The following is a 72089-nucleotide window of genomic DNA, read 5'->3' as shown; positions in this document are numbered from 1 at the left end:
ACCTGCCTTGAAAACCACTACCATAGCCCACAGCAACACGGCAGAGATGGCTGTATCCTACAGGCACATGTGGTACGCTGAACTCATACCCTGGGCTTTACAAATCCCCATGTATGATGTTTTCCTTCAGAATTAATTTAATTCTATGTGCAACGTTTTCTGAGAAGGTTAGATTCCAGTGGCCCAGAGTAGTTCTGCTTGAGTGTTCCCTAAGCCTCAGCAAAACCTCTTCTTGTTCAGAGGCCTTGGAACAAAACTCAGAAATGACCAAGTCATGGATTACATGACTTTATTGCACTACAGAAATTTCTATTTTAAAATGTCTGAAGAAAGTGGTGTTTGTTTGTTTAGGTTTTTTTCCCAAAAAGAAGAAAAATACTGAAGAGTGCTGGTATTCCTTATAATGGCTTCGGAGAGGATAAATAAGCTGTTTCAAATCATCAGGAATTTTGAGCACTGACTTTCTAGAGATTCAAAAGTACAAGTGTAGAAATTGGCTTGTGTTAGGAAGAAATCTGTTACTGCCCTGACTAGATTAACCATGGTAATTGGCACTGGGGTTTTTTAACATATTGTGCAGTGCTTTGCAGGCGGTAGTAATAAATAATGTGCACTTAGCTGCACTATTGGTCATTCGCAGTCCTATCACAGCAACCTCCCCCCATTCAGGGAAGATAAATGTGATTTAAATTAATAGCCAGTCCTAAATAACTCCTCAGCTGGTAAACGATGCATTTATCAGGCCCAGACAGGCAGTGTCCTTTGATTCATGGTCCCCCCCTTACAATGTGAAGGGTGCGTACAAAAATTGTTATTACTTTTTAATAAAGTGTAGCAGTCAGTCTTCAGTCATTTATCAGAAATGGAGGCATTCTGACAAACAGAAATATCTTAGCAGTGGATGAATGAGAAGGATAAAGGACACATTTCTCAACAAAAATAATCACTGACTAAATAATCTCATAAAAGTCAGCTTCTAAGTACCTTGAAATAAATGTATCCAGCTGAAAGATACAGACTCCATGTGCTGTTAAACTAAAAACTAAAACAACCATTACAATACTCACCTGAAAACAAAAATGGCAAAAAAAAATTATCTTCATTCTGTGTGGCAGTAATTCATATAAAAATAGTGGTCAGCTAAAGAGCAAATTTTCCAATATATTTTCCTTATGGTTTTTAAGACACTAGCTCAACTTCATTTCCCCATTTATAGCTTTTAAAGTAAATGTGGTCATAAATAAATAAACAAAGCTTGGAGATGAAAAAAGAGGGATATTGAATGAAGCAACTTTTAACAAAATGTCATTTAAAATGTTTTATAGCTTATGCATTTTTGAATTCTTTTAGTAGTTTAAACTTTATTGCTCTTAAAATTTGGGCATCTGCTCAAGGTTTGGCAGCACAAGACCTTCCTTTGCAGGAAGGTTGCCTATGGAGATTTACAGGAGGCTATTCTTTGCAGGTGAGCATCCATGTTGGTCATGTGTGAACTGAGGGCAGAGCATTAAACCTGCCCTTCATCCTAATGATTTTCCCATGTGCAGACTTCAACTCACAGGGCAATCAATATAAATGTAGGGAGGCCAGATCCTGCACTTTTAACACAAACTTTTCTGCAGTTCCTCTGGTAACATGGGACTGGGCTCCTTTTAGCCCTCCACAATTTGGTGGTGTATCGCTGCTCAAAGTTGTTGTTTGACTACAGCCATTCTGCTGTACCTTGGAGCAGCAGGGAAATCCGTGTAACAGTCCTCAGCAGTTGCAGGCTTCCTCACAGACAATGTGAGCAAACTTAAATCCTATTCAGGCAGGAGCTCTTCTGGTGCATCAGTCAAGACTTTTGCTCTTCTTTCCCTGTTTAACTCTTAACTTTGTCCTGGTTGGTGTCACACTTTAGGAAAGGCTCAAATAAAAAATCACGTCGTAACACCCTTCAAAAATGGTCCTTAGTGCATCTGCTCATAGTGAAAGAAAACTGCTGGTCATAAATAGAGTAATGAATAAATCCCCCCTTGTCCTCCTGCTCTGTTCCTTTGATAGCCACAAGGAATTGCATCCACTGGGTTTAGACAGCATTGGGAATGACCTGGCAACTGTGCAATTCTATGGGAACGCCTCCATTGTGCCTATTCCTCACATCAGCATCATCAGACAGGTTGTGTGGCCATATGAAGTGCTGCTTTCCAGAAATCCTGTGTTATCTTCAACATTACATTTGACATTTGCATCATCAAAAACTGTACTGCTCTGTGACCAAAAACTTTGGAAATACTCCCTTCACTGGAGTACTGAAGGCCACAGGAAGTCACAAATTGCATAAATATCTTCCTTCAATACAAACATAAATTTCACATAGAAGCATTTATTTTTTATGAACTATATCACATTTCCTCTTACAGTAGGGAAATACTTACACAGATTTTTATATTGCATTTGTGTCTCATCTAATAAACTGTGTCTGGGCCAAATGCCACTGACTTAAATTAAAAAAAAAGGAAGAGCACAGTAATTAATTTCACTGTAATAGCTGAGAATATATGGTAGTTTTCTGTCCTTAATAACCAAATATTTAAGAAATAAATACATATATACATAATAAAATTAGTGTGAAGAAGTGATAATTAAGACTCATGTGGGATATAAATAAGGATTTAAGTCTTTTGGTGCGAGCAATTGCTCATAACACAATCTTTCCAGCTGCAGCTGGTAAGAGTGTGTGAGGATATAACTCAGTCTTTGTGCTGAAAAATCATTTGAAATAATAGACAGGGTAAAAGGATGAGTATTGGAAAATAAGTTCTGGGTGGCAGGATACATTAAGCTAAGGAGTAGTCTGCCATGAAAAATAATGGAAATTATCTGAGAAATTTAAAATAAAATTGGGCAAAATACCCCAAAATTAATATTGGGAAATGATTCAACTTTGGCAAGGGAGGAGAATCATATTCAGGTCCTATTTTAAGGAAGTAATAGGCCAGTACTAAAATGTCAGGGTTTTTAAAGCTGACATTGAGTTAAATCAACATATTGCTAATTATTCTTTATTTGGATTTCTGTTATGTATTTCTTTTGGTAATTCTCCCTCCCAAAATTGCAAGCAAGCAGGAAAAGGAAGTTTTAGTGATAGCTTGTGAATATCTGACTGATTTGCCTCTTTTGTCTGCTTCTAGCATTCATGCTGATATTATGTGCTCAGCTTTTCTCTGAAAACATGATTTCATCAAGTGGAAGGTGCTGTTTAAGAAAGACTCTAGATAAAGGAAATTGATCATGATGAAACAGCCTCTACAAAGTTCAAAATCTACAGATGGCCTAAACCTGATTTTGGTTGGTTTCCATTCATTATAAATGCATTTGTCTTCTGTCACTGCTTCTTCTATGGGCAAGAAGATTTTGCTTAAATTCACTCACAGGGAGGAAGCAATATGATAAGTTCTATATCATAATAATTTTTCTATATTGTTTAAAGTAAAAATTATATATACCAATTATTTTTTCATTATAGTGATGATGTAAATGAAAAAGAAAACAAATAAAAATTTCAAATACATCAGCCTGTTTCGGTTTTATCCTAAAACAAGTAATCTCCTTTTACTGTATAGACATTAACTTGACTGAATAATTTACAAACAAGGAACTACTTTCCCACTTTTTGTTAACTCTTTATAGACCATGGTGATCTCCTCACTTGGAGCTTTTCTAAGAATTTGCAGCCACTGATGTCTAACATCCGCTTTAATATAGAAACACATCTAAATTTGAAAAACAGAGATCTGAAGAAAATATTGTTTTTCCTGTCTTCTGCTCTTCAGAACACATCACTCTTTTTGTTTCTATTTGAGATATAGTATTTTTAATCAAAACATTTTGCATTTGAGACATAACATAATTATTAAACTATTACTCTTAACTTTGTCCAGTTTCCTTGAACAACTCTTCCATTTAAATTTAAGTGTCTTCAACAAAAAATGGCAATTTTTGCTCTTCTTATTACAATCATGCTGTACTGGAAATAGCACCCTGTACTGGAAATAAAAAGCAAAAATTTTAAATTAAAAATGTGTCCTTGTTTATTAAAACAACAACAACAACAGCAGCAGCATCTCACTCTTTTATGCTGGAATAAATTAGCCCTTTAATTTACTTTCATGAAAAAAAATACAACCTCGAAGCAATTCTCTTGTGTATAGACCAACATTAAGCCTCATACACAGGTAACAGTCAATCCATTAACCTTTGCTTTGAGCTTAACCTGTGTGTCCCTCGCATCACAGTTGTTCCTCCTTTTAATACCTTTCCCTTAATAGTTGCTCACCCACAACTGAAAAGGGCAGAGCAGCTTCTCATGACATTGACTGTGCCACTGCAATAATAAGCTTCTCTTTTCTTTTTTTCCCACCTCCTGCCTCACTATGGTGTCAGCAACCATTTTTTTGGGGGGAAGGTAATCTAAAAAGAGCTGTAGAGGCAGAGGTCATGTTAAACTGTAACGCAAATGTTATTCCTCGATTATCTAGCTGGGGTAAATGTCAACTGCTTCGGGCTAAAGCAATTGGAAAAGCAGAGTGTGTGAATCTAACAAAGGGAGAGAGAGACACACACACACAAGGAAGGCGAGCTGGGGGAGGGGGAATTTGAACTGGGCCTAGCTTGTTGGCTGAGATGTTAAACCAACACTTGTGTGTATCTCTTTTCTCCAGTGGACAGCAGTGCCGTCAGCTGCATGTGGTCCGAGCCCAGCTTTCCTCAGCCGCTCTTTTGTAATAAGTGTGTCTGCAACAGAAACTATTGTGTGCTGAGGCAGCAGCTTCAATGGCATTTAAACACTTGAGGGATCAGTGTTCATCCCACTTGCCAAAGAAATAAGTAATAAATTGTGTGGGGAAAATAAGATATGTTTAATCCTGTAGAACAATGCTACAGTTTGACATCCTTTATTATATGGGGCACTTTGAAGAAGTGAATTATGACACAGCATTGATTATAGCTATGGTTAATATAGCTTGAAAAAATACATGCTGAAGTGTATGGAAAAATATATGCTAAAATACATGCTAATCCACATTCTTGATGAGACTAGAGTGGTCGTGCTATTATTCTCATATAAGATTATATTTTTTAGCCATCAATGAATACATTCATTACTGAACACCCTAGATTCTTTTTTCAGCTTTCTATCATTGTGCATCATTATTGCTTGTGCCACTGATTCCTAGGCCAAATTACCAAATAGACAATTAAAAATATTGAGTGCTAATATGAAATGAATACTGGAAAGATAAATGTAATGAGAAAGAAATTTTGACATAGTTTCTGGGAATGCATGAAACCTCACCAGATCCAGATTTAGTGTCTCACGCCCTTTTTCTCCTCTGGAAGGGAACATTTCAATTTTCAATAAAGAAGGTGTTGCAATTCATACAATGAACTGGAGTGAACAGTCTGATGGCCAATGTTGATAAATTTTGGCAAGTTTAAGGAGTTTCTGCTTCTCAGTTGAGAAGCAGAAACCACTGATATGATTTGCCATCACTTGTTTCAATACAAAGTTGTGGAAATTAAAATATCACTGGAAATTTACTGGTTTAACAGTCAGCTAAAGACAATCATTACTAAACGGTCCTCAAAGAAGAAGACCACAAACTACAAAATAAAATACCAAAAAAGCTATGTGTTCCACTAAAAGCTGTATGAGGGGGCAGGTTTACAGGTAATTAGTTCCCTAAATATTCCTGGCATTCTTATTGTGGACTGAAAAGCTATTTCCAACAGCTAGAACTTCTCCCAGCAATGAGTCACACAGTACAATCATACCGTAGCTTATGGTCATTTGTATCACATATTTGCATTGATCAGGCCAGGTTCATGCAATGAAATTGCTCCATCAGCACACTTGTGGTCACAAATTCTCCAAGCCAATGCTGCTCCACCCATCAAAAACTATTCACTAAGTAGCCAGTGAATCCAGGAAAATTTTTATTTCCTTTAGCATGACACCTATTAAGCTCCATCTGTCTTCTTTACATAAAAAACTTATTGATAAACTAGAGAAAGTTCAGCAGAGGTCACTAAAATGCCTAAGGCTCTGCAACACTTGACCTGTGTGAAAAGAATCAGGGATTGGGCCAAAAATGAGGTCATTAAGAAGTGGGAGCCAGGTTTTTCACCGACTTACATGGTGGGAGAAAAAATGACAATGATCATAAATTAAAACAGCGAACTTCTGACTTTAGGCAAAATATTTTCATCTACAGGACATTCAAGCACTGGAAGAGGTTGCCTAGAGGTTATCCTGAGAGGAAGGTGCAGTTTCTTTCCTTGGAGCTTTATGAGACGGAAAAAAATCTTGGGCAACCTGGTCTGATTTCATAGATGATCCTGCTTTGAAGAGAAAGCTGCACTGGAGACCCCTGAAGGTCTCCTCCAACCTGATAATTCTACTTTGTGATTCTAGTTTGGATTGTTGTAGAGGAGCTGTAACAAAAGCAAAACAAAACAAACCCATAACAACCCAAAATTTTTCTGCTTTACGATTGTGTAACCTCATCTGTGAAAGTAGTATGAGAAAGTAATCTTAACAGAATATGTGACATTTACAATATGTCAACAACAATTAAAGCTTTCAGTCATTTCACAGAAAGGCTCTTAGCTTTTCAATAGTCTTCTAGAGCCATGCTTTATCTTTAATGCATCAAAACACACTGGGAGACAAGAGATCTTGAGTAATGTTGATTTGGTGTGAATATTGACTCGTTATGACACAGAAAGCATATCTGAATATAACTAATTATTTTGTACAGCTGGAGGGCGAAGCAGACTATGATGGTGTCATGGCTGCCATCAAGGCAATGAAACCACTGGCAAACAGTTAAGGAGTATTTTTAGAAAGTGTTGAATTTGTCTAAAAACTTCTTCTGCAAAAACATTATGCTGAGATTCCACTCTATTTCTGTGGAATGGAGAGCAATGGGAAAAAGCATGTGAGTGATGAATTCACACTTTAACTTAGTGCTGGTAGGATTGCTTTCTGAAGCCAAAATTTAACCATGACATAAGCTTTAAAAGATACTTTTATGCCATTGTTTTCTTTCCCAGATTATTGTGATCAGATGAATTGTCTAATCACTTATCTACATTAGGCATGCCCGAAGGTTGCTTTTGGGTTTCCAGATTAAGTAACGAGCTCATTTCCTGGTGGTGACAGGAGCTAAAAAAACAAATATACAAAAATCCATTAGAACTAATTCACCCAAACAACTTGAATGAATCACTCAATGTCCTTCTATCACTGGGGAAAGAAATCAGTGGCTTGATGATAAAATTTTTTTTTTTTTTTAAACAAAGTAATGGGGTGTTTTTAATGATCATAATGGTATGATGAAAAATATGCAGGACTATCTTTCAGCCTTCTAATTTGTAAGTACATACGTGCATCATTAACTTAACTCATCTAGGGTCATCCTTATGAAAATTAATAGGTGTTTTCATATGCTTCAAGAAAGAATTGTACTTGTAACAAGCACTACTTTAGAAGAGTTAAGAAATTCAGGAGGAAAATCGGCAATAATTGTTAGAAATTATTTGATCTTTTGAGCCATAAGCTTGGAATAGAAAAAGAAATGTAGTTTCAAAATGAATGGCACTACTTCCTTTGTATGATAATTTGTTACTAATTATTTTTAAAATTATTGTAATTTAGGAAAGCGTAGCTCTTGGAAAGAGAAGATAGTTTGTAATGAGCTGGTTAGCATTATTAGGTTTTCCAAAGATAATACAGTTTAATTCATGAACTTATCAAAAATGTGAAAAATTTAGACTGACTTCTGAAGTTTTAGAACTATTATACTTTAAAGCTTGGGAAAGCAAAACATTTTATGGTGGTAAGAAACATGAAGAGATGACTAACAGTAATTATTTACACACCTGAATGTTTCTTTTATTTTATGACTCCTTCATTTAGAAGAAAAGGATAAGATGGAAAAACTAGAAACTAAAATTTGATGAATATTAGTGAGAAATAAGATACACCTTTTCTGTCTAACAAATGTGCTCTAATCCAGTTAATAGATTTCAACCTGATCTAAGAGTAACCTAATAAAATTCTATAAACTGAATGAATCAGGACTTCTGCCAGGGTAACTATGAAAGTGTATTGAATTTGTGAATCAGAGGTGTGAGTAGTGTTACTTCCCTTAAGTGCAATAAAGAAAACCTGTTTTACAAACCTAGGGGCTGAGCCTCGACATGTTTTGATGTAATGTTATGACCGAATTTTTAAGTATAGTAATTGGCATGAAAAAGCTTGCATGCAGTAAACTGTTATCATTAGTATTGTGGACTTCACAAATAGGACACTAGAAACATTTACGAAACTCAGACATCAAAGTAGTTTCTTTTTATCTCTACCTTCACCCAGCCCTAGTAAAGCCTAATTGAAATACAATAATTATAAATGAGCTTAGCTTCTCAATTTAATTTTCTTGTGAGTAGTTTCATTTATTTTTCTTAGGCTTTGTTAGCATGTTTTAATTAAATGATTTAACAAAGCTCAAGACACAACGTGCCACTAGGTATAGGAACACAATGGGACATATGCATGGAGAACTGATGAACCTCTTTTTATAAGTATGACTGTTGGTACAATTAGGAGAATAAATTTACTCATGAATCTGAGGAACACTATCATGTAGGAAGCCAGATCCCAGAAACAGGCTCTTCCGTGTTCATTTCAAGCAAAACTTGACAAAAAGAATTCTTCATCCTCACCACTAGATTTTTAAAGTAATTTAAACATAAATTCCACTCAGAGAGAGAAAAACTTAAACAAGATTAACCACAAAAGGAATTCTGGAAAGCATATTTTCAGCAGTCTCAAAGCACCATCTGCAAGAAGGCTGACCCCAGATTAACCAAATACTCACCAAGACTCACAGTGAAAACAACAAAGTCAATTTCTTAGCTAGAGGTACTAAGGGGGAGATAAATCACTTCAAACATCAACATCTGTGCCCTACAGCTGTCTCAGTCCTTTCAACCCCATGCTGGAAAATATTAAAATTAAGCACAGATATGGCTTTATTGCGAAACTCTTTATGATGTATAGACAGTAGAAGGATTGGAAATCTTGGTTTAAGGGACCAGTTGAATATACTGATAAGGCAATACTGGGAGCCCTAGCCTGAAAAGAAACCAAAGGGGGAGGTCTCAGATTTCCTTTTGGAAATTTCTTTTTGGAATTTCTTTTTGAGTAATTACATGTGTCCATGTAATTATCTCAGGTACAATTGTTATAGTCAAAAAACTGCTCTTACTCTGATACAGGGAGAGAAAAATTTACCACTTGTCATTACAGTTTGAACATACAATAAAAAGGGGTTTAGTTCAAGTCATTATAGCTCCGACAGCTTTTTGATTGATAAGACTATTTGGGATTAAATTTCCTAAGAGCATGCACTCAATAAAGAAATAAGGGAATGTATGGTCTAAGAGTAAAGAGGCGAGTCTCTTCAATTACAACTGCCCAACACGCTCAAATTCTCATTGTAACTAGACCAAAATAATAATTTAGATAGGGCACCATGAAAGGAAAACTTATGATGATAAAAATTTGAATTATTTATTCTTATGAAAAACATAATAGCATATTCCCAGATGGCCTCATCCTTGTGAACATTTTCTGGTTTTGATGTTCCATTAAAAAGTCTTGAATATGTAAAAATATCCATGCATTTCTCATGTTTAATGCATTCTTTGTGTGAACTTGGATTGTATAAAAAGAATTAGGCTATTGTCACGCATGACTCATTTAAAATGTGCAGAAATACTAATCTTTCCATTTGTTAGGCATCTTTATTTATTTGAAACCATACATGCATTCCAAAGAAAAGAACAATTGCCCTTTGCTCTCATCAGTCTTTTACGCACTAAAAAAAAAGAATCTGAACAAGGAGACTGAAGACTGAAGGAATCTCCCTTCAACCCCAATACTCAGAATAATTTTCTTTTTCAAAATCCTGCTTTGACTCATCTCCGGTTTCAATGAAAACCTTCAGTTTTCCAAGTGCATGTAAATAAAAAAAAAAAAAGTCAAGTAAATTTCAGTTTCTGATGTTTTGCTAATTTGCTTTGTTTTCTATTTCTCCAGAAATTTTGGCATTAATATTTCTTTTTAATTTCATCATGGTAGGCATAGATTTCTCACTAATTTGTCAGGTGCATATATTGAAGAACTATATATGTTTCTGAGAGAGAATCTGCAGTGAAGCAAGGCCAGGTGAATACCGAGAGAACATATTTCGTGTGGCACAGGAGGTGTCTGTGGCTCCTTTAAGCTCTATCTGATGTAGTACAAGCTAAAAAGAGTCTGAACAGGCCATACAAGCAGAGTCAAAAAGCTGAAAATCAGAAAAACTTACTTTGCCTGAGAAAATGCAAAGGAAGAAGGCTACATGTACAGCTGGGAAACAAGCTGGTGAAGTCTAGTAAAAAGTCTGTGTACACTGCAGAACCTCCACTTGTTTCTCCAAATAGATGGCAGGTGCAGTGCTGAGAAGCAATACTTGCTGCTAAAAGTCTTTCTAGCTTTTATAACTTACATATGACTCCTGCAAAATCTTACTATTCCACAGGGCTGTTTTCTTTGTTTAAATAGATGGAAAAATGGAAGGAAAATGAACAAGTCATAAGGCCCAGAGACCTTCTGTGAGAGCTCAAAGACACGAAATGCGTTGCTGGTTGTTTTGTTGTTTTTTTCTTTTTTTTTTATAGTCTTCAACAAGAGCAATAAAACAAACACACAAACAAACCACAGAATTATTATTCTCCATTTACCATGCTGGGATAGAGTCCCTGTGGCTGATCCAAAGAAACCCTTCCCACTTATTTGCTCCTTGGATAAAGCAAAGATGATGTTTAATCTCCTTCTTTATTGACATTTTCTGGGGCTGCACTTCTGCTCCTCATTCTGCAGCATGCCCTGCACCTTCCATCTTGCCGTGCAATCCTGTTTGGAAGGAGTAAGTCAGCATTGATCCTGTTGCCTATCTCATGAGGAGCATAAAGTAGTGACATTCCTATGTGAACAGTCATCCTCTGCACAAAGGATCCCTTCCAAATTGTAGCAAAAGTAGAAGTTCCTATTAAGCATTAAAAATGTATGTAATTAGTCAGTGGCTAGAGAAAGTGGCATGGCTAGCTGTAGTTCTCAGCTGGAAGCAGTTCAAAACCATGTCTGTCTTCTCCAAAGTCACTCTTTAAACACTGCTAGACAGGAAAAGGAGCACATTTCTTCTCATACTGAAATTGCTTTTGTATATAATACATTTAAAACCACACTGGCTGAAAGGAGGCTAGGGTTGAAAGAAATTCTTTGGCCTTGTGGCTTGTACTTTCAGTCGGGAAAGCATGAAAAAGGAAGAAAATAGCTCATCTTTAGGTTCTTCTAGAGGACTTCTTCATGGGTTTTGTTCAAGAATTTTGCAAGACCAAGCACACAACATTTTAGAATCAGAGTTTAAAATGAGCTCTCTTGACTTGCAAGAACCTCTGCACTTCCAGAATCAAGAAAAGATCAGAGAATGAACACAGTGGGAGAGTCATAGTGCAGAGGTTGAGTTGAGGTTTTATGGTGGACTCCATATGTGCTGGACTCTGGTTGTCCAAATAAACACAGCTTTGACTTTATATTCCTAGATTGTCACATAGAAAGAGCATTTGTTTGTATTGCTTTGGAAAAGAAAATATTATTTATAAATTAATGTAGTTATATTTAATACAGATTAATGATCTTTTCAGAAAGGGTCAGGTGCCTATTACATTGTGAGGGGAGTGCTTGTATGCCAGCAGTCAAGCCCTTGCTACTAGCACTGGAGATAAACTTAAGAAAAAAAAATAAGAAAGGGTAGCAGAAGAATTCTTTACAGAAAGTAAGGTAGCACTGAACCAATTGAATTAAACTGAGAAAGAATATCATACAGCCAGATTTTCAGCAAAGCTCTTTGAGCATGAAATCAGTGAGGCTGCAATTCACCAGTGTCATGGGTTTTAAAGTCCCTTGGTGCTAAGGATGACAGCACTAGTCAGGCCAAGCCCAGCTCAGGGGGTTTCCAGGCTGCTCTGCTGGCCTGGAGCACCACTCACAGCAGTGTTCCAAGGGGGAGCTGCCTGCACCTGCAGCTTTGCTCTGAGCCTTTCTTCCTTTGGCCACTCTGAAGGAAAGAGCTGTGCCTGCCTTTCCTGGATCTAAGTGCTCAAAAGAGAGATGGTAATTTGTACCGAGCAACAGTACCTGCAGCGTGTTGCAGGAGGACTTTTTTGGGAAACAATATTTCCTTTTTCTGGCCATTCTCTTCATTCAAAACAATAATTACCGGGGCAATTGTTCATTGTCTACCTGAATCTGGAAGGGGGAAAATTGCATCTGTGGAATATAAAAGTGCATCAGGTATAAACACCTCACGAATGGAGATATTTTCTCCTCCAAAACAGCTCCATGATGAACAGCAGCACAGCTGATGTCTAAATACCCCACTCTTTCCCCTCTTTAGGTATGGTAATTAAGCTGTTTGCTGTTGTGCTTTTCACAGTGGTGGGCAGACTGAGACTGGAAACTTCACAGAGCGTTAGTAAAAACTTCTGTTCATTTAGCAGTCTGAATATGATGGCTTTTATAAACATAAAAAAACACAGGTATGTATTTAAGGTACTAATTTTCTGAAGAGAATATTGATTTATCCTGGGAAAAGGACCTTTTGCACAGCATTTCCTGCAATAGGAGTTTTAGACACATTCTTAATAACCAGCTTCACTGGAAACTACAGAACATGGATCCTTGTGAATGCTCCATAGTATAATTTTAATCCTTGGAATAAAAAAATGAAAAGATGCATAAAATAAATAGGAAACCAAATAAAGATTTTATGTTAAAACAAAGAAAAATTAAAAATCCATTCTAAACTAATTGGAATAGGTTTCTTGCATCTCATCTTGCTTTGGCTGTGTTAGTTAACTTTTACTTATACTGTCTTTCTTATAATCTTTTTTTCTATTGTGAAACGTTCACTTCACTGAAAAAGACATGGTGTACGTCTGTTCTGGGTGGTTGAGGGAACTATGATCTCTTTCAAGACTTTCCTGAATTCATAGCTTTTTGGTCCCACAAGAACTACTCTGGTTATCTGATTTACACTCTTTGAGTAGAGGGCACATAACTTTATCAGCAGTATTTGAAAGAATTCCTTAATCATGATGCAAGATCATTCATAGTGGGGCAAACTTAGTGAATCATGTCATACATGTGCTATTTTGAAAGCATGGTTTATGGAACATTTCCAGATAACAATTTATAAACAAAAATTCATAAATATTCTCAGTAAAAAATTAATTTATGAGACCTCAGAATACTTAAGTAAATGAAGTCATTGTATTTGGTGTTCGTATATGCCATAGAACAAAGTATATTTCCCAGTGATTCATCTTTCTTAAGGATAAACACCCTGGTTGCCTACCAGTGAGAGTAAAAATACAAAATATTAAGGTGTATACACACCTTTTTTAATAGTAGTATGCAGTTGCAATGTTTTGTCTTGGACTAGCTTTCATAGGATGGGGTACAGTGTATTTAATGAAAAGGGTTGATTTGAATGACAGCTGAATACCACAAAGAAAAGGGCAGCCCTGCATGGGTCATGACTGAAATTGGCTGCTGCTGTGATTTAGTAAGAGCTTTTCAGTTGGGAAGTGGATATTGTAACTCACAAAAGGTAACTTACAGCACCAAATTGAGCTGAATAGAGCTCTGAATTAATTCATGGTTTATTGAGTTCCCCTCTTGTCAGTGATAGCCAACAGTTAACTGAAGTGATTAGTTCGATATTCAATCACAACGATCTACAGCCAACTTTCCAGCTTACAGAAGTCCTGAAAGGTTCAATTTAAATCCTGGCAAGTACATAATTTAAAAACAAACTAAAACAAACAAATAGAAACCACCCAAAATTTGTAGCCTGGGATAGGTGAGCTCAGTACAACCCAGAGGATGATGATTTTAGTCATAAAACAAACAGCCCCTCAGTCTTTGCCTCCATACAGGAGAGATTAGACAGGTCTTGTTACTGCCCAGCATTACCTGATAGACCAGGAAATTTTATATTTATGCTGTGGTCTGAAAACTTCTGAAAATAAATAATAATTAATGGCTAGCATGCACACCACTCCTGAAATCAGATTGAGCTGGAAACTTTCATTTTCCTAGCCAAGAGAGAAGACAAGAGTGAGTTAAAATATCAGTAGCTCTTTGCAACATTACCATGATGAATAAGAAATAAACATGGGTTTATATCAAAGGGTAGCTTTGCAATGACAGCATTTACAAATAAAAGCTTAAAGATGAGACCTCATTCAATTAATGGCCTCAGTCTCATCACAAGTTGTGACGAGGTTCAGCTCTATTGTTCCCTCACCATTTCCTGTTATGGATGTGTGTTGGTCCTGGAGGAAAATAGCTGGTTAATTCCTGTACTCAGCAAAACAAATTATTTGCGTATGTTATTTTCAAGGTCTATCTGCCTTTTCTTATCCGGATTGTGCAATGAAGTATGTAAAGTCACACTCTAAAGCACACAAGTTCCCTACAAACTCTTAGAAATATCACAAAAACATCTGCTCCATAGGAAACTGACTGGCAAGAATTTAAACCAGAAGTTCTGAGAGGAAATGTAGGCTCTTCTTAGAGAATGTGAGAAGGTTTGAAGTCACCTTATCATCCTGATTTTAGAAAAATTTTATGTGATGTTATTGGGCCAACCTAAAGGAAATGAATTCCTGGTTTTGGCTAAAACCGTGACAGTTCTGTGCCTTTTCAAAGGCACAGACCGCACCTACTGTTATTGGGAAGGCTTTCTTATAACTATGTAACTGTAAGCATAAATGGTCATAAGGAGGGGCACTCCATGAAAAAGACCTCAAGGCAAAGCAAGTGGGCGGTCAGGAGACTGAAAAAAACCCAAATCTGTTCAATTATATAGGTATCAAAGTCAAAGGATATCAAAAGCATATTATCTCATATTTGCCCTATGTATTTTAAAAAGTATGTAATAATAAGGAAGGAAATTATACATGAGCATTGAATGTAACTGGGTTATCTGTGATCCCTGGCATTATTCATTAAGCGTTGAAGATCAAACTTCTCTCTGTTGTAGCACCCTTGGTTTTAGTGGAGTTTCACCAGTAAGAAGTTTGATCCTTACCTGGAGCAGATTGTACATTTTATCTGCACACATAAGAGCATCTTTTTCATAACCGCAGCAGATTATCTCACACTATCATGGGGATTTTGCAACAGATTATCATCCTGTTTCTCCTGGTAATAACAGCAGGAGAGCTATGAAGATAAGGACAGATAAATAGGTGTTTCTGTAAATTTGTAAGTTTTCATATAAATCTAATTAGCTGTATTCATACCCACTTGCAATCATACGAAAAACAAATCAATACTGAGAGATTCAACTTATTTTAAAATATCAAACTATTATTACTCATAAAGGCAGCTGTTCATCATTGGTCCACTAAATTAAAGAATGTCCAGCAAATCAGTGAAAATAAATAATAAATTCAGAGAAATAGTGATGTTCTGCAAACAGTAAAACATACCACAAATTAAGTCAGAGCTATTTATTAAATTCTTCAAAGCAACACGTCTGGCGCAATCAAGCCAAACTCTCAGGCACATGATTAACTTGAAGAATGTGACTGGCCTGACTAGATCCAAGGGATTACATATTTTAAAAGTCACAATCTTCTTAAGTATTTTTTATTGGATACAGAAGGCTTCTAAATGCACCATATGGAAATTTTGCCTTTAATTTCTACAGAAGGTCTGTTATGTTTCACTCCATGTAATTATTTAATTTTTTCTTAATTGCACATAATTAGCACTCATTGCCCTATTTCTAAACTGTGTTTCTGCCTGTGCATTTCGGAGGACACTGGAATCATCACATGACATCCCACGGCTGGGGAAAACATGTCTTCACTAGGACCTCAAGGTCTGGCTTGAGACTGCCATGAGTTACCTCAAAATTCAAGGCAGAAGATGCACAAGTGACTCTACTGGTGGCTCTCCAAAGAACTGTGTTAAACTTACTGCTGAGCTATAGATGTAAAGTAGCAGGCAATTTAAAAGAGGGAACTCTAGGCTGATTTAATAATCCTAGCCTGCAAAGTTACACAGAATTATTTTTCAGAATCATGAGAGAGACATCTAGAATTGTACAAGATTCATCTACATCTACAACCTGCCTGTGTAAGTTGTATCAGGTGTGTATTTTGAATTGATTCCTTCTAATTCCTTATTCTAATTCAATTCTTCTAATTTTGAATTGATTCCTTCTAATTACATATTTTATGGTGAAGAGTGCCCAAAATAACAAATGGTTTTATTATTTTCAGATTAAACTCAACAAGAAGGAAGACTTCAAAAAGTAATCTGACTGTGCTTTAGCTGCTGATGTATTTTCAGTTCACAAGACGACATTAGACCAAGTCTTTAGGACCAGGTCTAATGTGGTCCTGCATCCCCCATCCTGCACCTGAGAGACCCAGTCCCAGTGCACAGCATTATTTCTTAGCTTAGATGTAGTTCAGCATGTCTAAAGTGCTTCAATACTAAGCAATAGATCTATTCCAGGTCATAAGAGATGGTAATCTGAACTTTTTCTTTTTCTATAGTCTAAAGAGATATCAGAAGAGTCCTTTTCAAGGTAAATATATTAACAATATTCTAAAACTTTATAGAAATAGTCAGTCAAGAAAATTAATTTTCTAGCATTTCTGAAGTCAGAGAACAGACAAAGATTTGTTGACTTTTTGTAATGCTGTTTAAGTCTCCTATTAAGTTCATGTTTGTAATTTTTTAAAAAATCAGAATCTTCTTAGACACAACACCTTGTTTTTTATAGTCATGAAACCAGCTCTATAAAAGGAAGAGGAATGTGCTCTCCTTTCAACTTTATCTGTTAGCTACAAAAAAAATGAGTTTAATCATTTCATTAATCAGCCATCTTTGTAGATCAAACTATATTCAGTCTTCCCTAAAGATTTTATTCAGTGATCACCGTATGAAAATCTAAAATGGTGAACAGGAAATTGAAACTGTTATTATACAGGAAATAACAGCACTCTGTCAAAATCTACAGAAGAAACATATGTTAAAACTTACTGTCAACATCTAACATATCAGATCAGATAGAGAGAAAGACCAAAATTACAAGAATCATTATAATATCAATTGAGGGCAAAGTTCCGTGTGAAAATAAATCCTTTCCAGCTCCATGAAAAGGAGCTGAGCACAGAGTATCTGATGGAGCAAAGACCCTGTCATAATTTCATATACTGGTGGATCATATGACAGAAAATTCAGTTCCCTCTCCCATCCCTACAGATTTTGTACAGTCACAACTGTAATATGTAATATGTGTAATGAACTCTGTGCCTTTGTTATCTTGTCTAGCTTGCAAAAAGTGCTCTGGTGTTCATTACCAGCCAGGGATTAGGTGTTCAAGTTCTGTTTTCTCTAGTACAGTCCTGGTACATTGTATTTGGATTTATTTGCAAATTTAACCACTGTTTGATTAAAGCTGTGAGAAAGTGCTGAGATGGAACAGGAAATCAGGGAAAATACACTGATTTGTGGAAATTACTGTCAAGGTTTTTGAACTTTCATAAATGATCTGAGAAAACTGTACTCTGTAATAATCATTACTGCCTTAGTACCCAACACCTATCTTATCTGTATTTATTTAATCTGTCTATTTTTCATATAGCAACTCATCACATGAGCACATTATTTGTATTCTTAGGTCAACATTTTTAGGGCAACAGGTGGAATGAAATAGCTACCCATTTCAATGACATGCAGTTTTAACCACCAACTAAACATGTATTTTCCACATGCATTTCACCTGGAATTTAAAGGGGAATTTGGAACAGCATAACACCTGGGATTTACCAGCCACAGAGCTTCCAGCCTTCTTCTTTCTTAGAACTTACTAATTACAGCTCCTAGAACTAAGTTTTAGTCAGAGTAGTCCCCAGGATGTTTAGTATAGCACAGGGAGAACAGCAGAGCATTTTTCTGCTGGTGAGCACTGTTCAGACGTGATTCAATTTGCTGGAGTTCTGAGCTGTTCACTCAGCATGGCCTCAAGTGTTCTTATCATAATAAATCTGATGGGCAATATCTGAAACATGTACTTTCCATCTTCTCTCCCCATAGATGTGGAAACAGTAAATTAAATCCCCATAAGATCCCCAAGTTCTCCGGTTGTCCCATAGAGTTGAACTAGAGAATATGAAAACAGTAAGCAATACCAAGACAAACAAAACCTTGCGCAAAAACTGGTTGGACAACCATCTATAGTAACAGACATCATAGCTTCTAGAGGTTTCTGACTTCTCTGGTAAGGACCCGTCACAACAGCTATTAAAACCACAGCAAGAGATTGTCACCCTTCACCTTTCCAATTCTTCATGTTACTTGTGAGCTAACTTTTCTCTCGTCTCTTTAAATAAGATTTCCTACTGTAATGAATACGACTGTGTTGTCTCTAAAATATTAAAACCAAATTTCTTCTTTCTTTGTGTTTCATTCTCTAGGCCTTAAGTTGGCTCCTAAAGCCTTGTGTTGACATCTTATTCTTATATGTGATCCAGTCCAAAATTTGAGAGCAAGCCTATAGCATTAAATTGTTCCATGAGTTCCTTGCTTTAGAATATTAATGTTATATAATTAGCACACCAAAAGGCTGAGCGCTTCTCGCTTGGAATTAAAGTGTAAAAAACATATTCAAATATGATTGCTATAGATCCAAGCAGATCAGATCTTTGAAGTTCAGGACAGGTAATCAAAGCTGTTGCAAAAACTACTTTTTCTAGTCATACTGTGTAAGGTTTGAACAAAGGTTGAAAAGGAGAAACAAGAGGAAAAAAGATAAAACATGACTTGACTTCCGTGAGACCTCCCTCCCCTCTTCTAAATCTGCAGGATCACCAAAGACCTCAGATGACAAAGTAGCTCTGGGTGGTTTGGGTCAATCCCAACTTTATGTTTTGGTGGCCAACTTGGGCCACCACAGACACAGCCATCAGGTGGCTGTGTTTGTACTCTTTTCCTGATGCCAAAGTAAGACTGCTCCAGTCTACCTGGCATCTCTAATAATAATGTCAGTCATTGCCTTTTTTAGTTACTTCAGGTAAAATAATGGAAAATATGTATTTCTCAACTCTGTTTCTACCAACAGTCTCTTTCTACTAGTTTAATAAGGTTGCTAGCCTTAGAGTCTAGAGGGTGTTATGGGGACATGGAAAGGAAATAGGAAAAAAACATTTGAAGTAGAAGCCTTTCCACACAAAATAGGAGATATTTAGGTTCTTGCCTGCATGGTTGAATTTACAGCCACAGCATGGACCCAATGTTATTTAACAAACCATATTACTCTGCCATTCAAAATAAATTTTTTTTAATTTGCACAAATATTTACCATGTGTGCAGCAATAGTCTTGATGCAAGAAATTAGCTTTTACATGTTGATAAAACAATTGGTGAATCAAATTTTGCTTTGCTGAACAAGTCGATAGGAACTTGCAATAGCTTACATTGAAAAGGAGAAAATGTGGCATTGATTTCACCTTGAACACAACATCCAGGGCAGAGATGTCTGCAGTTACACACTGGACCGTAGAAAATTACAGTATTATCAATACCATGTTTCTTTTGGTTCACTCCTGGAATACCTCTCTAATTCTGACATGTGATATACTATGTCACCTCCATGCCTGGTAGACTTACTCCTTTCATCTAACTTTCAAGGTAGAGGACCTGAATTCAATTTCTTTTTTCTTTTTCAGTCTGTTAAGGCATTCTCTGGTTGAGCCATAATAAAAAGCAGTAGTTTGCACACCACTGAAGTCAGCAGTCATAAAAAGAAAACAGGAATTTGCAAAATCAGTTGGAGTTGATGTTTATTCTTTCTTGAATGCAGTCTGTGCAAAAATGAAATTCACTCTCTTTGGATTGACTGTTATGATATACACCAAGCTCTAGTTCTTCAGAGTTTGACCACCTTGAGTGATATATGTTAATGACTTGCTTTAGCATTGCACCTAATATAAATCTTGCTGTCATTGATGAAAGGAATAAAAGTTTTATTTGTTAATGAAATATGATGTGGTCTTTCTGGTGCTCTATTTAAACATCACCTAGGAGTAGATCATGTTTTTAGAAGACAGGAGTAGCCCCAGGCCTTCCATAATTCTAATTGATGTAAATGAAGAAAATAATGAAAGCTTGTGTGTGCTGACCCTGTTATACAGAATGGTTTCACCTCAGTTAATCAAAGAACCTTTAGAGATGTTGCAAGCATCTGCCCTGAATAGAGAGTTTTTCAGTCTCTGATACTTAACTGGCTGCATTCAGACGAGATTCTGTGCCCAGACTTCCAGCAAAACAGCTTAGTTTCTAAATGCTGACACATTGAAAACAAATGGAACTAACATGAAAACAATACTGAACTCCTCTCTGCAGAAAATATCATCCTTGATTTTGGATGAAAATGAGATGAATGGATAAATCTGAGAACTAACTCCTCCACTTAAGATGTTTGTGTTCCTGCTAAGAAGCTGAAAGCACAGATAAATTTTCATTTTGTATTTGAAATGCCAAACATCAGGTTTGACAATGCTATATAGAGCAAAAACTAGGAATAACACTTCCTTTTCAGTCACTAGCTTCATAAAACTAAGATTTGTAAAAGCTAATGGAGTTCAGAATTGTTATTTATTTTCACTCTGTAGTAGCTTATTATAGCATTTTTCTGGAAACACAGATACTCTGGTAGCATGTTACCTTTTTGTATCTGAAATAGGTACTCTCCAAAAAATGACCTTCATGTTATGCAGCCAGTAATATTTGCAAGTAAAACCTGAAGACGAATGAAGGTCTGTAATAACACACTGGAAGGTTATGTTTATTGATTACAAGACTGAATATTTTCACGGTGATATTCCTTCCTCATAAAAATGAAGCATGAAGAGGGTTTTTTTTTATTTTTTTTTTACAACCAGAAGTATTTACAATTGTTTTACAGAAGTGGTTATTTAATTTTTTAGTGAGTTCATAGAGTGTTCAGGATCAAAGCAGTAATTCTAAGTACTGGTTGTGTACAGAATGAATTAAAAAAGATAAAACAAAAAAGCAAGACTAGCAGAGAAGGTCCACCCATATGCTACTCATACAAATTTAAAAGCCAAGCTTCTTGAATGCTAAACAGTAGATAATGAAATTTCTATAAGTTTAATGTCTTTCAAATGTGTAAACAAAGGCTTGTTTTTGCAAATTGTGAAAGATGCATTAAAACAAGAGAAGAAGAGGCAGGATAGGAAAAGTACAAGGGTGTGGTGAAGATTTACAATGAGAAAAGAAAAAGAATGACAGGATAATATTCTGATTAAAAAGCAAAGGAGCAGAGAAGCTGTTTAGTACTCTGCAAGTACCACTGCAAATGGCATTGCTTCTCAGGCACAAATGCTTCTTAATATCACTAAAATGTTACAAAAAATATGTTATTTATTCTGAACACTCCTTCCCTTGAAAAAGTCTGTCCTAAAGTAAGAAAAAAAAATCTGTTTTCATGCTGATTTACTGGAACCTGTGTAATTTTTTTTTCTTCCTTTTTGAAGAAATTCCTGCAAATACAAGGTTGAAAAAACCTGAATACTGTTTGAGGTGAAAAAGCCAGATGGGCAGAAAGCAGCACTTTCATGTGCTTTCCCAGGCCTGTCAAAATGGTCCGTGCATTAGCCTGAAGGTAGCACTGTAAATCTTTACATATCAGCAAAGATCAAAATATGAGGAGAACCATCCTTTCCTATTGAAACTAAAATAAAATGCAAAGCTGAGTTGGGAAGCCAAACAAGGTTTGCAGGAAAGCCCTGCCAGGCTGAACACTCTCCTGTGTATCTCTTTCTGACATTTGCTTGTGCCATTCTGAAAGAGAAATGGGAGGACTTAACCCTTATCATTCCCATTCTCCCTGATACTGAAGACCACCTTCCTAAAGCTATAAGTGTTTTCTGACTAGGAGAAATCAGGGAACCTGAGCAGCAAGATATGGTCTACTCTTCATCAAAAGGAAATTATGTGCCCGGAACGAGGAAGAATTACATATTTTGACTTTGAAAAAAACAAAGATTTTGAATCTATTGTATTTCTGCAAGGGATTTAAATTTCCCTTGGATCACTTATCTGAGATATCATTACAATAGGTTTCACAAAGAATTGATCAATTCTATCAATGTAAAATGAAGAAAAGAAAGTCATCACTTGCACAGTACTGAGGCTTTTAAACTGTATTATAGGCTATGTTTTAAAAAACATATGAAGGAACAAAATAAAAATGAGCAGTAACTGCCTTCTTGCTTCAATTCCTTAAATGAAAAAAAATAATCTTCTAATATATTTTTTAAGTTGTGACTGCAAGAGACTTTTAATTTTGTAGAAGCTGTGGGATGAATGGACATCCATGAAGAAATTCTAGTTTATAAATACAGCACAGCAGAAAAGTTGACTGGGTTTCTGATTTCTCCACTGACCTTTGAGTGCAATTGCCATATTAATACATGACATTAATATTGACAAAGGTCCCAGGAGGCACTCTTGACCCTGAGTGAAAGCAAGGACTATTCCCTGAGGGGAAAAGGGAACGGCAACTTGAGACGGTGCAGTGCAGAGAGTGTTGGAAATGGAGTGATGTGATGGGTCAGGAGCTGCCTGCAGGCAATCCAGGTCCTGACTTCTCACTCTGACCAAGGAAAGGGAGAAGGAGTGGGGCAGCTTGTCCCCACGACTCTCCTTTACATAGCACCTACATTTTATGACACTTCTTGTTTGGAGCAAGTCACAATAGTTAATAATTTGTAACAGAAGTAGATGACATAGCAAAAACCTCCTTGGGCTTACAGTACCAAGCTTCCCTCACAAGAATAGTGCTCTATTCAAATAAATTCAATGCTTCCTGTGAGAGCCAAAACCAACAGCTTTGTACTTCCTGGATAACATGGATCTGTTGCTGTTGGCTGCTTTACCTTTCAGTGAGTGCACTGGTTGCTGCACATTTCTGTGTTTTTTTTAGATAATCCACATAGATTTGGAGGATCTGGCTCCTCCCTTCAAAGGGTTAAGCTTAATTCCTAGCTACATGCACTGTCACAGTGCCACATTAAAATTAAGTGCTATTAAAAGAAAAAATAAATAAAATTTAACATTTTCAAGCAGGAAGAAAGCTTTAATCTAAGACTCTGAAGTACTACAGATCATTAAATCACAGTTTAAACAAGATCATAATTTACTACTCTAAAGTCTTCCTTAAACAGAACTATGATTTGCATCATACTACATGAAACTCGTATTTTTTGCTTTTTTATATAATAGAGCTGTCATATGAGATGTTTGTTTTGGACAAAGACATGTTTATACTTAATTTCAGCAATTCATTCTGATCCAGTCTTTTATATTTGCTGCATTATTTTTTTACAGTGAAGGCTGCACAAATCTTGTGCCTGGTGCTGCTGCATATTTGTTGTCAGGAGCTCTGTAGCATTTTTGCTGTCTAGGTAGGAAATACAAAGAAGAGGGGTGAAAGAAGTAGAAAGTTGACAAAATATAAAGAATATTCATTTAAATGTATAAAATGTGATAATATTTTGCATTAATAATCTCTTATAACTAGCACTTATGGTATATCATTCTATATAAATAAAAGGAAGATTTTCTTCTGCAAAGCCTCTGTTTTTTACAAATAACTATGCTTTCCTGTGTTTTTAATAAGTCTGAACTGAAAGATCTATAATATAATTTTCCATACCACCTAATGACCACTTTAAAGCACTACCTTGTTTTCTTAGTATAAATTTCTGAGTAGGAAAAAGCTCAATACAAATTAATAAAAATAATATGAGAGTCTCTTTAATTTGTGCTTGTATGAAAGAACACCCTGCAATATTATTGAAGACCCATAGACTTCTGTGTTTTCATGACAATACATCAGGGATTTTGGTTTTCTCACCCTCTACAAATTGTACTTACCAGTTTTTTTTTTTTTGAGTATGACTATACTAAATTCACAGTTGAGCTTTTGTGTGTTTTCTATTATCATTGTTTTCTTGTTATCTGAGTAAAAGCACACCTCACTCCTTACTGCATTCCCTGGAGCAAAGTGAGAGATAGACACAACTTTGATAGATGATATCTGGACAGCAAGTGTGCAGGACCTGTTGAGGTTATACTTGACAAGACTCGTTGACATTTTTGTAAAGGGATAACTTGATCCTTCCATCACAGCATCTGAAATGCCTCAAAATACAAAAGCTTTGGTTTTAATCAATGGCTTAGGGTGATCTGTTTTTTCTTGAGTAACAACACACTATAATGCAGGAAGTTTCCAATCTATTTCATTCTAAGAGCAATACAACTGTGATTTAAATATTTGCTGCTGTGATATTCAAACATTTTCTGACCAGGTCTATCAGCTGACGTTTTCCCAAGACTACTTACATAACAAGAGGTGTTAAAACTTTCTTGGTGTTAATCTTACCCAGAAAAGTTCATTATAGAAATAGAAACAGAAACATTAGGAATTAAAGGCTCTTCTCTCATGTATATCTTGAGATGCCTAATCACTAAATAAGAGTATAGGAATGAACAATGCAATCTGAATTTTTCACAATAGCAAAAACATATCATGATACAACCACGTGTAATGATATTATTAAATCAAATAATATGAGAAGGTAATAAATGTCTAGCAGGGAGAAATAAAAGGAATGTGTAACTTCCAGGCTGAGAACATTCTTGCTGTGGTACATCCATTGCAAGGATGAGTTTGGACAAGTCCAAAGGTAGCTTCTAAGTGAGAGCTCAGCTGGCAGGAGGCGAGGGGCAATATGAGCCCCTCATGTGTGCAGATGTATGTATAGACTGACACCAGTCATTCAGGTGCCCTGCTGCCTGACCAAGTGGATGGCCCATCACTATCGCAGGGTCATGTTTCTCTCCTCTTGCTGTGTTTCCAGCTCATGAATCTTTCATTCCTGTGAGCTGAGCTTTAGCAGGAGTATTAAGGCCATGAGAGGAGGACAAACTATTTTATACAAAACACTTATCATACCATTGTGGTGGTTTAATTAAAATGTTTGTGACATTTATGATTAACCCAATTGATTTAGGTTAGATGTCCTCTCAACCTGACCCCAGGATCAGGACTTTCAGGGGGCAGAAAGACTTCACTGCAGCTTTTCCTTCCATAAAATTGTTAAAGGGCAAGGGCAGACAGTATCACCCAAAGCTTGCCACATAATCAGGTTCTCTGCTAACGGCAGAGACTACATCATCATTATAATAGTTGGGGTTTATAGCAAAGAATAAAGATTTCCCGACTTACAGTTCTTAAGGCATGCCTTTCCTCTTTTTAATACACTTAATTTTTGTTCAAGTAACTGTCACACTGTTTAAGTTTAGAAATCCACCCAGAATAAAACAGATCTAGTGTCATATCAGGGCACTGGTAAGCTTAATATCCTTTCTTCAGTACTTGCCAAAAGATTGAAAGGCAGCAAAAATTCACCAAAATAACCACGCCCTGCACAAACTTAGGAAATATTTCCTCTCCGTCCCCATTAATTAGTAGATTAATAGACATACTGAAATATTTTTCAACTGATGTGAAAATGTGTATAATCTAATATTTCCCATTTTTTTTCCACCAATAATTGATTTCAGTAGGGCATTTCTCAAAGCCCTGGTTATTTCTCCACACAGATCACTGGAGCAGCTCATTAACTCCAAAAGTGGGCTTTGCATGTCTGATATAAGACATTTCCTTTCTGTTTGGTCCTTAACCTTTCTGAAGCTTGTCTATACAGTAGAGACACTATCAACTACCTGAGATTAGCCCAGTAGCTCCGAGCATAGTGCTAATAATGCCAAGGTCATGTGTCTGGCCCCTGTACAGGCTATCCACTTGAGACTTGGCCTCAATGATTTTCACAGGTCTCTTTTAACTCAGAATATTCTGTGAAGCAAATACTTACTTTTCATGTAAAGTTAGGAGAATTTTTCCGCAAGCTATTTCTATGTTCATGTATATCTGTGTTCTATGTTCTTCAGTCTATCGATGGGAATGATGACATACCAATGTACTATGCATTTAGCAAAGAAATTGAAGCTTTCTATATCTGTATTAAATCTTATCCTTCAACGCCTCCCTTTAACCTCTCCTGAAAATCCATTAAAAATCACAAACGCTAAAGCAAACAGTTTAATTAAATGGCTATCAGCTAGACACTAATTTTCAAGAAATCATTGGTTTATTCTTTGCACAGCAATTGCCTAATCCCTACTGACTCTTTTATATGAACTAGAAATTGATGCTGCTACTGCTGTTCAGAGGCATGCTAATGTTTTCTTTTGATCATGCATTTTAGGATTTGTTTTCTGGTTGCATGGCTAGTGTACACTTCCCATATATTTGCTGCCAAAAAAACTCCAACTAAATAAGGTAATTATACTCAAGATCTCTGTTATTTCATAGGGCTTTACAAATACATCTCAATAGAGTTTGACCAAATAAATCTGGTTTCATAAATTGAGTAATCAGGTACATAAAAACCAGCTGCTGCAGAACAGGCAGTAAACAAAAAGTATACTCGACAGAAATTAAAAACTCTCATCAAAATAATGTCAAAATTAGTAATGTCAGCAAAATAGAGAGGTGAGAAGAAGAGAGGGGGGCAGGGAAGTTCGGGGAGGAAGGTTTGTCGCTAGCTTGAGTTAAAAAGGAGTGTAGGGTTACTCCAGGGTGCCTTTGCTAATAATGACAAGATCGTTTGCTTCTCACATCTGTAGGAAAAAAATGAGAGGAGAAGATGGAAAAGAGGTCCTGGGATGTACCAGCTGTTGATGTTGGTCCTCCCTGCTGAGCGCAGAGCATTGTGCCCCTACCGGAAGGCATCGCAATCTGTTGACATCTCCAGCTCTCTGCTACTTTGGGACACTCGGCTGAATCTAAGGCGACGATCATCTGGCTGAGTGAACAAAAATCAGTGCCTACAGTGAAAAAGCAGGAATAACACACAAAGCAGATGGCTGGAGGCCTGCTCGTTCCTGTTTCTGGAGCTGTTTACACTCTTAAGTGACTAATTTTGACATGTTATACTACTAATGAAGTTTTTTGGTTTGACCCAGTAAACTGCATGTAGTGCAGTCTGGGACCACTCTAATTTGATGTCTGCAGCCCAGTGCTATTTCTGATCTATAGAAAGTCAATTAAAATCATGGTGAGTGAGCAATCAAAGCTGAATTTCAGAATGACAGCTTTCTGTGATATATAATACTCAAAACCTACAGTGTTACATTTTCTTAACGAAAGTATCTTCAAACATTGGTACACAAAATACATTTAATATTTGTTCTTCTGGGACTGAGATAAGAGCCATGGTCCAGAAGATTCACCAACTTCCAAGAATCACACCGCCATCCAGAAACATCACATTTTCTCCAGTTTTCCTATATCAAGTCAGGCAGACATGTAAACTGCGAGAGTATTCTCTGATGAAAATGTTAATTCAAAAATCACTATTCAAAAATTTATTTTTTCAGTTTACTGCCTAATTCTTGCTCCCAGACCTGGAGGTTGTTTGGATTACATTGACAGAACTACAAAATCTAGAACTGAAACACAGAGTCAAAATTTTAAATATTTCAAGCATTTTGGAATTTAGTAAAATTTCATGGAGAAGCTTGATTTAAAATGTATTTAATCTCAATCCAATACTTAATTTTTTTCTTCTCAAAAGGTTATGAAGGATATTAACCATTACAACCTCAGATATCTGATAGTTATTGAAATTGGAAAAATAAGACGATCACCTGGATCTATCCTAGTCTGTGGATATCTCCTGTGCCTGTATCTTGAGCTTGTTCACAGTCTCACAGTGATGGTTCCACAGACACTGAGGATCAGTCAATTATTATCCCTCTAATTAATTAAAACTAAAATAAAACTTCTCAACAAAAAAATTAAGGTTATCCTGGGTCTGGTATGGACAAACAATATAGTAGTAATGCTTGAATGACAGTCTTTGTTATGCCAAAAGTAAAGAGCTTTGCCTAGTCTGGAAGTATTTTCCCAAGGTCTTGAATTAATATCCACAAAGAAGAAAGAGAAGAAATTGGTTCCAAGAGTCCAGGTGTGGACTCACCTTTAGCACCACTGGTTGCAATGGCTAATTTCTTAACATTCTTCAGCTTTGTGACTGCTGGGGCTTTTCCATTTTAACCAGGGCCATACCAATTCAGCTACATCCCAGTGGCTATTATTCAGGGTTGAGGTTTGGGGGGTTTTATTTACCATGTGCTACTCAGTATCATTTTAGATCTGGTTTATCTAAATGGTCTTTTATTATAGCCCTTCCAGCTAATGAGAGAAGAGTGTATATTGAGGTCTGTATTTGTACAATCTTTAGAAAAAAATCCCATTTTATTGAAGTGATCTCATAAAAATGTGACCTGTGAATTGTCTCAGCATCAATACAAAGCATTTGGTTGCTAAAATAGCACAAACTATAAAACTGTGACTGATTCCCACCTGAAGACCTGTGTAAGGCTCTGGATCCAGAGCACACTGACCTCTTGGAAGTGCTGAGGAGGCCATGAAGATGATCAGAGGACTGCTGCACCTCACCTATGAAGACAGACTGAGAAGGCTGGGGTTGTTCATCCTGGAGAAGAGAATCCTCCAGGGAAATCTTACAGCACCTTCCAGTACCTAAAGGGGCTGCAGGAGAGATGGAGAGGGGCTTTTTACAAGGGCCTGTACATAGAACAAGACAGAATGGCTTTAAACTGAAAGAGGTCAGTTTTGGATTAGATATTACAGGTATCTAATCCAAGGTGGTGAGGCACTAGAACAGGTTGTCCAGAAAAGCTGTGGGTGTCCCATTCCTGGAAGTATTCAAGGTCAGGTTAGATGGGGCTTTGAGTAAGCTGGTCTAAAGGAAGATATCCCTGCCTGTGTAGGACCCAAAAGTCTTAATGCAGTCATGAGCCAAATGTATAATTCTCTCTGAGGTATTGCTCTTGTGTTATGAAATGTACAGAAAACAGTAAACAAAGTATTTATCCATAAATATTTGCATAAAACTTTTAAATTAATTTGATTTTTTTTGTCTCATTTTTTTCCATTTCTTTCAGTCAGCTAAAAAACCTCAAAACATTTGTGTAGTGCTCACCAGCCAATAATTATCCAAACATTACTTAATATGGGATTTTTTGGATCTTGTCACTCAAACCGATTCATATTTTGATTCTTCACATCCTTCCTTGGATCATTAAGACAAGTCTGAAGAAACTCTGTTTCTTTATTTTAGACCTCCGAAGAACAGAGCAAGAGAAAATAAACCAACATTACAAGCCTCCTAGATGCCTTTTTTTTTTTTTTAATTTCTCATTTCTGGGACACAGAGGAAGGCAATTATTGCCTTCTCCCACCACTCAGGTGTTTTGAGAAAAGTAGCTGTTGATTCATGCAATGAATTCATTTTCCCTCCACCATTTTACTTTGCTTTGTCCTGGTACTGCCCACCCATCTGCAGAACTTAACTGTAACAATTAAAAAGTTTTAATTAACCAAAAGGTAACTTATGATCCATAAGAATAGGGGATAAACTTAAATTTCCATTGTCTCACATAATGAGTTCCACTACTCTAGTAAGACTTTTTTTTTATGTTAGGAAATTTTGCAGTGACTTTGCAATCATTCATCACAGCTGAAAAAGGCTCCAAAAAACCACGTGATACTTTTTGCATCAGAAATTCAAAATACTAAGTCTTCTGTCACTATTCATATATTAACAAAGCACAAGCAGGGGAATAAAGACAGGATTAAGTTTAGCAGTGACTGGTACCATCTGAGGACAATATTGGTGCCACACCTCTCTGCAAAACAACAGCAATATAAAGTTGTCAATGTTTCCCTGAAGAAGAAATAGAAATTCTTTTTTTCAGAACCATGCCTAAATTTTAGCCCAGGTTAGCTAAATGGGATAAAATTCCCAGACCTGATCAGATAGGAGCTTTCTGATGAGCTGCCAGATATATATGAAGAATGAAGCTCCCGTCTTTCCCAACAGGTTTATCACAACCCGTTCATTAATGAAAAAACTTCAAAGTGCCTCATCTTCTCTAGGACTTTACCTCCAATCATCCATCTCAAGATAATAACTTTCTTTAATTTTTTTCTGGGAAGAGAAGTGCAAAGATAAAGATGGGAAACTCTTATAGTGTATGAACTGAGAACAGTTTCAGGAGTGGTATTTGTTGGGCTTCTGCAGTCCTTTGTGAGCTTAACAGCTTTTACAGGACTTTTCAGCCTTAGGGTTTATCTAACTTCCTCTGGAGATCTAGCTGGCCATGAACTGCTCCCAAAGAGGAGAATTAGGGATATTTGTTCTTTAAATATGTTTCATAATTTTATTTGATGTTGTCCAATGCTTGACACTGTGTAGATATTAATTAAGTGCAAAAAAACTATTTCCTCTACTTTGTTCAGGGAAAAAAAATCACCCCTGGTAGGTTTCACAATCAAAATTATAATCTTTCTCAAGCATGCAAATTAGCAATTAGAACATCTCAACAATGGAATTCCACTAATCCCTCCACAGGAGAAAATTGGTTATCTGCCTACAGCACCAATTAACCAAACAAAAGCTGTTTAAAGCAGAAAAATAGACAGAAAATTTACTAGGATTGAATTGTTTTACATCCCAGATAGACATTCCCTCCCACTGTGCAGGGGGTTGTGTGTATGTGTGTGCAAGCTGCTGCAAAAGATGTTGGGTTGAGGCCAGCAGCAGCTGAAGTTCATTGTTTTAGGAGGTGGAATGTGGTCATTGCAAACTCCACATCTTACTCTGCCTGTGGACTTCAGCACAAGATGGTAATAAAATCACAGCCCTCTGCAGCATATTCAATGTTTTTACTACCTGGGGCTAAAGAAAAGATAATGAAATAGCTGGACTACTGGTATCATTCATCTTTCCATTTCCTTAGTGTAAATATTCTTATTTGCTACCTAATTTTATCTCATGAAATGGTTCTGGAAATCTCTGTGTAATAGCATCAGCTAGTCCTGACATCCATAACAAAGAGTTGCTCAAAGTTCAAAAAATAACTCTCACAGATCATGTCATATTTAGCTAACATAGACTTTGCCAAAAAAAAAAATAATTCTATTATCTCTGGGTGTGGCCAATCTCAGTACTAACATGTTTAAATTTTGACCTACCTGAGGGGAACACCCAAATAATTGAAGCAGGTGATGCTGGGAAAAGGCGTGTAAAAAAATCCCAACTAGAAACACTGTACAACTTGGCTGTTTCCCAGTTTCATAAAATAAGGGAAACATCATTCATGCAGGTGCAATATAACTCATTTTGGTTGTATGTAAAAATAAAACTTTCATTCAGAAAGCATTACTTGCTCTAACATGATTTTGCTTGGGGTTGAAGTGTAACAGGGATGAGATATTAGCATTCTAGGGCAAACCTACTTGAACAAAAAAAAATAAAAGCTGAAGCATTTCTTAAAAATAAAAGATTTAAATAATTAATTTTACCTTTCAAAAGATTTTTAAAATTGAACACAAAAGAAGTAAAAAAAAAAAAAAGAAAATAGGATAAACTGACAGTTCTGAAAATTGAAACGTTCCATCTCTAGAATGAATATAAAGCAAAGAATGCTATAGACCTTCCTCTTCCTCATTCTTATCCCCTCAGAATGCCTTCAACTCACCTTCAACTAGCTGGGTTGTCTTTACCTCTTTTTAGAGTAAAATAGAAATATTCTCTTTCACTTTTTTTAGCAAGATGATATTGTTATACGTGTATCTATGACACTTATGTGCAATTTATATCTTGGCTTTTGTGAATTTACAGCTAATACCTTGATAGCAGGTGACTGTCTTTTGCAAAAGGATTTATTTAATGTAACAACAGAGTCCAGAGTCTTCTAGGTACACATCTCCTGGGCAATATGACTTAAACCCATGTAAAGTGAACAGTAACATTTCAAGTTGTGGGTAATAATATTTTGGAGATTCGGAGGCTTCGCTCTGCCTTCACAACCATGTGCTCAGTTTTTAAAGTCCCAAAGTTCACTAACCAATCCTAGTTATAAGAATGCCTTGCATCAACTGGAAAGGCAGGCATGCTGGAACAGAAAGTTTATTTATCAATCTGCTTTAAAAGAACAGGTTATTTCTGGTAGTAAACTGCACAAACTAAGTTGTGCATGAAAGCAAGCCCTTGAAGAACAAAGCTCAGTTCACCCTGACCAGAAATCTGAGATGACCCACTCACCAGCCATATTACCGCTTCTCTTGAAATACTGTTAATTTGTTTATTCATCTTTGTGATCTGGAAGTGAAAAAATATTTTGGTGTTTCCCCCTCTCACACCCCTCAATCCACTTGTGTTTTGCAATACAGGGTCCATTGTTATTTCTAAAGGAAGTCCAGCTAAAATGTCTACAACCAAATCTTACAGTTAAAATTCCATTAAACAATGAGATGCATTTAGGAAGCCAGAGAGAGAAAACACATTTAATAACCTAGAGGCTGGGTGCAACTTCATGTTGCTTCAAAGTAGTTCCTATTTTAAATCCTAGTATTGCTTGAGGCCAAAAACTGACTTTATTACATTTCAAAATGAAAAAAAAAAAAAAAAAACCAGCCAACTCATGCACCTGCTTTTGTAACAGACTTTTTAAAAAAATACTGACACTTAAAGAAGGAATATATTGTGTAGATAATATATGTCATTGGTTTAACAGCAATAACATGAAAATTCATTGTCTGAAAAAAAAAGCTTTGAGGTTTAACCTATGTTGGTTCACTGAAACAACAGGGCTTTAAAAGTGGCTACAACTCTAGACTATAAAGTGGAACATTTGAGTTATCATTCTGGCTCTACGTCTGACCTGCTCTGTCACTTCAGGACAGATCCCAAAGAATATTCATTTATTCAAATATAAACTATAATGAATGTTAAGTATCTATGGACCATGTAGGTCTGAAAGAAATGCAGTCAAGTACATAAAGCCACATTCATATGAGATTTAAGCTTTTAATTGCTTGACCTTTAAAACTATTCCAAACTTAACCCACTTTTTTTACAATAATTTCACTATGAAAATAATCTGACAGGTGTGTGGCATTGTTAGGACTGTACACTTCTACCCCATGAAATATTGCAAAGCTGAACCAGAACAGGACAGGAGGATTTTCATTTAGTTTCCAGAAAACTTATCCTTCAGGATAAAGTGGTTTTTAGGTGCAAAGAACAAATGAAGCTTTTCTGTCTTTTCTATGCTGCACAACCTGAGGGCTGGCAGAAATGATGAGTCTTTTCTATTTCCTGAAAGAATGGGAACAATTGAGAATTTATGTACAAGTGAAACTCTGGTAAAAAAATAAACAAATATTCTCCTTTCCCCTATTAGTAATTTAGACTGTAGTTTCCATATGGCTTTTTACAGACTGAAACTAAGACTCAACCAGACTCAAACTTCTTCATGGGTCAGAATGTGATATAAATGTGAACAAAAGGATATTTATTTGAGAGCTCTTGGGAAATGTGATCTCTGAGAATCAAATAAGAAAGCTAGATTATATGACATACTTATTTAAATATAGACATATTTTAAACAGAAATCATATTTCTGTTAGAATATAAATCCTTCCAGGAAAAATTTACAATGCATTTAAATATGTCCAGGATGCTACTACAATCTGTGAATAAAATCCTCATAATTTAGACAATTTTTTTCTGCATTTTGTGTGTCTAGAACAACTGTAACATCAGCCAACCATACTTCAGTTTATATGTTTGATAAAGCCTCTGTGAGAAGACAGACAAAGGGTAAAATAATGGAAGCAAACTTGTGACCTGCTGTGAGCTGGCACAGGGCTCAGCTTCCATGCAGAATGGCCACTCCAGAACACTGCACAGTCTCACAAGCTGAAAGATATTAGCAGTGGATGTGGTCCTGTAGGAGTTGCAAAGGTTCTGAGGGAAAGAATGATACTAATCTTTAAAATTTAATCTGACAATTTATTTTAGCTAGAGGAAATATTGACCACTACTTCTTAAAATTTCTTTTGGTAATATTTAATGTTTCTCTTCCAGCAAGCACACAGTTAAATTGACAGGACTTCACTTGTAATCCACAGAACAATAGATGACCTGAGTAAAACTGTGTGCTATCCTCCAGATGTTGTGTGTGCTGAAACACCTGGAAGAGCCACGGGAGAGAAGCAAGAATGACCGCTGCATTTGCTAAAGTAGCAGCTGTATGTTCAGCAGGCAGAACACATTGCCCTGCCTTCACCACCCATCATTTCCCTGCTTTCTGAATTTATTAAACCCTTGACTTAACCCATCATCTAGCTACTGGCATGTTCTGTTTCCCATGGAAAAATCTTCATGGTTCTGCCTTCCCTCAAGGTAAAATACCATGAAACCATAAGTACAGCTTTCAGTGCCTGATTTAGTGTTTATCTGACTTCAGGTGTGGACCTAAATGCTTTGCTGGATTCACACTTTGTCTTGCCTCAATGCCCTGCCACTGTCAATCTCCAGTTTCTTGTGAGGGCATGAGAAAAGTAACACAGCCAAATTGCACCATGGACTGTCTACAAGAATATTAAAATCCTACAGGTTTTTTGTTAAACATTTTTACAGAGACACAGTCCCAAAATTTCACTTTGAATTTCCTTCATTTAGTGCTCCCTGGGTTTGAAATACATTTTTCTTTACTTTTAAAAAGTTGGGTGTCTGTATGCATACTTTTTCATAAGTAGTATAAAACTACTTTTCTCATTTTTTTCAAGGAAAACATTCACGTAATTCTCACTGGTGAATTCCATAGCTCTCAAGAAACAAACCAGTTCCTAGGCCCCTCCAAATGTTCTGTCTTTTGTTATTTGAGTGCATTCTACAAAAGAATTGTAGAAAGAGGCCTGGACCACAGGAGAAAAAAATTGAGTCAGTAATAGATACGTAATATTGAGTGAATAATTATGGATGATCATATTTTCCACTGACACCTATGTTCATTCAAATTTCCTCTGTTTACCAATGGATGTGAGAAGGAAAATGACCCTTCAGAAATTTAGAATTAGGTAAGTGCCAGTCATGCTTTCTGTTCCCAGTGCAATTTCCTCCCCAGTTTTTGCCCAATTCAGGCATGTTCAAAGACAGTGTTCTACTCAGGTAGTCTCATCAAAATTAATACTTTTCAACATAAGGCTGTTAGAATTCAATCTTCATTTAGTGGATTTATTATGTTCTGTTGAACAACTTGTCACTAAGATGACAACACCACAGAGGCACTAACTACTGATACAAAGAGTATCAAGTAAGGAGCTTGTTTAAACACAAAATGTTCTAAGTCAAAGTGACATTTTGGAAACAGGGGAAAAACATTGGAGTAGATGCAATATCCATTTCATCTTTTCAGAACAAATCTCTCTACCTTTTTTGTTTTCTATAAACTTTCTTTAGCTCGACAACAGCAATTATTTGGCTAATCTGAAGTTATACATACTCACTTTGATCTTCTCACCCATGGAGCCTGAGAGAAATCCTGGCTACCGTGTAGATCTGATCTCTTGTCTTCAGCAGTAGCCGAAATTTGGGTGTCTTTCCTCCACCTGGTTAACAATTTTCAGAGAGCCTATAGGCACATTCTTGTCTGTGAAACCTTTATGCTTCCTTCAGACCTGCAAATGCATTATTTCCCACAGCAAGTAGGCAACAACAAAGATATACAAAAGATGGATAACCTGACCTTGTATGCTTTGCTTCTGTATCATTTAAAATATGCTTATTTTTTTAAATACAAAAGTTTTCACAGTTTTTTCAGCTTGACTGAGAAATCAATATATGTATGAATGTGTGTTGGAACAGTTTTTGGCATCCCATCAGAGACATTCTTTGGAATCCACTGCAACTTCATCCAAAAGGCCAGTAACTAAACAAAAACTGGGAATGAACTGAACTTTCTTCCTGAGAATCGTTACCCTCCAGGTGTTATTTTGAGTGTTAATAGATGAAGACAAAAACCTGCTGGTCATGTCCTACAGATCTTGTCCAGGCTAAACCTAACCTGTAGCTAGAAGGAGCTCTGGTGGATTATCAGTAAGCTATCTTTAGAAAAATGTAAATTTAGTTATAAATATGTGAAATGAAAAAAAAACTCCTAAAACCTGTCGGCTAAGAAATCTTTACATTTACATTTTTGTGTCTCTGTTCCTTTATTTCTTTTTTTTTTTTTTTTTAATGAGGTGTTTTTTGAGTAAAAAGGCACTTATATATACTTGAGCAGCATTTTATGCATTAACAAAGCTAAGGTATTATGTAACTTTAGAAGAATTTCTGGATTTATAGTATTTCACTTACAAAACTTCACATCATTTTCATTTGCAGAGCAGTTTGTAGAAATATCCCCAGCAGAGGGAGTGGCTCATCCTTTTGAGATGAAGCCTGAAAGATTAACAAAAGCAATTTTTACTTCTGCTTTACACATGAAAAATAGTGTTAAGGAGAATAATTTCCTTAAATGACTCTTAAAAGAATATTTTTACTCTGTCACCAGTATGAAAGAAGAGAATAGTTGTGTGTCTGTGTTAAGCAAATAGAGACAATAAAAAGTCCAATTACTATAGTAAGTTTCAGAAAAAACATTGTATATTCTCTGCTATGTACCTCACATTTTCATTGCATTTAATTACATGCAGAGTAGACATAAGATGCCTGAATAATAGAATTTTAAGCCCACTTATCCTGATACTATGTATTATTTAGACCTAGTTTTCCAACAAATGCATAAGGACATAAAGTAAAAATCACTGGAAAACTACAACTCTAGACTTTTCTGGATATAAATCAGTATTGACAGATGAGTTTAAGTGGAGTTATTCTGATTTATAACAGTTGAGTATTTTAACATAGGAACTTTAAATAAGATGGATTTTTTTATTAAAAAAATCCCAAACGTTAAAATGAAAAGCAAGTTTTAGTTGGTTTGTAATTCATTCTTTTCAGCAGCATTAAAACTGCTATCAATAGCAAAACATACGAAAGCCTGGTTACCTAAAAGGCCAAGGTGTCACTACAACAGTTTTCTCTAGGCCAAAGGGCATTCCATGGTCGTTTTCAAGGCCCAGTTTGATGGCCACCATTTTTCCCTCAGTTTTAATATCATAAGGGTAGCTTACTATTTCTTCTGATGCCTGAAAACCCACTTAGTAAATCAGCATTACAGTATTTAATACCAGCACTCTGCTGTACCTCTGTGTGACCATGTGGGTCCCATTGTGGTCGTGTGACCTAAAGAGACAAGGTCCACTAGCCAGGGAGTTACTCCACAGATGAAGCCAGAGATTTTTTGCAGTGTAAAATGCATTTTGGTTGGTGATTCAGGAGTCTCCTGAATCATTTCCCTCAGGGAAACACTAAGGAGCACATAGATTCAATAGAGGTCGAAAAATTTCATTGTGCTGAGTTTGCACAGGGTCTGGTTGCAGCTAATTTACTCTGAGCATTCTAGAACCACTTTAGGATAGGGATATATCTCGGGGATCAGGTCCCCAGTTTCAAGGGCCCCAAAAGCCCATCAATCGGTCAGAAATATAGTTTTCATGGCAACCAGCTGTTTTCCCAAACACTAAGCTCTGGGCATGTGGAAAAATAGTTAGGTAAATTCTTCCATAAATCATCCCCGTGGTCGCTACATCCAATACTGCTCAGTAAATCTCCACAATGCATTGGGTTTAGTGCATATGTTCAGAGTGACATTATATCCCATTGCTATTAGCCTGAGCTGGGAGGTTGATTGATCTGTGTGGGACTGTCAGGGCTCCCTGAGAGTATTGCTTCAAATCAGGGTCGGAGGAACGGCCACCCTGGGCTTCTAGAGGGCAGACTTTGGCCTGTTGGGACACTGGTTAACAGCATCCCTTGGGGGACCGTTCTGAAGGACAAAGAGGTCCAGGAATGCTGAATGTACTTCCAGAAGAAAATCTTAAAGATGCAGAAGCAGTGTTTGAGTCACCATCCCTGGGGTTGCTTTAGAGATGTACACATGTGACAGTTAGGGACATGGTTAGGGGGCAGCTGGGACATGGGACATGGTGGATTTGTCAGTGCTGGATTAACGGTTGGATTTCATAATCTCAGAAGTCTTTTCCAACCTCAATGATTCTAGTATTCTATGAAAAAAAATCCTAAAATTATTTTTTCCATTTATTTGTTAAATTCCAGCTTATCACAAGGTTTCAAACCACAAACCATGCACTGACAAGGCACATAAGGCAGAGAGAGGGTAACTAAACACAGAGAATCTTTATAAAACCATAATGGAAACTGATTTGGATCTCCAAACCTGGATATTTCCTCAGTCTGCTGTATTAGAAATACTACATTTTCTCAAAGTCTTCTAATGGGTCCATCCTTTGATTTTATAATATAAGCAATCCCATCCCTCTGTGAGGAATATTTCATTATATTTTATTTTTTCTTAATATTTTTTTCTTTAAGAAACAGGATTAAGGTAATAATAATAATGCCTTTACCCACAATGGACAAATATTATCTAGATTTTTAAGTGTTTTCAAAAATACTTTGATCCATTTAACTAATTAAAATTAATCATATTGGGGAAACCACTTAAGTGCTAATGTTAGCTGCTTGTTCTTAGTATCCCTGTGGGATTGCTATGGCTGCTTCAGGAATCGTGCAAAGTGCACTGTAGTTGGAAAGAAAAACACTGGCTGGAAACAGTGAAGATATTAGGAGTCAACGTCTGGGTTATAGCTGACAAAAACGAGATCAAAAAAGAGGAAATCCTCAATAATAACAGCATTTGTGTTTCCACAGAGCTCTGGTGACTCTTCATGACTAGCTTTCTGGTTACAAGTAGTAGAAGTTTACAACATTTGATCAAAGACTTTCTCAAACACCACTAATTTTGCACATGTAAAGAGAAAACTGAGTCGTCCTCACCTTCCCCATGTTTCTCTCTCTCTCCTCATCCAGACAATAAGGAGAAGTTGCAAGAACTTCTGTGTCCCAAAGAAAATTGTAGGTCAGAGTCTCTGGAGAAAGATTCTGCTATGATAAAGGAAATAAGAAAAAACAAAAAAATTCCTTCTCTAACACACTATAAAACCCTATGTTCTCACCTGGTACTCTAGTGCCCAGGACAGGAATGTAAACTTTGCGCCCTCTGCCACAAACATAAAGATGTAAATAACACATAAAATAAATCTACAAGCACCTTTCCAAATTCAAGACATTAAGAAAAATTGTTCTAAAATCCACAAACCACCTTAGTGTATGCTTTTTTCAATCTAAAACCTGAGCTGATTCTTCAACTCCTGTCCCCTAGAGATATGCCTTTTTCTTTTAAACCATTCAAGATGCACATCTCTTCACCCGTTTTCACAGGGAGTTATTCTCATTCCTCCTGACCATAATATAAGAGGCATTGAAATATCTTTGCTTTATAATTGCCATTTTGAGTTAGAGAAGCGAGAAAGAAGATGGGCATCAATCTCTTCATTAAAAATTTTATGCCCAAAAGCTATATTTTTCAAGAATGTTAAAAATTCTCTGCAGAAGTAAGAGGACAGCATTTTTAAATGACAAAGTTTTAGAGGAGTTTCTGTAGTTTCACATATTTTTGTTGTTTTGTTTTGTTTTGTTTTGTTTTGTTTTTAATGACAATACATTATTTGTCCATCTTAATAGTAAATTTTGTGCTACTACCAGCACTGAAACTTATAGCTTGCTCTAAGAGCACTGAAAAAATGCTAGCCTGAACAGGTGCCATTGTTGCCACATACAACCATCTCTTAAGGCAAATGCTTACTGAAAATAAAAAAAGTGTCAAAGATTTTCTTCTTGGGTCTAGAAATCAGACAAGCTGTTTTATAATGAAGAGTTGTGGTAGCTTCTGGGATCAGCCATACCTGCTGAGTAAAAATATCATTACTTTGCAGTGGCAATAAAGATGAAAACTCTCTGAAAGGCAACCTTAAGGAACAATAATTTTGATGCTGTTGACTGATAAGACACTGATGCTTCTCACTGATTTTGGTCAGAGGGGGACAGGATGTTTGGAAAGAAGGTCTGCAAAATTCCCAATGCTTTAATGTGTATACAAAATACAGGCATTGAAACAATTACGGGCTGCCAGCACCAGGAAAACTTGACCATAATTTAGTGCAGTGACTGCAAGACATCACCATGGACCATGAGGAGTGGAGCAGTAACCAGGGTGACCTAATACCTTGGCCAAGTTTCCCAAGGACTCTGTGAGATGGATACACTCTTCTCCTGAGCTTCTCCTGCAGGACTCCAAATTTGCGAGCACCATTTGTGTTAGTTTCCCCAAACTCACTCCTTTCCCCTTCCTGTACCTCCTATTTATTCAGAGGTACTTCCAAAAGCCTGCAGGGTTTTCCTGCACCAGAACAGCACTGTGGCTTCCTGTAGGCATCCTGCTAAGCAGTCATTCAGGGAGGAAAACACTGAGCTTAAGATCCTCTAAGTGGTCACTGTTCCTGAGTGTGGTAGATTTGTAGGCACCACTTGCCCTCTTGCTCTCAGCTGGGAGCTCATGAAAAATGTTATTAAGGAGCTTGGAACCAAAGGGCTGGAAAAGTTGTCAGCTTGCTTCTCACATGCAGTTTTATGGCTTAGGCCTGGATCTACAGCTACCACTGCTATCCAAGCATTTTGAGGACTTCCAAAAAACTACAACATGTCCTCTTAGTCCTTAAACAATGGTCAAATACACACTTCTGGTTGATTTTGTCTCCAGTCCATAAGAGTATTTGAACACAAAACCAGATTCTGACCTTCAAATATGGAAATTTTTTACCATGTAACGAAGAATGGATCCATGGAAGTTTCTTCCATGATGCCTCCTTTCAAGTTCTGTTATGATTTTCCTAAGCAGAGCCACGTAAACTCAAATTTCATAGTCAAAAAGAGGGCAGGTTGAACTTCATTACCAATTACAATACCTTTGATGACTCCATAGTAGTCACAGATAAAATCAGGTTAGGGAAAACAAGTTCACATCTTTTGAACTGGGAAGAACATAACAATTACTTACTAAACAATTAAAAATTATTAATTGTACCACTGGATGTAGGCCTTGCAGGGCCTAAAGAATATGGGCTGCTTGCACTTGTATATGCTCATTAATCACAGTCTGTTACTGTAATTTTAATGAATGTTGATCTTATTTTCTTTGTGTAATCCAATTACTTTTGTTTTTTTAACCATCGTCAGGGATCTCTTTGTTTCCGGCATCCTGCCAATCAGCCCCCTTTAGATGTGAACAATTCAATTCATTATCATTAGGTTTCTCTTTTTAATCCCACTTCTGGGTGAACCATTGAAAGAAAATCCAGGAACAGAAGTCCTTGCACAGCAGGGGGAATGAAATGTGTTCTAAACACCTGAGCAATTATGTGCAACAGTTCTCCAGAATGGTAGTCTAATGTCCTTCTAAACTTGTACCATATAAACAATTAGATGATCTGTCATTTCTGCTTTAGTATTAAATTAATTGCAAATTGACTTTAGGATTGAGAAAAAAAATTAAACTGCTGGAGTGAATCTAAGCATTTTGTGTTTGTTTATGTTTTAATTGGCACATTGCACCTGTCCAAATAATTTCTATGATGCAGATGCTATTATTACAATCCCAGTTGATTACATCAACACCTCTAGTAAAGACAGGAAAAATCAACCTGCCAGATTAGCAGATTTAGTGAACAAGGTATTTCTAAAACCTGCAGAAATTTTCTTGAAACATACATATAATTATGCAGCAAGAGTAGAAGAACAGCAAACAAACACCAGCCCCACACTTCTAGCAAGAAATATAGGATGGTGAGTACTTAATCATAAAGGCAACTATTTAAAAGCATGAATAAAATTACAAAATTATTTTAGTAAACCAGAGACGAGAGGAGTTGTCAGAGTAAACGTGAGGCAATTGAGAAACATAACAGTATGACCAAGGTTTCTTTGTTAACAGATATAAAGGAGGAAGAGATAAGCAGCACCACCAGCTTTGGTAGATACTGGAAAGAGAACAGGCACTCTCCCAGGCTGCTAGACTAGATCCACTTCCCTGCCCTGATGACGTGGCCACACAAGTTCTGGTGCTGTCACTTGGCAGTGGCTCAGGGTTGGCAGCACTGGGCACCATGGCTTAAGTGCTGCTGTGCTTGTTCATACAGTCAAAAGTGCAGTGAGCATCACCCACTGACAGAGCAAAGGCCTGAAAAGATGAACAATGAAGGCAATAGCTGGTGGAAAAGCCAAACTGGCATTTCTTTTAAGGCTGATGAATGCTTTCCTTCTCTATTCAAATTTTAAACATGTTTTCTGCTGAAAAGAAAGATTATATTAAAAGTTTTATGGGACAAAAATATTGTAATACCAGAAATTGTCTGCAACAGTGCAAGACAAAGTATTTCAGCCTATCAACCAGAGAGCCTTGAGCTGGAAATTGTAATTTACTCCTGGCTTTAGGCTCAGACATTTTTCTGACTGACACTGGCCAGCATTCTAACTAATTCTAAACTAGCTGGCAGTCTAGTTGATGTGGCTTAAGCAGCTGTAATGTCCCTCTTGATAGACAGAGAAATATATGAGGTTTATTGCTCTTTTAGTCTCTTCTGAGAGAGCAAAGGGGGAAGGTTAGGAAATAACATGATGCCTTTGCCTGGCAAAGACAACAGGCATTTTCTCATTTGGATTGGAAGGCTGTAGAAGCCTTATCCATCCCAGCTGGCTTGACTTCTGCTACCACTGAGAGACAGCAAATCTGTTGACAGGGTTTTAAGTCTAGACAGCAGTTAACTAATCAGATTACAAGTAAAACAGTCTTCTAAGAACTTATTGGAGACAGACACCACTCTGGTAACAAGATATTGGCAGCTTGATGTTCAGTCTTGGGAACTGAGAGGTAGTTCTGCTTCAGAAGTCCTGGTGAACTCAGTTTCTTGATGGTCAGCATTTCTCAAGACTATAGAGTTCACAAGTTCCTTGCTTTGTCATTGACTGTATTTTTTTTCCAGTTCTTTATTCAAGTCTAGGAATATATCCACTTGAGCAGGCAATTATTTTTCCTACTAGCAATACACTTTCGGTCTTTCAAAATGTACTGGACTTAACTCCTCTCATCTCTATTCTGTCTTGGGGAACCTCGAATCACAAAATGGTACTACTCATTGCTTTTTCTGCTTCAGTCAGAGGTAATTTATGCCAATAGTTTCTCATGCCAGCTGTAGGTTATTCAGTCTACAGCTGAGGTGATGAGACAAAGAGACATTAACATTCTCCAGAGTACTCTTGAGAATTATAATTTCACATACTTCTTTGCAATAGCAAACCATCAAATTATGTTTTCCTACCTCCTATATAGTATTAGAGAGTTTTCAGTGTGTCATGAAAATGACCATATAGCTGAACCAAAAGATGGCAGAGAATAATGCAGGATTCAATCTGTCTCTGCCAGTTTTGTTTTTGACTCCTCATCAATTCATGTTTTGCTACCTCATGGAGAGCCAAAGGTAAGCTGACTGTACTCATTGGTAGCAGGTTAGCAAAGGCACCTTTTACATGAAATCTGGAAAAGAACTAAGATGGTCTGGAGTCCTTAGAAGACCAGAAGCAGTGAGACTGGGATACCTGACCCTGGGGTTTTCCTATGTCCAGCTGAAGAGACAAGGAAAAAGTTCCTAACCTGATGGATTGGTTTTTGTGCCACACTTTGGATTCGTGTTTCTTGATCCATCTGACCAACTTTCCCGTTCTGTGAAGCATAATGGTCGGTGCTTTCCAGTCAGTTATCTGTACTCGTTGTTGACTCCATCCCTCTGTTGTCACTGAGAGTCAAGGTCCCTTCAGACTCTCATGTCACTGGTTCGACCTGTCCTACTTGCCAGTATGTGCCAGCCATGGGCACTTTCTGTGGCAAATGTGCCGTGTTGGACCTTTTCCCCACTTTCTTCTTCTCTGGGGAGGGAAGAAAGACATTTCACTTCTGTTTTCTCCCCCCTAAAAAAGCAGAAAATCTTATTAAGTTAGCAGTTTCTTGCTGTCATCATATCATATCAATCATATCATATCCCATTCATCTAAGGACCTATTTTTTAAAACAATGCATGTGCCATAGTTATTTTTTAATCCAGACCTGCCATTTATTCCTATTGCAGAGTAAAAAATCTTTTGCATTTCAGTGAGTAGAAAAGTAATTCTGTGGGAGATTCCTCATCAGGATGGATTGTGCATGACAGACAAGCCAAAGGTCAGAGAGCAGGTAGGAAAAAAAACCAAATTATTGCCTCCACTGGATTAAGAAACGAGCCTTTCCAAAATATACCTGTTTCAGCAAAATAGATAGGAGGGTGTTTACACAAACTATAATTTCTACTGATTATGGGAAGTGTTTAGGGAAAGGAACATGCAAAATGTTCCAAACACATCACACCCACTGATCCCAAGACTCCCATACTGAAACTAGAGTCAGGCCAGAGAAATTATAAACAGGCTGGACAGGGAACTGTTATGCGAACATGACATTTTCATAAGGATAAACATGCCAAGGCAGAAAGGAGTTGATTGTTTCCTTTGCAGATGCGGTAATGTGAATCTGAGAAAAAGAAATTGTACCAACTACAACAGTGTAACAAATAGTAAAAGTGTAAAAATAATTAGTTTTTATAACAACTTTTGCAGGGAAGAGACAAAAGGGAATAAAAACCAAAGGAATCAAGATGTTGATTCAACTCCCCTCAACTTCATAGTATCAACATTCTCCTCTCAGATTTTTCAAACATGGTTTGTCTTATTAAGTTTTGAAGATAAGTTTATTTTGTCTTTCTCAGTGAGAGTAAAAGTCTCTCCATCAGAAACAATATCTCATCCATTTCTTCCAAGAGTATCTTCCAAGGATATATATACAATTAAAAAAGGAACTCACCTCTGCCCTACAAACCTGAAGCTTACTGCTACAGAATGTTTTACATTTCAAAAGTCTGTGTGAGTTAAAATGCAGTTAGACAGCTTCATGGGAAAGGAGGCTCCTCAAGTGCTATTAAATGCAGTAGCTCAGCTTTCCTCTGAAAGCTGGAAATAGAAATGAGCAACTTTGTGCTCTTTTACTTTTACAAAGTGTGCACTCTTAGTGCACACTTTGTCCTCTTTTACTTTTTTCTTCAGTGCTTCTCCCATAGAATATTGGATGGGAACTAGTGATGCTAATGAACAACTGAGCTGATCCAAATGAGCTGATGTAATGCTAAGGTCTCAAAAAAAACCCAGTTGCGGTAAATATCACCTTGAAATTGCCAGCAGATTTAATGTATTTTTCCTATTGGTGAAAGATTCTGAAACATAATGCCTTTTTCCTCTCAGTTCTTAGAAACATATTGAGCATAAAATTTCTGTTCCTGATATTGCAAAATTGACTTACACTGGAAATAATAAGAATTTTTCTGAGCGACTTTACTTCCAGTGTGTGGCTCTTGGAAAAAAAAAGAAAAACAAAGGAAAATAATTCCATGTCTTTAACAGCCTTATTACTGTTTACTATCACTAAAAGACAAAATTACAGTAGTCTGAATGTCCTACATATTATTAAAATACTACATATTTATGTCCCTGAAGATTTTTTTGTTAATTCTCTTACATTTATCCTTAAACACTTTAATTCTGGGGAATGCATAATGGGTGTTGTAAGATGTCAAAAACCTTGATTGCAACAATATTTTACTTCAAGACGTGTTTTCAAAAATCACTCTATTTTAATGTTTTTGTGGGGAAAGGAATATAAATAAGAGGAGGGGGAAAGGTTTGACATTCATGAACCGTTTCAAGTGTTTGAGTCTTAGCCCATCTGTTCTTTAGCTTTTCCAAATTTCTTAATATACAAGATTTTCTGCGGTGCTTTACAGAAACAGCCGATCATGCAGTATTTGAAGACAGCAGCTAGCCCAATAGTGATAGCCAGATGTGGGGCAATCTTGGCTGGGATTAATGGGATTTCAGAACAGTTCTTGACCTCACAGAAATCAGGTCAGGGAAGGCCAGGTGAAAACAAAAGAGGAGTCCTGCATAAAGAGAGTTGAAACGGGCTATTTGTGAGGGTAATTGCATGAAACCAGGGTTAGGAGGTAGCTGAGCAAAATAAGGCAGGACTTAATACAGAACACGTGTGTATGAGGAGAGGTACAAGTAAGGGTACAAAAATGCATTAAGATTGCTTGAAAGTATTGGCAAAGTAGTGGAACAAGAACTGCTTAAAGCAGTATGTAAGAACCTTCACAAAGTCTTTGGGAAAAATCCTTTTGTTAAAGACAATGTTGCACAAGTGGCACCACTGATGGGAAGAAGGGCAATTAATTACAAGCTTCACAGTGAGAAAAGAGTGAAATCAAGATGCCTCAGTGTCCTGCCCAAAGATCAGCACTGCTCATTTGTATACTAATGATCTGGAAAAGGAGAGAAGCATGATACCATAAAGTTATTTCAGGTTTATCCTCACAATGATCTCTGAACTCAAATATTTGGAACAAGTTAATCAGGTAAAGTGATCAGGAAAAATGAACTAGAAAATTAAAATCAACCTTAATGAGTAAAATACATTACATAAACCTACTCTAATGTTAATGCATTCCTAATTAATTGTATCAGGTCAAGAAAAGATTTATTTTAGTTTGAGTGGCTCAAGAAGATCATAGTCCAAAGTTCAGCAGCATCAAAGTTACTCAACAAAACGTATGCATGTGAATGGCATCAGAAAATACCAAAAATTATGGTGCCCTACTATACTTGAAGATAGAATTCACCTATAGCTATATGATCAACCCTAGCATGTGTGAAAGTAAAGATGTAGCAGAAGTAGAGGTTAAAGAACTTCATACTGTTTCTTCAGATGTAGTATGCCTGAACTGGAAGGAAGAAATGAAAAGGGCACTGTGAATTTCAAGGCAATAATCTGCAATACAGGACGAGTAGCATTTAACCCTCAGATAAAGCAAAAGAAAAAAAAAAAGAAATGTGCTGAAAATGAAAACAGAAACCAAATGAAAATTCTAGTAAGGGTGAAACATTGGCAAAAGTTGGGTGCCCAGAAAAAGACAGCATGAAATACCTTTGGCTGACTTATAAGAAGTAACATTTTTTTTTTTTACAAAAAGTATCTTTTATTGAAAAAAATTTAACTTCACCAAAAAAAATCTAACCTGAATAATTCTGAAAGCAGTGACTTTACTTAAATCTTATAAGGGATACAGAGCCATGTACAGCCAGCTGGCAGAGTGGGAAACAACATATTCTACAGAAATAAAGAGAAACTTAGCTAAATTAATGTCTAAAGACATATAATTTCATAAAATTAAATCTACTTAGAGAAATTAGCAGCATAAAAAATCTAACCAAAACCAAGCGAGTAGCAGCAGGTCTCTGGTTTAAATTAAAGATGTGAAGTGGAAGGATACAAGCAGAGAATTCTCAGAAAATGGAAGAAACAATCATGAAAACCAAAGAAAAATACTCACAGGTCTGAAAGTTTTAATACGACTATAAACCTTTGAATCATTTCTACAAATAGAACTAAAAACAAGAAAAAAATTTGGGGGGCAGATGGGAACAAATGTTTCCATGATATGTTGTAGGTAGCTTTACGGTTGAGAAGGAAATGGATGATATTAAGGACTTTCTTGAAGCAGGAAATGCAAACTGACTTTTTAAATGTAAAGAAAAAACAGAACAGAACAAATATTCTCATAGAAATAAGACACACAGAAAACTAATCCAAAGAACAAGATGAGTCACTGAGACATAGTAGCAGAATGTAAAATTAAAATAAGAGATCTCAAGCCCCAAAAGAGAGAAGATACCAAAGAAAAAGAAAATTAAGGGTTTGGGAAACTTCCTAGGTTCTCTGACAAAATCAGTACTGCATTTTGTACTGCTGCTTTATCTAGCTTGCTATTTGGTTTAAGCAGCTGATAAAAAATTTATATTTCAAAGGGGTGCTGTGAATTTCCACATATGGAAAACAGTAAATGCAAGGAATATAAAATTAAAGACTGCTTCAAGTTATGGAGGTAAGGTAAAGTTACAGATTAGTTTGGTATCAAATACTAAAGCTTGGGAGGTAGCATGCATGGCAGGCTATACAAGAATGACAGTAATATAAAAAAAAACAAACAAAAAGAAACTTAGATTCTAATCACATTTTATTCTGTAAAGAAACATCATGATATTTATTCAATGCACTAATTATAAAAAAGTTATAAAAATATAATGAGATTCATATTTTCAGAGGCAGAATTATGCCCTGAAAATGAAAATAATTAGAAAATAATACATGATGAAATGGTTAAACATTGTGTAGATTGTCAGAGAGTTCAAAGACCCCAGAACTAGGAGAAAGAACTTTTCTGTTACAAAAAGCTCACATTGTTCTTAAAAAATACCAAGCATAACCATATTGGTCATCAGGCCATATGAATTGGAACATAGTAGGGAATAAAATGACTACAGCAATTTGATTTTTTTTTTAGAAAGACATACTGATGCATGTAGAGCACACTGTGGCTACACTCAAGTCAGAAGCTATTTAGCAGGAAAACTAACAGTAGCTGCTCTGCTTGCCCTCATGTAAGGTCACCTCCCTTGGGTTTTTTTTCTTTATTTATTAAGATCCTTCATAAATTTTCTTAGGGAGAACAGAAAACTAACCACAATTCATCTGAATATTCAAGAGATGCACAAGACAAAATAGATAAAAATGTAACAAGGTTTTTCAAAGAAACAGATCTGAATATTGAGCCAAGGTAGGATATTCATTTTTTGTCTGCCATCTGACCTAGTCTGATATGTTCCTGTGACTTGACTTTATATGGATTGAAGTCTTCTAGGTAGGATCTACCTACATGATATCTGAAAAGAAGCTCTAAAAGGAGACTTAAAGGCTTCAGATGCTACTATTAGTGACATTCTTAGTAATCATCTTCATAATAATGGCAAGGAGCGTTCTTTGAGTGAACTCAGAGCAAGCAGGGAAGACAGAAGGGAAATGAAAATGGTTTCCACAACCAGTTGTCTGCCTGTTCTTCATGTTTTCCTCATAGGCAAGCAATTCAGAGCTGAGTTGCAGCAAGCCCTGCTTTCATTCCCTCCAGCCCATGCTACATTATTTTCGTCCCTTTAGAAGCCTGCTTGTTTGATCCTTGCTCTTTCCTGTGGTCTCCCAATCTCTCTGCAGGAGCTACATGCTCCAATTCATGGGTGTTTAGCACCACACCCAGAGGTCTCCAAACCTTTCTGCCCCAACTTATTCATTTGCTCTCAAAGGGAAGAAGCCTCATCTCCCTCCCTCCCCCTCCCTCCCTCCCTCCCTCCCTCCCTCCCTCCCTCCCTCCCTCCCTCCCTCCCTCCCCTCCTTCCCTCCCTCCCCTCCTTCCCTCCCCTCCTTCCCCTCCCTCCTCTCCTTCATTCCCTCCTTCCCAGGATTGCACTTGACACAGTCATCCAAGGGAGGGTAACAGAAGCTGGAGATAAAATCTTCAGAAAGACTTTTCATCCCAGAACAGCAGCAAAAAATTTTCTGTGGTTGCTTCAACATCTGTAGATGTCACTGATCTAACAGTGTACTGCTCTGCCTAGCATTCAGAGCCAAGAAATCAAAACCAAACAATCTTTGTGGAGACTGGCTGGGTTAGCCTTAAGGGCAAAAGGGTTGTGCATCTATTTTGTAAAATAGATAAGAAAAAGTGATGAAAATAGATAAGAGGAAGAGATGAAAATCAAGCAGAGAAGAAAATATGATGATGTGTTACCAGGTCAATGGTGGGGGGTAGACCAAAATAAAGTTTCTTACCTTTAGGAAAAGAAGCAAAACAAAGCAAGCAAGAAAAGTAAAAGAGAACAGAAAATCTTACACAAACATACATTTCTGAGTTATAAAGGGAGTTTCTGTACTAGGGAATGGAGTTTCATCTTGCAGATTTCACTTAACCAGAAAAACTAGACAGGGCTGGCTCTTTTTGTTTCTGATGGTTACTCCAAAGAAAGCAGTGAGGCAAGTTTTTCATTAAAAAACAAAGCAAATAAAGGACAGATTAATGCAAATAATTTAGTAAAGCATGCTTTTAAAGAATGGGTAGGGCTGGACATTTGTTGGAGGAGGACGAATAGCTATTACTAAAATAAATTTGCTCCCCAAACTTTTTTTCAAATTTACTTCAATAAATGCATGTGTATTTACAACCATGTTAAAAGTTTGTCTTCTTCCTCTACAGAGATAAGAAACACAGTATCACTGAACTCAGTGATTTCAATGGTCCCAGACCTCTCAAGAGTCAGGAAAGTGGGACAGAAATTGAGTCCCTCCTTTGTTTCTTTATTACTGTGTTTTTCTGTGCAGGTTTGAAAGTGTAGGTGAAAAATTTCCCTATAGGCAAATTCAGTTCACTATCAAGGGTAATAGTTAAAAATATCCCCCAATTGGGCCTTTGATCTTCTCATCTTTGCCTGACACCAGTCCATGGTTGTTTCTGTGAGAGTCTATTTAAAGTTCTCACTGAAGTCAATACAGGAAACTAATGCAAAACCCTATATATTTCTATTGCCCTAGCAACATGAAGCTTCTGACATGTACAGCAATCACTTCTACCTATCAATTAATATTTTTCTTCTTGTTCCTTTGAGCCAGCTCCAATTCCTCGTTATATTTCTAGTAACATAGTGGTCAGACAAGGACGTAAAGTTACAGATCAAGTCACCTGAAATGGACAGGCAGCAAAGGCCTCTAAGCATACATTTCAAAGCTGTGCTAAACTGTTTTTGTCTTCTTGTTGAGAGTATTCCAAGTTTCTTCTTTTACTAGCTATGGATTTATAACCACTTTGAATTCTTTTTAATTAAATGTATTCTTCTACTTTTGCACTTCCTACATCATCATGAGTATATTGAAGATGTAAAGGTTGTGTGAAATTATTTTACTTCATCATCTCTCTGGTTTTACAGAGAGGCTTTTTCAGTTTGCTTTGCCATATGTACCCTTAGTGTGTTTTTCAGTCCTTCTGCATAGACAATTCAAGAAAACATGAGACACGACTGAGCCTAACAGCAAATTACTGTTTGCAAAACTTGAAGAAAATTTTGGGAAAAACTCTCTATGTGAACTATTGTTATTTTCATACTTAAAAAAAGATACATCTTGGGCATTGTGAATTTACAGTTCTTGTCCATACTCGCAATGAATGTTAACTTGCAGGGACTTTTTTTTGGCAGTACAAAGCACCTTTGTTTCGGGAAGAAGTGACAGGTTTGTATCAGTTGTTAAAGACAACAATACCTGCAGTGCAGACAGAGCACTAAATGGCTCACTTTGTGATGCTAAGGAGCTCAGTTTGAGCTGTTTGTTTTCAGCATCCTGGCCATCCTGTAAAACTGAAAGATCAAAACCTATGATCAATTAATGAAAAAAAAGGGAAATATAAGAAACTTTTAATGCATATTTTCTCCACCTTCAGTGGTTTTTTCCTTTTAATTTTCAATTTAGGGGTTTTAGATTTTTTTTCCTGGTATCTCCAGAAATTATTTAAAATTTTAATACCATTTCAAAAACACCATTAATCTGTTTTGTTAATTAATTAGGAGCTACCTTGTTCCAAGTACTCATATGTTTTAGTTTCTGTACAATGTGTCTCTATCTCTCAGCGTTCAAAAATATTTTTCCAATATAACTAAAAGGATTAACAGCAATGACCAAAAATAATTTGATGAAAATTCTTTATATCTTAAAGTAAGATCTTATTGTTATCCTGCATTCTTAGCTTACCACTACAAATTCTAGTGGTTCCTGGCTGATCAGACAATAAATTAATTGCTGATAACATCTTTGTTAAATATTGCAGGAATGTATGGCTATAGTTGCACAATATGGGAAGATTTAATATTTTCCCCACAATAAAAAAGCAAATACTATTTTAGATACAAAGATGCATATGCACATATATATGCATAGTTTTATAAATATTATATGCAATTATAGCTTCATTGGTATCAGGCTGCAGTTCAAAAGGGTTTTTGTGATTCAGAAGAATTTTGATAGATTAAATTTAGATGTTACATTTTCTTAGCCCATTTTTAAAAATTTTTCCTAGGCTTTACTCAGGTTTATAATTCTACCAAATACCATTGCAAACAACGACAATAAGACAACAGTTAAACGACGGGTCCAAAAGAGGGAAACAATCTCTAGCCAAACAGTAAGACATTACTTACTGTTGACTGACCTTTCCCTAATTGTGTATACTTTACAACTAAACCACAAGGACAAGGGAGGTAGGAAGGCCCCTCTTCTGCATCCTTACAAAATGAGTTTCTTTTTAAAGTGAAACAGCATTATTGATCAAAGCAAAGGGTAACGCCATATGTAAAGAAGAAACAGCTGGCAGTCACCTTTCTGTCACTCACTTACACAGCTCCACACAGACCCATACTCATTAAAAACAGGTCGGATCGGATTCCAGGTTCACCCTGCAAAATTAATGACAACCTTGCAATAAAGTAACAGCATGAATTTGAGCCTTGTAATACAACGTGATTACTAGCGTTTTTATTAGCTGGGTTTGAGCAGCAGGCCAGGCCGGCTGGTACTTGACACACAAACAGGGATGTTACCAGGTGCGCTGCTCTAAAGTGTCACATCAAAGTCACAGCCCTGCTGGCTTGGTTTACACCTGAGCCAATTAGCTTGGGAGATCAGAAGAGGCTGAAAAAGAATACGTCTTCTTATTTTTGTGCTGGAGAGAATCACTTGATCCCAAGTAAGACGATACAAGGGGAACAATGGTAGATAAAGTATGGCAAAGGAGGAAGCGGGCACGAGGCAGGGGAATCGGTGAGAGGCTGTGATAAGAGAACTATCATCAAATAAAAAGCAAAGTGGAAAGTAAAAGTGCCATATGCCTGTCCCTCTCTCAGTGTGTTTGTCAGTCTTTTGTCTGCAACAAAGGGGCTAATTGAAATGAAACAATCTCCAGCCTGTTTGCTGGCACATCAAATATGCTGTAAGATCTGCTGGTTCTTGCTTTTCCTGAATTATTGAAGAAGTATGGCTTCTTGAGAAAAAAAAAGAAAGAGTGGAGGGATCTTCAAAATACACTGCCTTTTGAGGAGGGGGGGAAAAGGATTTTGCTTTTTTAAGTGAGCTCTTCTGTTGTTCCCAGATTTCATTTAAAATAATGTAATAAAAGGCCTGTACAAAGGATCGAAGAACTTCAAATGCAGTGCTTAACTGGGGTACTCCCGTTCCAAGTTAAGTGTCTGAGCCTGAACCTTTAGATACTTTGAAATGACTTTAGCATGACAATTTCTGTCCTCTGTTTCCTCCTGCAGGAAAGCAGGTTGTCAGCTGTGAGTTTTGCCCTCTTTTAAATATGCAAACAATTTAAGAAAACAGGAATGAAAACAATTTCAAGGTTGCAAAATCAAAAAGTATGGGTTTTTTTCTTAACCAGTTTATTTGGCAGTGACATTCTCATTATATAAACATGAAAAGCAAATGTTGCTGTATATTAAGGCAGACATAAAAAAACCAGAATTTAAATAAAAACTGACCTGGTTGAAGTTGAAAAGCTGAAATACTTGAAACAAGTGTTTGCAGATCCTGTGTTTTAGCATTCATTAAGGTTTTGGGGTTTTTTTCCCCCAAATCACTCAGAACGAAGATGATAAAAAGGCTGATATTTCCAGAACTATTTTATGTGAGATGAATTGAGAAACTGTTAATTAAATTAAATTTGATCTCTGTAGAGTATGAATTGCAGGTGAATAACTTCACTTTCTCAAGAGATATCAACCAGAGTAGATAATCACATTTATTCCCAAAATGTCTTCTTCTGAGCATAGATTTTCAATATTTAATTATAGCTATTATTGAGACCAGTAAAAGCAATCAGAATTCCAAAAAAAGTGACTCTGCAAGGCCGGACTGAGAAAGAAGTAAAGCAGCTTCTTCCTACCCCACTATAAGAGGGACAGGTGAATGTCATTCATGAAGGGGCAGATTTCTAGCTGGGCATTCCCTTTATCAGGCAGTGGGAGATGACTTGAAGGAGCTGAGGCCCAGAGCAGCCAGGAGGCAGGGGCATGCACTGACTCCAGAGACTCACAGTGTTCTCAGCAGATACTCTCACTTTGCTCTCAGAAAGGATGGACCACTGCGCCAGTCTATATGGCTCAGTGCACAGTGTACGGGGCAAAAAGTAGCAGCCTAGATACTGCTGGGACAGGAAAATTGGGGGATTTGACCTTTCCTGTACTGTTTGTGGTTTCCAGAAAAAAATTTGCTAACCCTCTCTCCACTCCTTCTTGAGTCACCTGAAGAGCAGCAGCAGCTCAGATTCCCTGAGAAGGGCACTGCCTACAGTCCATGCTTGAGATTTGAGTTCTTAAGCTCTCAGACTGCTGGAAAGCTTTATAAAAGATGGGTGCTTTTGCTACAGCCAGGACCAAGTAAATTACTGTGACTGTGATTATATCTCAAAAATGCCTCATTTTGTCTATCCTTCATTGCTTTGGCTAGGGATATACGGAACAGAAAACTCCACAAAGTCAGCTTCAAGCACAAGGAAAATTCTTGTCAGTATGTCATGCCCCTAAAGTGACACAGGTAAGTCTTTACTTTCTCAATCCTTGTGGGTGTGGGCTCCTCCACTACAGCCACATCTATATGGAAGTTTGGGTACCACAGAGATTTGGTGATCCACTGGAACATATAAAGGAAAGGGCTTTATACTGTGCATGGGAGCACAACTATTCCATCAACTTTAGTACAGACAACTGATCTCATCTTAATAGACCTCGAGCCTTCCCTGGAAGGGTTCTAGTTCTTTCAGGATCATTTCTCCCCTTAAGGATTTCTGTCAAAAACCTTTAGAATTCTGTCTTAATATATTCTTGATATGTAATGGAAGCTAAATCTAAATAATATTCTCTGGCGGCTCAAATTGCTGCCCTTATACAAACTGCATTGTGTAAGGAATGTGAATTCACTCATTCTATTAATTTCAGAAAATTAATATTATTTTAATCAACAGCTTAATAAATTCCTCTTGTATATAGAACTGATCCCATATATGTGTGAAATAATCTTGCTTCTTTTTTTACAGCTTGCACTTTGTAAAGCACCTTATGCATTTGAAAACTTTTGATTAAAAATCTTTAAAAATAATTTATTATGCTCTTAGCTCAAAGAAACTGAAAATACAATTTAAAAAAGCCTGCAATAATAATTTTTTCTTCACCAATTTTCAAAGTGCATTTATTTTTTTTTAATGTATATTTTGGAAATATTTTGGTATTTCACTTCTCTCCCAACTAAATATTACTATTACACATGAATATGCACGCATGTGTTCCCTCCAGCAAGTTTTCACTCATTGGCCACAGTCATCCAAATATGACAGAGGAGTAGATTTGTTGGAGAGAATAACTCCTACAAGCCTTGTCAAAATAGACATTGTTAGACATTTATTATTGTCTCCATTGAAGAAAAGGTTCACGTGGAGAGAATCCACACAGAAGGGAATCCAGTAAAAACTCCCACTGTGGGAAAACTTCAATCACATTTTCAATCAGAGACTGCACCTTCTTAAATGCCAACTTCATCAATCTTTGGTATGAATCCATAAGAAATGAGTGTCCATGCTTTTTATGCACAGAGAACTAATTCTATACTTTCTTTTCCTCTCCAGGCTGTTAATAAATTTCCCTTTCAGCTTTTTAAATTGTATATAGAAGAAAAAGGTGAGAGGACATAGGAGTCATGGGGAAAAATAAATTATGAAGCACAGATCATGTCCTCCAAACATACTTTAGAATTGGAACTGCAAAAACCTCACTGGTAAATGTAGAAGCTTCCAACAATTTGAAGTTTGTGATTATTTGAATCACTATCCAAAAATATCCAGGCAAATCCAAGAATATTTTTCTCAGTTGTTTCAGTTGTAATGGTCACAGTACTTTTATACAGAATGTAACTCTCCTTTCTGCAAGAAGCCATTTCCATTTTATTGAAACTGTTTAATTTATTTGGGCTAAAGACTAGTTTTTCTAGACTTATTAGCAATATGTTAAAACTGAGTCTTTGCTGATTACTGAGAGTTATAATGTTTTAAATTACTTCACTTGATATGTATCAACAAATGCTATAGAGTATTTTTAAAATTGAAGACAAAAGTTGCTATGTTTATGCACTTTGTACTACCGCTCAAGTACAACTTTTATATATCATGTAAATGAAGAGAGAATGTAAACAGCACGAACAGGTTGGCTGAAGTCAGAACCCTCCCAACAAATCAATTAATGCTCCTCTACTCCCCTTAATGCTTTTAAATTAGATTAACAGAATGCTGACCCTCCTTTAATAAAGCCTAGTTTCACCCTGTGGTGTGCATTTAGATACTAATATCAAAGAAACAAGTCTGACAAAGGGAGGATAAAACTTACCAGTAGGGCCTGGTTCCCTGCTATTAGGATAATTGCTCAGGCTGTAGAGTTGCTAAATTATGTTAAATATGCAGACTTTTTTTCTTTTACTAACTGCACATGGAAAGAACTCACTGGCAGAAACTTTTATGTATTCTCTGACTGTTCCATTTTAAAGAACTCAGAGTTGGAGCTGAACAACAAACAGTGTATTTTCAATATGAAGTAGTAGGAAGACAAACACTTCATGCAGCCAGTTGTCTATTGTAACTATTTCCAAACTGCTGTATTTCAAAGGACATGAAAAACCTCAGAAGCTGAAGCAAAATAAAGACCCAACATCAGCTGAAAATAAGCAGCTGCAACATACATACACACACACACACACACACACATACACACACACACACACATATATATATTTTATATATATATATATATAACTACAACATTCAGAGTATGTAAAACATAAAGCATAAGGGTTTGAATTTCTGAAAACAATGTGTTGAGATTTGTAAAAAGACAGCATAGAAGTAAATGCCAAGTCCAGGAACTCAAAACTTGCATATTGCTTACACTATTTTATCACCTCTGCAACCATGTAAATAAAGCAGGAATTTCTTTACCTGCTTTCTGATTGCATATTTCAAAAGCTTTTCCCTTGAAACATTCTTCCAGCACAAACTGGGACTTTGTTCACTGAACTGAACTTGTGCCCTTGGCATGCTGAAGTCTCTGCCACTATCTTTCTATGGAGCATTTTTCCCTTGGTACAAAGATTCTCTCAAGTGTTGACTTATTTATGATGATCTGGTGGTTTTGGAGAAAAATTCCTCTCCTCAACTGTTTGCAGAGGGGGCTAGGGAGAATGCAAAAATTCTAGGCCCCAAGCTTCTTCTCATGTTTTCAAAAATATTGTAAATGAGCTAAGTGATATTTTTCATTTCTAACTTAGAGTGAAGGGTGATTATAAGCCGTGCAGTCCAGATTTATGTGTACAGAAAGATTTGGGGGTTTGTTCAATGTACTTTTCTTGGTTGGAGATCTAGTTTAGGAGGACAAATGAGCCTTTCACATTAAAAATCCAGACAGGGAAAAAATGTATTGGTGAAAATGAAGCTCTGCATACTCAGCTTAAATTAGGTTGATGTGTTTTTCACATCACTGAAAGGACAGTCGAAAATGGTGGCTTTAAACAGATATTTCTGTCCACTTTCACACACCCTTAAAAATAACTGACTGGTAGGCAGCCTCAAGCTATTTGTCATAATAAAGAAGCTGATGAAAGGGACCACAAAGCAGTGGAGCTCCCCCAAATTCCTCTAATGGCTCTCTGAGAGTTCCCTGCTTTTAACACTAGTACTGGCTGCCTGCTGAGATAAAGATATAGGACCATTAACCCCATATACTCCCAGCTTGGATTCCTCTCACCAAATTTTGAATGTTTACTGACTGGGTCTCAGTTAGTAATCTCATCAACCATGCTTCCCCTGCAGTCAAAGAGAGACATGCTTACCCTTCTGAAAATTAATTACATCTTAAGTGGACTCAAACACTGCTGGGAGACTGAGTCCAGTCTCTCCTCCCGGAGCCAGGGGAGCCAAGGACCCTGGACAGTGTTCATTGCTGTAGACAGGACTCTGCCTCATTCTGCCACCTCAGGAATACACCAGGCTGCAGCCTCTGGTGCCTTCTGCTGCTGTCTTCTTCTTTGCTCACTTCAGCATAAGTTTTCCTTCTCTCTGAAGCTTCATACACCCTCCACACTGGAAGTTTCTCTCTATGACCAAAGTATCACTTGTTCTTCACAAAGCTGTCCCTTATTGCTGTTTTAGTGCAATTTTATTGTCCCCTTTGTTAGGGTTTTCAGCCACATGCAGATCCCTTCAGATCAGCATTGACTGTTCTCTGCTGGGTGCTGCTGCCAGCCCCTCAGTGAGCACCTTGCTTGAACCTTCTGCATTGTTCTTCGGCGGCTTCAGGCTATCTCCACTGACTGGGTTTAAAGACTTCCAGGAAAGTTTATCTGCTGAGTGTGACATGCTGGGCTGTTCTATTAATTATTTCACTCCTTCCTCTCTGTGCAGTGTTTAGAGAAACATGCTGTCCATTCCTGAGTTCATGACCACATAATTTAAGACTGTTGCCCCATACTGCCTGTGGCATGTCCATATTTACACACCCTGACCACAAATCTATTAGGTCCTTGCGCTATTAGCTATGATCTGCTAAGGCAACTTGATGGTGATGGTCAATGCTGTTCTCAAAAAGAGTACAATGAAAGAATTATTCCAGTGGAATATGTCAGACAGCATCTCAATAAGCATCCTGCACTTCCTCCTTAAGCAATTTATGACAGATGCTGAAAAGATGGAATGTTAAGAGTTGGATAAATTTTAAACAGTCATACATAAGCTATTGTCATGAGGCTCTGACACCAGCACTTGGGAGGATTTGTTGTTCCTTACACTCTGAGCTAAGAGCAAAGTAAGCTTCATTTGTAAAATGGTCTCACACTATATCAATTTTTAGGATCTCTCAGAATCTAAATGGCATACATTCAGGTGTGCTATGGAAAAAAAAAGAAATAATTTTCACTACATGTTCTGATGGAATATCTTAGCCCTATTTTAAAACTTCTTGAAAAACCAACCCTAAGCAAAAGATTTATCTTTGCCACTGCTTTGGCTACAAAGACTTACAGTGAAGAAGAATTTTAACATTCTCTTGATGTCCTTGAATCCTGGTCTTCCCTTTAGGGTTTTCTGTGTTACAGAGTGAAATGTGGTTAACACAGTCACTAATGCACTTGACTTCCTTATTCCCCCCTGGAACATATTTTACTTCAACAGATGTTTTCAAAATAATTAAATGGTGGTGAGCATGCATTATTGACAATGTCTGATGCCACACTAATGCACTCCACGTTTAAACATTTGTCACCAGCAGGGCTGTGTGTTCAGGAATGTTGTGCTCTTTATAAATAACTTCTGTAAAGTATCTGGATTGTAAATGGGAAAAAAATAAGGAAATTCTGATATCTGCAAAATATTAATATAGCATGAATGCAACTGCCAGTCTGTAGCCATGGTAACTGAAGTTTGGCTGTTATCATTTGTATGTTGCTCTTTAAGGTGGAAAGCAAAGCACCTCAGAGTTCCTGTCTTGAACCACTATGAATGAAGGTATTTAGAGCCAGAATTGTGAAAGAAAAAGTATATTTTTGCAAAAAATTATACAATGGTTGCTAAAATTTTCTGGTGAAGTGCTAAATATTAATGAAAAAATATATGGTTGATAATAAGTAAATGATATTAGATTTTGTCCAGATACATTTACAATTAAAAGAATTATTTTTTTGCTTTTTATTTACATATACAAGAAAAGGAAAAGAAGGAGAAGGAAAATTAAAATTATACAACGTTTGCCATTACATTATTAGTTTCTCTAAAAACTGAGAAAATATCATTAAACTGAGAAAATATCATTTCTATGCTGTAACAAAATTATATTAGATGTCCAAGCTAAAATAAAGTTAGACTTTTTCTTTTATTAGGATTTAATGATATTATTATAATTAAACTTCTCATTAATTTTTTCATGCTTTCTATTGAGTTACTGTCCCCTGCAGATTTGGAATGAAATGATCATATAATTACAGCAGTCCATTTTTAAATGAGGATATTTGGAATGTAGGTTTGCACCTAGGGTTTTCTGAAATTATGAATCCTGAGTAGAATTACAAGAGTAATTCTCTTTTGTTGAACCTCATAATTAGAAAGAAGTGGAGAAAGGATGTTATACTTAGAATTCATGGATAAAAGTGTCTGATGCCCTAATAGAAACTCAGTGAGAGTGAATATATGTTTGTAGATATGCACAGGAGCATTAAGCACAAATAGTAATGATACTTGCTGCTTTTAATATTGAAAAAGCTCAACACTCAAAATTATGAAATCTTCCCATCCCTATCATGTCCCTAAGTGAAACTCTGAAGCTACAATATACGTGAGATTTTTAATTTTTTCCTATGGTTCTTGCAGTTATGATTCTACTGCAATTAATATGTGAGAAGAGAACAATGTTTTAAAAGTAAGATCTCAAGAAAGTAGAAATATTTGTCAATAATTATTATGTAAGGCTAATAGATAACAAATGCACTTTTCTGTTAGGTATATATGTTAAAGTACTGTTCCCCTGTATATATGCATTATGAATCACTCAGAAACAGAAGAAATTAAAAATTAAGCACTTGGGCAAAGTAAATGAACTCTACATTCTGCCTCAGATGACAGTAAGAGCAAGAAAAAGCTACAAATATTTTTTTCCTGAAAAACTACAGAAAACAAAAGGGAGACATCAGTTCTCTTGACTTAAAATAATACCTTTTTATGACACTCCTGAAGAAAAGTTTGTGTTGGAAGAATGTGTTCAAAGCATCATCCTACTAACAACTAACATAGTAGACTAATGATTCTTAATTAAAAAGCAGTCTATATTAAATTCACACAGGCCATATAAGACTTCAATCAGTACATCGATCATATAGAAACTTACAGAAAAATAATAATTAATATAAGCTGGTACAGAAAAGGTCTTTAAAATGACAAAGTACAAGGAGTACAAGTCATGACTTTCTTTTCCAATCACCTCTGAATATATCAACAGTGTTCATGTTGATTTCAGAAGAAAATTCAAAGAAGATTCTTTTCCTAAGAGACAGATTAAGTCAGCTCAAGTTCGTTCCTAAAAAAAAAAGTAGTGAAAACAGTGAGGAGGCAGGCAATATGCAAGAACAGCTTAAAACAGCCATAAAGAAATTAGGACAAAACACCACCACAGTGTCTGAAAATAAATGAAAACAATACTATTAATCACTAGGTCTTTGAAGAGTAACTGGAAGTAGATATACAACATACAAACAATATAAAAATACTGAATGTGAAACAGTATCTGAGGAGGAGGAATGGTTGTGGCAGAGTGTGCATTGTATTATGACTGCACCTCGCATCTTCTCAACAAGCAAGAGTTGAGTATTTGTGAGTTTGTTTCAGTTCAATGAGTGGCAGAATTAGACAGTCATAGGTGTGGGATGTGAACTTTGTATAGAAAACTTAAATGCATTTCAGGTTTAAAGTTTAGAAAACTTATCAGTTGCATGTCAAAGGTTTCAAAATTCATGCCAAAGTTTTGAAATGCAGAGAAGAGAAAACATGCACACAAAATTTAATAAAAGCCACAAAGTATTTTCCAACTTTCCCTTTTTCATCAAAAAGTCCTTTCTTCAGACAGAAGACTCCAGGTCAATTTTCTGTGTCAAGCTATCCTTCTTAGTGGGAAGAAAAGGTTATTTCTGTCATTCAGTTCTAAATGTGACAAAATACACCAAGTCCCAAAAGAGAAAAAGGAGAGTAGACATCAGGAGTAGGTGTTTTTGTTGACATTCTCAGAATACAGGGAAGCTGAGCAGTCGGATGCCTTTCACCAAGCAGGTCAGTGACACCCCTGATTTGCTGTGCCCTGGCTCCCTGCACTGGGCTGGGTCATTGTGTATTGGGGTTCAGGCAGAAGAGATTCAAGCAGCATCAGAGAGCTGGTGTCCTTTGACACAGCAGGTCTCTAGATTAGGTGACAAGATAAGAATCAGATGGAGAAGTCACCAAAACATTCCAAGGAAAGAAAAGCTGTGCAGAAGAGGCTTAACAATTTTTCAGGCTAGTTCAGTGATGGAGGAGATGCCTTAAAAACATTGAGCAATCAGTGTCATAGACAAAAAGCCAAGTGCCATAATGAAGCAGAAACCCATGGATTTACCCTTTTCCTCTGATTTTTACCTTTTTAGAAAAGTTCTTGAACAACAACAAAAAAACAAAAAACACAAACAGAAATAGATGAAAAAATACTGAGAATTGATCTTAGTATAACAAACTGTTTATCATTTGCACTTTTGATCCCATATTCCGGGTTTAATGAGAAAAATAGAGCAGCAAGGTTACACACACATCATAGACTTCCTCATATTATTTTTTTCCATTTAGTATTCCAATCTTTTTTTTCTGTCATGCCTTTTGTATGGTTTTATTTACAAGTGAGACAGGACTTCTAAGCATATATTAATAGAAGGAAGAATTTCAAGTGCAAGTTAGGTTCTCCAATCTTCAAGTACATAAATAAAGATGAATTGATAAATTGATACAAAAAGTCAGTGTTGCAATTCCAGGTGTATGTGAGATATGTAGAGACACAATGATGTGGAGATGGAAAAGTGTTAATTCCTATACAACAGGTTATAACTCCTGTCCCAGTAGAGTTAAATGGGAATGGTTTCTAGGAAGAGTTACACTTCTTCCTAGAGACTATATACAGACTGTGATTTTATTTGCTTCTCTATGTCAGAAGTAAAGGATGTTTGTATTTGCATATTATAATGTACATTTTCTTCTTTTTATTTTTAATTTTTATTTTAGGCTTTCATTGCAATGTTGATTTAAAGTAGTAAAAAATCAATTTAAGAATAAATCTTACATCTTTATTCAACAAAGAGCAGGAGGTTTCTTAATAAAGAAAAGTTAATTTCAGAAGGAAAATGCTAAAAGATGGGTCAGTCAATAAAAATACTGTGTTTTCTCTTGAATTCTTTGTTCTTATATCTTAATCATATCCAGCATAGCACACGGGTTTTTTCCTACTGGTTTGAAAAGCAGGCTTATAATTAATTTATAAGCACTTCTAATTAGTAGAGACAAGTAAGTAGAGACATCCCACATGATGAGAAGGCTCCCCTTTAAAAACCTCCAAGTTCTCCAACATTCTGCTCTAGTACAAGCTAATTAAAATCACAGTCCACTTGAAAGTTATGGATAAAAATAAAACAGTGACAAATGCTAGAAACAAAATTTTAGTTTCTGAATTTTTCCAGACCTCAGAGCATCAGAGATATTTCTGACGTGTTGCACAAGATCTGGAAGTTTGGTCCTACCCCTGCTCCTGCTGACCAGGGGGCATTCCCCTCTGCTGCCAGCTGCAGTGCATGGCTGGGCTGGAGCCCTCAGGAGTGCTGGGCTGGTTTCCCCAGCCAAGGGGCTGGAGATCAGGGGCACATCCACCTGCTAAAAGCAGCAGGACGTGTGGATGTGTTACAGACCTGCTGAGCAGCCCTGCACTATGTAACCCCTTCACCTCTGTTTGTGTGGGTGCCAGAACCAGGCCACATCCCTGATGCCAAACACAGCTGGCATTTTTTAGTGAGATAAGTTCAGGGTGGGTAAGAAAGAACTGCTGATCTCCAAGGGAAGACATCCTGGCACTGGTGCTGATGGCTAAAATGCTAATCACCTGTCACATGGCTGAAGGAAAACTTGCTCAGTATCGCTGAATCATTAGAGCTGGTGTAAGAGGAGGCCAAATTGGTGCTAAGCAGGCAGAATGAAACTGTTCTAAATATGAACAATGTGGAAAGGAAGCAAGGGGCAGCAATAACAATGAGAGATACTGAGCTAACTGGCAATGGACAGTGTTGTGTCATCCCATTCAACTTACTAAGACTCAAGGAATCCTAAATTCGATGAGCTGCTAATATGAGGTGTAAGTATGAATGCACCCACAACACCATTCTTCAGTTTGCCTTTCTGTATTAGTTTTAAACCCTGTGATGCCTTCATGTGACATGTTCAGGTGTTGGAGGTTTTTTCCTCCATGACAAAAAATCTTTTAATGTTTGCATTTTTATGTATGGATGCTTAGATTCTGACACTATCGAGAGGGTTTAGGAGATAGGGATTTTGGCAAACACTTGTGAAAAATCTTACAATAACTGACAACCTTTACACACAAAAACCCACTTTAATTTTTAGCTGATTTGTTACTATTTCCCATTTCTAAGACATTTTTAGTGGTATCTAATGTTCTCAGTCTCAACGGTGTAAAGACAATGCCCATGGTATATCCACCATAACTAATCCAGGAAAATACCAGATTTAGGATGATTATAACTTTCAAAATTTCAATTTCATTCTGTTTTTTTTCTTTTTTATTCTTTTTTCTTTTTTTTTTTTTTTTCTCTCTGCTGCTTTTTTTCTTTTTTTTTTTTTTTTTTTTTTTTTTTTTTTTTTTTTTTTTTTTTTTTTTAATTTAGTAGTTCCATCACATGATGTCTATTTGAAGAAAGTTAAAGTGAGGCCCTGGCAAAAATTCTGAGAAACCAAAATATTTTTCAGGTTTGCTTGGCCTTTTCCTGGGTCCTGGAGGAGTAAAAGTACAAGTGATGATATAGCATAAAAAGTTCAGACTTTCTTTTCAGAGCAGCATACTCTGTCTTTCAAGTTAACTAAGGCTGGAATAAAGTCATTATATACCAATATGTGTGTGTGAACATATTACATGTCAATTACAAGTTTTTATGCCAATTAAAATAATAACACCAAAGTTCTTTAGAAACATGCTTACAATAAAAAAGTGTGATCTCTGAGAAGTGTTTTCCTTCTTTGTGATGTCCAGCAATTTTCACAACCTGACTATGGTTGGGATTTAGGTATTCATGTGAGGGTAAGATAAGATTCACTTTTTCCTCAATATTCCTGGTCAAGCCAGATGGCTTCACACACTGTGGGGTTACCACTCTCACAAAATAGTTTAGGTGGTTCAGCCACTCTATAGAACACATTAGAACAAACCCAAATGCACATTGGTGTGTTCCACCAGGGTATTCATAAAATCAGAGAATGGTTTGGTTTGGAAGGAACCATAAAGATCCTGGACCATCATAGCAACCTTAGGTTTTGCACAGATTCTTTATTTTCTGAGTGAAATTATGTCACTTGGTCATGAAAAAATACTTTCTTGTGCAGGAAGTAAAATGTTTTATTTCTTTTTGGTTGACAGGTAGGAGTTTTTGTGGATCCAAAAGAGAATTCAGTTAACCAACAAAAGGATGGCATGGATATTTTCATTTCTTTTAAACTCGACATATATTTTTTTTCAAGTCACTTCTTGAACAACCTTATCAATACTGAAAAAAAAAGTCTCCACAAGTAATTTAACCAGAAGCAAAACATTAGTACTGTCTTCTTTTTAGTCACCTACCTATATGCAAAATCACACTTTTAGATAAAGTCTTAGAGGCTCCTATTTATACAATTTTCACTTGCAAAGAAAGATATCAAAAATACCTCTTCTCTAATAGAAAACTAGGTGACCTTTTTTTGTGGCAGATTCTTTATTCTGTTTTGGAAACCTAATCTCCTGGGATAGACTTCTCAATACTTTTATGCTTTGGTCATCATCTGCCCAAGCAGAAACCAGTGCAGCTGTACTGAAATAAATTCAAAGATTTATTTTAGTTCCTTGAGAACTAATAATCATACTAGCACTCATGGTGGTTTACCATGCTTCTTGTAATGTAATAAATCTTGAGATTCAAACATATTCATAGTCAGTATTTAGGTTTGAAAACAGTAAAGTTGGAAAAACAGTTTTTGTCAAATTTTTGTCATTATTTTCCTAAAATATGGATGGTAAAGCACTTATGAAAACTTCCAGTCTTTATCTAACTGATTGACAAAGCCAACCACACTATTTTTAATCAATGAAAATCCTTAAAGTAAGTTCTTTTAAGCAGTCTATTAAATAGGAAAGTCATCTCCATACTTAAGTTCTAAGCTTAAAAGGTTGTTCTTCCACTACATGCACAAAGCTTTTCTTGCCTTAATCACCACTACAACTCCTATGATGTTAAAACCAAAGCACAGAATTCAATTTCTAAAACTTTAAACAATTAGGGAAAGTATCTAGTTAATTCTTATAGTGTTGTCTATAGAAATCGAGTCTTCATCATTAGATTCAGAAGAAAGAAGACCAGTACGGCACTGATAAAGCAAGTGATTTTTTATCATAGTTGAAACTAAAAACTATGTTTCCTACTTCAGTGTGTTAGGTGTCTTTTTTAGCTGTTTTATGATATTGCATAGCATTCCTAAAGCTGTGTTATCTAGTCATCAGCCATGGGGAAGTCATTGGTGCAACAGAAAAATAAATACATTTCCTCTTCTTCCTCCTATTCAGAGAAGAAGAAATGATGAGACAATATGAGAAATGTGAGAAGCAATGCATAATATGCCTCCTAAAGAACTTCAGCAAAGAATCCTAAACTGAACATATTGAGATACACTCTCCTTGCTGTACTAGTAAAGATGCATTGATTGAGCGAATTTTACTGGCTGTCTCTGCCATTTTAAAAGCCAAACTTCCTATAGTTTAATTATCTGCAATAGCCTCCCATGATATCAGAGAGAAGTAAATTGCCATTGTTCCTGCCAAGCAACTGCTTTTCCTGTAAACTGGCGGAAGGACTCTTTAATGAGCATTTTTGAGCCCATGCGCCGGAGCGATCCCTTTCCCTGGAGCGGCGAGGCTGCAGGGAGGGCTCCCCGAGAGGCGTTCTACCTGAGTGCACTTTGCCAGATTGATGAGCCTCCTTCCGACAGCTGACTTTTCATGGAGAGAATTTGTTTGGCATGCGCAAGCTGCTTACATCAATGTATTATTAAAAGGGGAGGAGGCAAGGGGCTGCGGACACTAACTTGTAGCCGTGCTGCAGCTTTTCTAGCTTGGTTTCTGTATAAATGTAAACCTCTTTTAATCTTGCATTTCTTCTTTATTATTTCCCCCCCCCCCCCCAGAGAAGACATTTAGCAGTGCAGTGGCATTTTTCCACTTCCCCAACACACATTTGTTCCTCCACAGCTGCCGCGCCCCTCTCATTCTAAGCAGCCCTTTTTTCCCCCTAAATTCTCAATGGTCCTTAGTACAAACATGAATAGAAAGGTTACTCAGCGGGTTTGCATAGTAAACACAAATGGATATTGTTCTTGACATCTTGTGAACTTGTCTCTCTCCCTTGTATCTTGAGAGAACATAGGACCTTCTGGGCCTGTGCGAGCCTTGCTGCATTTTTAATGATAGTCCCTGAAATGCAGGGGAGAAAGATGTTGTCACCTCGGCATATTTTATCCCTGATCAAACATTAGCTGGCAGCTGTTCTAAACTTGTAACGCTGTCTCATCTGTGCTGGCTGCTGGTTTGGTGGCAAGAGTGCAAAATCTCACCCAGCTTCCTTTTCACATCTCCCTCTGGCCCCCTTACCTATGCCTTGGAGCCCTGCTCTCCTCTCTAGCAACACAAAATCATGTCCAGCAAGTTACCAATGTACCGAGGTGAGACTTACCAAAATCAGGGTAAACATGACAAGGCATTAAAACATTTAAAAATACTGAATGTATTTTCATATGCAGGGATAGCAGCAGACATGAGGACAGGTTCAGTGTGTTGTATATGAGTATTTGATTTTTGGTTTTGTTTTTTTTCTTCCCTGATGGGTCCATTTGGTCTAAATATTGTCATTTTAGCCCTCAGGGAGGGGGGTTGTTTGTTGATTGGTTTGTTTTCTTTATTTTTTTAAGAGCATAATAGTTGTTTTTGAGAGAGTGTTCATTGCTAAGGAACGTGAAGGATTCTGACAGGTGTTTACAATCTTCTATTAAAAAATAATTGCTTAAGCCATCACCATCACTGCAGACTGACAAAGTTATTTTGATGGTTTTGAAAAAGTGCAATTTCTGTTTTGCCCATGATTTTTCATGATCTGAAGGTCTTTATTAAGCTGGAGCCACATAATTTGAAAGTGTTGCTTGTTAATATTTGAGTGTCATTCAGCAGTTCTGCACTTGGAGGGAGAAGATGAATGTTTTTTTAAATGGCATTTCTCAAGTCAGTGTAAGAAGTAGGATTTATGGAAGCAATCTTTAATCCTCTCGTTACTATTCTAGATTAAAAAAGGGAGTATAAAAACTCAAAAAATCCATTTAATATAGATGACATTGACAAAGAATTATATAACACAGCTTTTCCATTTGAAGCCCCTTTAGTACATAATTATGCATTTTTTTTTTCCTTGATCCCAAACAAGTAGCACTTGTTCTGCTGTTAGAGACCTTGCTTCACTATCATCTTCGGAAATTCCCAAGTGGCTTTTGAGCATTACACCTACATCTTCTACAACATGCTACCAGTAAGCACTGATTACAATTAGTAAATGTCCATTTTAACAAATCAAATGCAACTGGTTTCTATGTGGCCAATGGACATAAGTGCAATTTTTATTCAAGAGTGCTCAATACACATGAGATAGCTGAAAACACCTTAAAGACGCTGATACAAATGCAATCTTCTTTCTAAAAATATCAAGATGTTGTAGAAAAATAATTTTCCTGCGTAGGCCAATGAAATGTTATGCAAGTTGAGAAATCCAGGGAGGATACTCTGAGATTATGAATTGCTTTGGTCAAAATTTAAATCGTTTTGAGTATTATGCTCTTTTCTCCTTACTGCATTGGGGGGAGGTGGTGGGGTGGGGGAAAGACTTTGCAGTACTTGAAAAGGTAAAGAAGGGCAACAAGGCTAATCCAGGATTAAAGAAAATGAGCTCTGAGGACAGTCAGAGATATCTTTAAACCATATGGCCCAGAGGGAAGATATTTAAAGTGGGGTTCTCTTGGAAGTGTACACACTGCCAATACTCAGGTTATTTTTTTCAGGCAAGAAATATATAAATGCAAATAAGAAAAAGTCAGTTAGGGGATCACAAAAATCTAGTATGCCTGAGATCACAAATGCTGCATTGCAAAATAAACGGAAGTATGGTGCTCAAAAAAGGTCTTTGCTGAGGAAAGCAAGGCCACAGCTATAAAAATTTGACAAACAGCAAGAATTCCCTCTGACTTGTTTCTCAAATACTGCGAAATCATCATGATTTTATGTACAAGATCATGGCAAAATCGTTTTACAAGACACTGTAGACAGAAAGCTGATTTTCACTCTGAAAGGAAAGATGTTATAAATCAGTTGTAAATAATATCTAACTTGACTTAATTAGCAAATGAATTATGAAAATATTTTCCCCCCACTGAAGTTTTGTTTTCTAACAAATAAGCTCTCACTGTTTTGTCCATACTCTGTTTCATCTCTGCTCTCTTTCACTAAAACAATAATGCCAGCTAAAAGGAAACCTTGCATGAATGCTTTTTTCCCAAGCTTTCCAAGCAGATATTACCAGAGTAATGTCAAGGAAAGTGCCATTTCCGAGTTTACAGCTGCAAAGGTCCTTTTCAGGGAAAGGGAACAAGAATCAGAGGAGTTTGTGGGCAGATCTCCTTTCACATACTGTATGATTACTTGCAGTGGAACAGCAAGAAGAGAAAAAAGAAGCCTTCTCTATACAGTGTCAGGGAATAAAGGGAATCCAAGATGAGCTAACAGACTATTTTGTCACAGAATTTCTGAATAAAGTGAAGTCATGTGAACTTGAACAGTTAACAGATGGATTAGAGACCCAATTATCTGTGGTACTGTATATGAATTCCAACAAAGTTGCTGTGAAAGAGGCAGACTGTGCCCAGGCAGATCTGCCTTGAGCCTGGAAAAAATGGGTCACTGGTCTTTATTGGAGCCCTGAGACACAAATGGCACAGTACTTGTTGCTCTGGTGGTGATGTTGGTGATAATAAAATGAGTTTTTGAAAAGCTCTTTAAAAGACTCCATTTCCCATTGATTGACTGATCTCAGACTGATTACAGCACAACCATTTCATAGAGAAGGTTTGAATTAGGTGAGGTTACAACCCGATTCAGTCAGGTCTCATGCCTGCTCATCCATTTGACTCCTCAGAAGCCTGAGTGGCAGCCTGATGAAGGATCTACAACCTAAATTCCCAGGCTCTTCAGCTCCTACACTGTTTGGTAAGTGATTTCATGTCACAATACACTCAAAAATTTCCAGAACTACCAAGCAGATGTCACTGGGACTCTCAAAACTCTTCTTCATCACTACTACTTTTCCAAGTTGTGTAAAACGCTCTGAAAATAAATTCCAGGTTTAGAAAGGTAGCTCTCCACATGAACAGTCATGAAAAACTACTCATACATGAGAACCTGGTTTGTGTAAACCAGTCTACAAGAAATTTTAGGAAAAAAAAACAAAACCCATTTGTTTCAAAGCTACTGAAACATTCTGCTTTAATATTTTGACTTAACTAGGCAGCTGAGGGCAATTAATAAGCATCTGAATTTAACAAAATTTGGAATTCTGACTGAAATAGGAATGTAAGTACTAAAATAAATAAATCATAGACATTTTCTTTTTTGTTACAATTCAGTAACTTCATGAGAATTATCAGGTATTTAGACTACTAATTTTTAAGTTTCACATAGACATATTACTGTACACATCCTCATCTGGCAACATGCCATGAATGAACAAACCACACACTATCAATAGAGTAGAGAGAATGGCAGGACAGTTTTGCTGGGGGGTTTGGTCATGCTGGAGATCAGACACACTGGACCTGACAGCAATGCAACTGATGGCATGTCAGAGCAGGGCACGAGGCACAGCAACCTGACAACTCTCTTCCCAGGTTGGGGCCTACCTGCCAAGAAACACTACAGTCCTAAAAAATATACAGATCGTTTTTCTGACAAAGGGCAAGGGCATATTTCAGATTTTTTGTTTCATCTTTTGCAGGAAAATAAAAATACAGGCCATAAAAATACAAATATGTATAGGTTTTTGTGAACACCGCTGTGAGCAGTCACTCAATGACCAGCATTATCTCCCTATTTTTTCATATCTTCAAATCAAAGCTGTCTACTTTGCTGGGACCTGTGGATTCAGTATGGGCAGCTCCATCAGATAACAACACCCTGCAATAAAAGCAGAGCAGACTAGAAACACCACTGCTTCTGGCTTCAAACCTGGTGAGTTTGAAAAGAATTAAGAGAAGCAGAATAAGAGGGGGGCTTGATTAGAAAGTCATACTGTAAATTTTGCAGAGGAGTCCAATCTCACTAGTCACAGCAGGGAAATAAATTTGACATTCAGCATGTCTGAGAAAAGCTCTGCCCAGCCCCAATTCGCAGCTGAGGAGACTGAAGAGGAGTCAGGGGAGACTATCTCTTTATGACATGATGGCTGACTCTGATAATTTGATGGCTACTCCCAGGTCTAGGAATCATGGCAGCTGATCCAGATACATCATAAAATGTTCAATCCATAACACAACAAATCAAGATAAAAGCTTTCTCTAGTGGACAAAATACTCAGGCTATCACTTCACTGGTGTCAGGTTAAAGTGTGTGTCAAACATGAAACATTGTTCAATGTAGCACATCACAGCTGAGCAGAGGAAAACGAGGAAAACCTTTATTGTAGATTTCCTTCTCCTTCTTCTTCCTTTTCCTCCCTTTTTAAAGCTGGTACCATGATGGAAAATCTCAGATACTTTTTCCACACTGACCAGAAAACACCTGCAAATTCCAGACCACAAATCCAA

The sequence above is a fragment of the Ammospiza caudacuta genome, chromosome 1 (genome assembly GCF_027887145.1).
Source record: "Ammospiza caudacuta isolate bAmmCau1 chromosome 1, bAmmCau1.pri, whole genome shotgun sequence".
Taxonomy (NCBI): Eukaryota; Metazoa; Chordata; class Aves; order Passeriformes; family Passerellidae; genus Ammospiza; species Ammospiza caudacuta.
The sequence above is the reverse complement of the archived record's forward strand: the minus strand, read 5'-3'. Positions refer to the sequence as shown.